We start from the raw sequence: 72089 nt of genomic DNA on the forward strand, positions 1-72089 counted from the left end.
TTTGAATTTCTGGGAAAACATTTTGCTATCGCAGATATGTTGAGGACATTTCACATTTAGTGATTTTACATTACATTTTAAACAGCTTCTATACAGTAATATTGTCGGGTAAAATCTAAAATAAAGTGGTAATTATACTTCAAAGATAGAGAATTCAGTTCTAAATCCCACAAATCTTGAAAAAAATCGAAGTTAAAATATTGATTTTTGAAAAGCTTGAAATACAGTAATGACCCGGTTTTGTCAGCCCCTTCGCGCAACAGACTTCTATCTTTCAATAATTTCACATAATCGTAGTTCCAAATATGTTTCATTCATCATCAAGATGGATGTTTAAGGTATATTTTGGTGCAATAATACCACTGAAAATGCGCGTGGGTTTCGTAGAGCATTAGAAAAGATTTTCAAAAATCGGGCTATTAATTTTACCTCATAACTGTATCGCAAATCATTTTAAATCTCAGATCGCGAAAATAAATTAAAGGTCCTCAAGCTTCAAACATTTGTTTGAATTCAAGTTTTCAAAATTTGTAAAGTACCAAAATCTGTTCAGTGTTCACTCGACTGTCGACAGATGCAGGCCACTCTAGATGTGTGTCAGGCGAGCGTCTGTTTACTCGGCAGCATCCATTGTGTGGTCCTACTCATTGTTCTTCATCAGCAGTTCTTTCGGTCGATGCGTCGTCGACTTTGGAAAGTAACCGTTTAGTGATGCGTGTGTGAGTGCTGACCACGTTTTGCGTTCATTACTACAATGGAAGTGCTCTGACCCCCATTAGCGTAACTGCCATTCAATGAAACAACTTGAAACGGATCCCGTTCTAATAGAGGAGGCTTATTGCATAGCGGAAGATAATATGTTCATTGTGTTGTACTTTTTGACTACAGTTTTAAGATGCTTTGTATAGTGAACAAAAGTCCTCGGCTCTGTTAAGTTAATTCGATTGAACCTTATCAAATAAATTAATAAACAAAAAAAATATATTTGATATTTGATATATTTTAACCCTGTCTTCATACACTGTCAATCTCATGTTTTTAAATCCACCATTCTCCGTGTGCTAATTATCCTCGTTCATATGAATTTTAGAGAATTCTAAAGCGAGTTGTAAAAACAATTAAAATACTAAACGAATTAAAAATTAGATTTAAAACAAATAAAAAAAAAGGATTCGACAATTTTAGACTGTAAGGAACATTTTTGTACTTACACATTTTCAGGGCGCCAACTGTATTTCCATTTTAAAATTCCAGGTTCTTTTCCCAGTTTACCTGGTAATTCGAAAATTTCCCGGTAAATCATGTTTTTTACTAACAATTAGAAATTTGTTTTAAGAGCATTTAAATGCTTTTATCAATTTGATAGGAAAATTGTTTCAATTTTCCGTAAATTAAAAAAAAAACAAAAATTTAAACCGTTTTATAAAGCAAAAAATGACACAATCACAAATGTCATATCAGCATGATTTAAAAATCAGATAAATTATATGTATAAGATTTTAAAAATAACTCCGTTCTATTAGCCGATTCTAACCGCTGAAATTTATTAAGCTGTGACATCCTTATTCTCGGAAGCACTTCGAAACTTTAAGTGCACAAATATCAGCTTCTACGGCACGTGTAACATTCAAATTGTTACTCCATGTTTGCTCCATTGCAGCATACATTAAGTAGCAATTTCATGTGAAATGGGGCATCGATTTCCGAGATTTGTGTAATTGTGCGAAGTGGAAGTGCATGTATAGTAAGGTGTCCCAAAATTGCACTATGTCTGGAAATCTGAGGGCTCCAAATGATAGCTAAGGGTGTTACAAACAAACTTTTGTATGGCGGCAACTCTGGGAAATGTTGTTTAGAGGTCGCCCCGACGAGATTTTTGAAAAAAGTCCATTTTTCATAGCTATTATCCAATAAATATTTTTAGTTCTTTAAATTTCAGCGAAATATCACCCTTTTATATTTTTCGCAGGTTACCAAGGGTCAAAACTAAAAGAGAAAAAATTTGCTACGGCATGTTCTGTGCCCAATTTGTTAGTTACAACTTTTCAAATTCTCTAAAATTATGTTTTATGTTGAACATCACTGCATTCAATCATCAAAAGTGGGTATCAAACATAGCGCTATTATCAATCAAGTGCAGCAGAAATATGGGAAATTTTATAAGCAAAAACTTTTCCGAAGACACTTTAACCTCACTTTTAATCGTTAAAAAGTTATTCGTGATTTACTATGGAAAGAAAAGTTCAGAATTTCAATACTTGCAGTATGTCCACCAGCAAATCAAACTATCATTGAAATCGATAAATACAAATCACCTACTTTGTTGCAAATCACTTGAAAATATTTGTTTTGAAGTTTCTTGAATTCAATAGGAGGATATATGAGCGGAGAGGGATCACACAATTTATTAGTTTCCATTTGATTGCCGTAGCAAGCTGAACCAAAAAAGAAAATCATGTCACTAAAAACCAACCTCGAATCAGATCTCATCACCGGTATTGCTAGGAAGCATTTGCCCAGAAACGTGGCGGACTCTACAAGGAATATTGATTCTGAATAAAAGGCATGCGGGCAGGAACATACGATATGTTCAAAATCCTTAAATTTATTTAAAAAGGAAATGAAGAGGGTGGTAAAGGGTGATACGGTCAAAATTTGGTCAATATCAACTTGACGTATTTCTTTCAATTTTGCATTTAAAAAACCTGAACACCCCTCATTTTGAAGGTGTGTGTGTGTAGAATGTTGCTCCTATTTTGATTTTGGAATTCACTCTTCAGTTGTCAAAATGCCGTCCAAGTAAGACGAGCAGCGTATCAAAATTTTGCTCGCGCATCTCGAAAATCCGAGCTACTCGCACGCAAAGTTGGCAAAATCGCTAAAAGTTGCCAAATCAACCGTTACAAACGTAATTAAAGTGTTTGGGGAACGTTTGTCGACAGCCAGGAAGTCTGGATCGGGGGGAAATCGAAAACCGGAAGCCGCTGAGACGACAAAGAGAGTTGCCGGTAGTTTCAAGCGAAACCCTAACCTCTCTCTCCGAGATGCCGCAAATAAGCTGGGTGTATTGTCTACAACCGTGCATCGAGCCAAAAAACGAGCCGGACTATCGACTTACAAGAAGGTAGTGACTCCAAATCGCGATGATAAACAAAATACGACGGCCAAAGCGCGATCCCGGAGGCTGTACACGACGATGCTGACGAAGTTTGACTGCGTGGTAATGGACGACGAAACCTACGTCAAAGCCGACTACAAGCAGCTTCCGGGACAGGAGTTTTATACGGCAAAAGGAAGGGGAAAGGTAGCAGATGTTTTCAAGCACATGAAACTGTCAAAGTTCGCAAAGAAATATCTGGTTTGGCAAGCCATCTGTACCTGTGGCTTGAAAAGCAGCATTTTCATAGCTTCCGGGACTGTCAACCAAGAAATTTACGTGAAAGAGTGTTTGAATAAACGTCTGCTGCCTTTCCTGAAGAAACACGGTTGTTCCGTACTGTTTTGGCCGGATTTGGCATCTTGCCATTACGGTAAAAAGGCCATGGAGTGGTACGCCGCCAACAACGTGCAGGTGGTTCCCAAGGACAAGAACCCTCCCAACACGCCAGAGCTCCGCCCAATTGAGAAATACTGGGCTATTGTCAAGCGGAACCTAAAGAAGACCAAAAAAACTGCTAAGGGCGAGCAGCAGTTCAAGGCAAACTGGCTTTCTGCGGCGAAGAAGGTGGACAAGGTGGCTGTACAAAATCTGATGGCAGGGGTCAAGCGTAAGGCCCGGCAATTCGGATTTGGAAAAGCGGAAGCCTAACTGAATATTTTTCCTGAATTTTATACTAATCGAACTTGAAAAAGAAATTTAATTTGATTTTTTAAATAAACGATTTCACCGATTTACACGCGTTTTCCCTTGACCAAATTTTGACCGTATCACCCTTTATTCGTCTCTACCAGCCACCTTTAAATCCCACCCCGAGTAGCACACTTTCATCACAATAAGTTACAGCAACTTGTTTATGACTGAAATAAGTCGTATATAAGTTTCTACAATTGATTTGTGACAAGCGTGCTACTAGGGACGCCCCACTTACCAAGTTTATTTAAAAAGTGTCGCACAGCAAAAAAATAATTTTGATATCACGTCAAAGTAGATGCACTACAATCATGTCGAAAATATGGTGTAATATTACTTGCTAAAAAGGACAAAATTATCATTAATACAATGCATGAACTGACATTACGCTGCTTTTACTGCATTTGTTTATTTATGTGGTCATAAAAATTACATGAAATTTTCGACATGATTGTAGTGCATCCACTTTGATGTGATATCAAAATTATTTTTTTGCTGTGCGGTGAAGACATTTGAATATTTCCTCGAACTTGTCGAAGACTTTTCCTTAAACCGTCTGGCATCCCTGACCACCACTGATGATGAACACTAGGATTCATTCAGATAATATCCACCATCATGTATTGCTTCCCTTTACGGCGGCTTGGCAGGGCCGGCTGGTATCTGTAAAACTTGCTGACATGCCTCTCTGCCTGGTTTGGCTCGTCCGCTCCGTTGCCTTTCTCTCAGTAGATTATTGCAATCAAAAAATGCCTTCCGGCGGGACTTTTCATTTCACTGCTCTTCAAACAGAAACAAAAATGCACACACCATCACCACCGCACAGGCACAGATGATGTCGACGATGATGGTCCGAGAAGTGCTGCTCAGAGGGGTTCCATATTTTCCTACGAACGATCCTATACCCATTTCCTCATTATATTCAGCTATTTTATTTGCTACAGGAATAGTTGACCTTCTTTTGTTTCCTTTGTTGCTGGCTTTCGTCGCTGGCGGCGGCGGCCGGTAGAGCAAGTGTAGTTCTTTTCCTCTAACATCCACCTACGATTTGATGCGGCAAATACCCACTCACTTCAGAGAAAGTTCTGCTGTGGCTGTGACGGACAAAGTCGCTGTTGGTTTGCCGCTTCGGGCCATTTGCAGGATAAACGGTTTTCGGTAGGGGTGTTAAGGTTACATCTCATTTTTCGATAGTGAATCGTTTTTGCCTGAGCAGCTTGCCATATTTGGGAACCATTTGGTCAGTGCAATCATTAATCATGCATGCAATATCCTATAAATTATTGTTAAACCTAACTATTAATAATAACTGTAATTTATTTTTAAACCCAATAAATGATTAATAAGGCACTTTTGTTATGCATTTCTTTAAACTTGGACTAAGACATACCACAGCATGAACATGTTATACCATTACCTAAAATTACTTTGAGAACCAATAGATGATGCTTGAGACAAGGATACTCGTTTTGTTGAAAGCTGAGAAATTCTCTGCACTTACACGGAAATCACTGGGATATTGTTTAAAAGGGGGTTTGTTTTGGTAAAAAAAAAACATTATGAAATTATAGACCTTATGATGCGAAGCAGCCTGAGATTGAATCGACGACCTGTTCTGCTCAGTAAGTAAAAACGGTTGCCATTAGGCCACCGAACCCTTCGCATTACAATGCACCACTTATCATCATGATGCAGATATTACAATTCCATACCCGAATGGAAGTGATATGATCAAGTTAAGAAAAAATCGATGCAACGTTAACGAATCTAAAATGTGAAGGAGCCTGGGACTAAACCCACAATGTTTTGCTCAGTAAGGATAAACAGCCACCATAAGACCTTCGAGCCCTTCACTGTGTGTGTTATAAACCACTTGTATTTGAGCTTCTTTAAATGACCAAACAGATGCCTTTCACATGAAATTTCTTTCTCGGTAGAATTCTTCCATGAGTTTCGATCGAGATCATGAACACGTCCTTTTTCCTGTTTCATCGTGAACACTACTTCTCCTGGGGTACGTTTCGACTGAGTTCAATAAAATATTCATACAAAAATCGGCCATATCAATATCTTACAAAACACATCAAAATGGCGTGATCTATATTTTTCAAACATTATAACTCGAAAACGTCATTTTCAATCGAAATTGTAAGAAAAATTAATCCGTTTTCAGGAAAAATATACACGGTTAAGATAATTTTATGAAAAAAACCGAAAAATCGTTTATAACTTTGTTTAATAAAATTGTCTAGTAAAATGCTAACTTTAGTGAAATTTTCAAGATAGACACTAAGAAACTGCCAAAAATGCCAAAATTTTGGTAAAATTTTTGATTTGTTCGTACATTCAATTTTTTTTCATTTGTTGTCATTTCAGTTTTAAAGAATTTTTGGTTTCTAACCAGAAACTCCTTGAATTTTTTTATTGTGAATATTCTTCCAGAAAAGGAATTATTATTTTCTGGCCACTTTGTCTCAAACGGCATTTCTATTGGAAGTAATTAATTAATTAATTTATCTTTATTAGGGAGGCTTTCAGCCTAGGGCTGGTTCGCCTCCAATCTATTGGAAGTAATGATTTGTTGGAAAATATCGAATACGCCATTTTGATTTTTGCGTGATTCAAAATATCCAACTTTGGCCAAAAAAATGTGCATGACTACTAGAGTGATGCAAAATTTGAAATTTTCGCTCCACAATACATAAACGAATCCTGACTAACCTCTCAAAATTTGAACCCATTTGGTGAGAAACTGAGATGGCCAAAGCATTTGAAGTTTGTATGGGAATTACTGTGGTAAAACCAAGATTTTTGTTCATGTCTATCTAATAATTCACCATATCGGTCTACTTTAAAAACTTTCAATTGAGAAAATTTTCCATAAGAATAGCTATCGAACTGCTCCACAGCTAAATATGGAAAAAGACTAGAAGGCAATGAACAAAAAGTTGAGATTTCCCATAGTAATTTACATGTAAACTTCAAATGGCTTGTGCGAAGTCTGTTCCTAACCAAATAAGTTGTAACTTTGGGAGGCTAATCAGGACCCGATTTGAAACCATTTAAGCACTGTGGAGCAAAAAAGTCAAATTTTGCATCAGTCTATTGACTACGTATAATAAACAATTGTGCAAAGTTTCATGGCGATCGGAGAAGGTCGATTCGTCATTTGGCGTGGAACTGGTCCATAATAAATGAAACACACACTTATTATCCTGGCAAAGATGACTAATTTCGGAGTTCTACAACTGCGAAATGAACTGCCAGTTTGCATGTCAATGTAAACCACTTGATCGAGGGCGAGTTGATTCAATTCACAGGTCTTTATTTTTGAATTCCACTTTTTCTCCCATTTGCCATTATACGTGAGCAGTTCTAGGAAAAATATCAAAAACAATGAATTTTTGAATCGACCTTCTCCGATGTGAAACTTTGCGTAATTATTTGATACGGCAATTATTCACATTTTTACTAAAATTCAACCATTTTGGATCTTGTAAAATTTTCAAAATAGCGTCTATGAAGAGTAAAAAATAAAGCACGGAAACGGCATTTATGATAGAAATGAAGCCTGAGACTAAGTTCAAGAGAAAAATGTTTTTCTGGGAAAAATAAACCAAATTTTTTTTTTATTCTAAGTAAAAAGTTAAAAAATTGTTAATATCTAGACGTCCAGCCCGATTTAAAAAAAAAAATTTAAAAAATTATCTTATGAAAAATGCAAAATTTTAGAATATTCAAAACCATGGACACTTTAAAACTGACAAAAATCGTAAAACAAGAACTTTGTATAAACTTTCTGAATGGGTATTTCTTCATAAAAAAAATGATTTAAAATGTCTCAAACATTGTTATTTGAATATACATTACATAAAAAAAAACGTTTCATCAAAAAGTTAAACAATGTTGACCATAAGTTCTTGTTCAACGATTTTTGACAATTTTTAAGAGTCAATAAATTTAAACATTCAAAAATTTTACGTGTTTCATGAGCATTTTAAGAAATTAAAAATTGGGCGAAGACATTTTGAGAATATTTATTTTTTATTTCCTAAAAACATTTTTTTGGATATTTTCTCCAGAAAACACTATTTTTTCTAGAGCTTTGTCTCAGACGTCATTTCGATTTTGAAAAATTACTGAGGCGTCATTTTTAAAATATTTCAAGATGCAAAATGGCCGAATTATATCAAAAATGTGAATCATTTCCCATAGCAAACAATTATGCAAAGTTTCATGCAAATCGAAGAAGATCAAGTTTGGCGGATTTGGCATTTTCCATGGAACTGCTCACGTGCGCCTGTTTTTTTTTTTTTTTTTTTTTTTTATTAATTACTTTATTTGTACAGGCTCAATCGAATAAACTTTACAGAGCCGAGTTATCATTTTCGTTATACATTATTGATGTCTTATATTATATATAAGTTAAAGGAGCTGGACCGGATACTCGCGGTTGTCTCGAGGTTAGTGGAGATTTACAATTTTTTTTGGATGGGAAAAGGAAGAGGGAGGTTTGAAATGTGGTTTACGATACAAATATTTAATTAATCCTAAAACATGAACTAATTTCTATTCATCTTGAAAACAAACATAAAAAAAAACCCACACGTACAAAATACAAACTATACACAAGGTTAATAAAACTTACAATCTAATGTTAATATTCTTAAAGTAAACATATATGAGTTTCATAAACTCCAGATCGCGTCTAGCCAAAATATCCCGAACTGGAACATTAGGTTGTCTACCTCGAGCCCGAAGGGAATCGTACAGTTCAGATCTGACTCCGCGATGCTCAGCACAAGACCAAATAATGTGATCTGCGTCCTGGTAACCTTGTCCACATTCACAGAGATTGCTGTCCTTTAGCCCAACACGGAACAAGTGAGAGTTTAACGAATAGTGATTGGACATGAGGCGAGACATCATACAAATGAAGTCTCGACCCACATCCAACCCCTTGAACCAAGGACTCTTCGACACCTTAGGGATGATCGAATATAGCCATCGTCCCAAACTCCCTTCACTCCACTTATTCTGCCAGCTGACGAGTGACTGTTGACGATAAATGAAGAAAAATTCATCGTAGGCGATTTGTCGATCGTAAATATCGCCTTCCATAGCGCCCACCTTAGCAAGTGAGTCCGCCATCTCATTGCCCGGAATCGAGCAATGAGATGGGACCCATGCAAAGGTGATGACAAAAGATCTTAAAGATAAAGCACTTAAAAGCTCTCGTATTTTCATGAGAAAATACGAGGAGTGCTTTACCGGCTTCATGGAGCGAATAGCCTCGACAGAACTGAGACTATCCGTAAAAATAAAATAGTGATCTGGTGGAAGTGAGGCGATCGTTTCTAGCGTATAGTGTATTGCCGCCAGTTCAGCAACATATACGGAACAAGGAGCTTGAAGCATTCGAGAGGCGCTATGAAATTCGTTAAAAATACCAAAACCAGCGGACGACTCTATTAGTGATCCATCTGTGAAGAACGATCTTGCGGAATCAACTTGGCCAAACTTTGCAGCGTAAATTGACGGAACAATCATAGAAAGATGATGTTCTGGGATCCCACGAATCTCCCGCGTCATGGATAAATCAAAACTAACTGAATTGCCGAAGTCGGAGAAGCATACACGATGAAGATTATGCTGTGAAGGGCTGACATCCAGTGTTATGTACACGTAGTACAATGACATAAAATGTGTTTGAGGGTTTAGCTCAAGAAGCTTCTCAAAGTTTGCAATCACCAGTGGGTTCATAATTTCACAACGGGTGAGGAGCCTGAGGGATAATTCCGAAAACCGATCAGAGAGTGGCAACATGCCCGCCAGCACTTCGAGACTCATTGTATGAGTCGAGTGCATGCATCCTAACGCGATACGAAGACAACGATACTGGATCCGTTCCAGCTTGATGATGTGCGTTTTAGCTGCCGACTGGAAACAAAAACTACCATATTCTAGAACCGATAAAATCGTTGTCCGGTACAACGTCAGAAGATCTTGTGGATGGGCTCCCCACCACGTTCCGGTAATTGATCGAAGGAAATTGATCCTTAGTTGGCATTTTCGTCTCAGATACTCAATGTGGGATCTCCAGGTGCATTTGGAATCGAACCAGACCCCAAGATATTTGAAAGACATGGAATGAGTGATCGGCCTACCCAAAAGTTGAAGCTTCGGTTGTGCTGGGCTATGCTTCCTAGAAAAAACAACCAACTCAGTTTTCTCCGTGGAGAATTCGATACCTAGCTGAATAGCCCAAGTAGACAAATTGTCTAGGGTATCCTGTAAGGGTCCTTGCAGGTCAGCCTCTCTGGGCCCTGTCATAGACACTACTCCGCCATCTGCAAGTTGTCTCAGCGTGCAGTTGTCACTTAGACAATTATCAATTTCTCTGACGTAGAAATTATACAAAAGGGGGCTTAAACATGAGCCCTGGGGGAGACCCATGTAACTAAATCGAGAAGCTGTAGAGTTTTCATGAGAAAAGCTCATATGTTTCTCTGACAGCAAATTGTACAAAAAGTTATTAATTAATGGAGAAAGGCCACAAGCGTGGAGTTTGTCTGAAAGGACTTCAACCGATACTGAATCAAAAGCCCCCTTAATATCCAAGAACACAGAAGCCATTTGCTCTTTTTTAGCAAAAGCCAACTGAATTTCTGTGGAAAGCAACGCGAGACAGTCGTTCGTTCCCTTGCCCCTACGGAAACCAAATTGAGTATCTGAGAGTAGGTGGTTCGTCTCAACCCATTTGTCCAAGCGAAAAAGGATCATTTTCTCCAACAATTTTCGAATGCACGATAACATCGCGATGGGACGATACGAGTTATGATCTGACGCGGGTTTTCCAGGCTTTTTAATGGCTATAACTCTCACTTGCCTCCAATCATCCGGAACAATATTGAGCTCTAGGAGCTGACAAAACAAGTTCAACATGCGCCTCTTAGCGACGTCTGGGAGGTTCTTCAACAAATTGAACTTGATTCTATCAGCCCCCGGAGCCGAATTGCCACATGAAAGGAGCGCGAGTGAGAGCTCCAGCATTGAAAAAGGCTGGCTGATCTCGTCTACCGAATTCGTCGTTTCGCGAGGAATCATCCGTGCCGGCACGGAATCAGGACATACTTTTCGCGCGAACTTGAGAATCCAACGATCTGAGTACTCCTCGCTCTCGTTGTTCGAAGACCGGTTACGCATCCTTCGCGCCGCGTTCCAAAGCGTATTCATCGACGTTTCACGCGATAATCCGTCCACGAATTGCCGCCAGTATCCGCGTTTCTTGGCTTTGATGAGGCTCTTGAGTTCGCGTTCAAGAGCCAAGTACGCTTCGAAATACACGGGTGTTCCACGTTTCCGGAAAAGCTTAAACGCGTCGGACTTTTTACGATAAACCTCAGTGCATTGGTGGTCCCACCAAAGGGAAGGAGGTTTCCTACGCAAAGACGTTCCCGGAACCGGCCGAGTTTGAGCTCGAAGCGCGCTGTCCAAGATCAGATTGGAGAGGAAGTTATATTCCTCCAACGGAGGAAGCCCTTCTACCGACGACACGGCTTCCTCTATCGCGGTCTTGAACGTTGTCCAATCGATATTACGGGTGAGGTCGTATACGACGTTAACGGATTCCGACGAATTGAACCCACTGGCAATCGAAACTTTGATCGGCAAGTGATCACTACCGTGGGGATCTTGGTTCACATTCCACGTGCAATCCAACGATAATGAGTTAGAGCAAAGTGTGAGGTCTAATTTACTTCCATTTGAGGATGGACCAGCCAAACGTGTTACTTCTCCATTGTTAAGAATTGTCATATTGAAGTTGTCACAGAGATCATATATCATAGTAGAACGGTTGTCATCATACAGTTCCCCCCAGCCTGTACCGTGGGAATTAAAATCTCCCATAATCAACCGTGGAGCAGGAAGTACTGAACATATATCTGAAAGTTGTTTTCGATTCACAACGGCTCTAGGAGGAATATAAACAGAAGCAATACAAAGGCTCTTACCTTTAATAATAGCCTGACATGCGACAACTTCAATACCTGTAAATTGTGGAAGATTCACTCTATAGAAGGAATGGCACTTTTTAATCCCCAAAAGTACCCCTCCTCCACGCGAATCCTCACGATCCAGTCGAATAATGTTAAAATCATAAAAAGGAAGATCAATATCTGAAGAGAGCCAAGTTTCACAAAGAGCAAATACATCACAATCATTATTGTGAACTAAAAACTTAAAAGAGTCTAATTTAGGAATAAGACTTCGACAATTCCACTGTAGAATAGTGATCAAATCCCCGACCTCGTTTGGAAAATTATCCATCGAAGGAAATGATTGCTGCAATGAGGGGCCACTTCAATGTCAATTGCTTCAAGAGGGTCTTCACAGTAGGAAGCATTGCCAGAACAATGCTTGTGAGAGGATCAGAAATATTCAGGTACTTGAGGATATCGTCCACAATTTTATCAAATGAGAACAACCCAGATGAAGAAGGGGCTTCTGTTCTTAAAAATGGGACATCAGGGGTTTTGAATGTCCCAGGGAGAGGTGGAAAATCCTGGATATAGTCAGTTCTTCTGAATCCAGGAGGAGTAGAAACTTCCTTTTTTCCACCACTCCTTGATTTGGGCAAGCTGATTTGGGGTTCTTCATTCTCAACTTTCCGCGAACGGATGCGTTTTCGTTTCCGTGCTGAAAAACAGAAAGAAGTTCCCTCCTCAGCCAAGTCAGAGTCAGTCTCGTCATCTGACAAAAGAGAGAATGGATTTTTGTCGTTGGTCGATGGCGTGGCCGTCTTAAGCATTTTCGCAAAAGACTGCCGGGAACGTTCCTTGAGTGAGCGTTGTAATTTCTCCCCGCGTTGTTTGTACACCGGGCATGACGAGATACCATGAGGAGTTCCCTTACAGTACACGCATTTTGGTGCAGTGACTGTGCAGGCGCCATCCTCGTGCTTCTCCCCGCATTTGGAACAGCGTGCCTTGCTGCCACAGTGGGAGGCCGTATGTCCCAACTGCTTACAGTTTTGGCAGTTCATGACCCGGGGAACGAACAAACGCACAGGTAGTCGAAGTTTTCCCAGCTCGATGTAGTGAGGAAGGGCTGAACCAGAAAAGGTCACACGGAACGAGTCTGTGGGGGTAAAACTCTTTTTACCCTCGCTGACAGATACTGAGCCCAGTTTTTGGACATCCAGTATCTTCACCGGGGGAAGCAAACGGTTCTTGAAACGGCCAACCGCCTGCTTCTCCAAGATCTCGGGGGTCAGACTCGCTTCGGTGACCACACCTTCGATCTCCACATCACGAGCTGGGATGTAAACTCTGTACTCGAGCGTGAAGAGCTGGGAGGCAGCAATCTCGTTAGCCTGCTTAAGGTTAGAGACGGAGACACGAAGTTTATTGTGCCTAACCTTCGTGATTTCAGTCACGGCCGAGTATCGCTTCGTCAGATCATTAGTAATTTGCATTACATTCAAAGGTTTGTTTCTGGGCTGAAAGTAGACAACCCATGGGCCAGTCGAGTCATCTGGATAGGCTCGCGATCGGGGTTTATCTGAGCCTGTCCTTTGCCAGACTGAGACGATGAATCAGGGATGACATCATCTTTCTTCTGAGATGATGTACGTTTTCGACCCTTCTTGCCATCGCGTGGCAAAGTGGTGTCATCTTCTGACAAAACGTCCATTTCGTCTTGCGACAAAATGTCCATTTTGCCGTACTAGTGGGAGCGAAAAACGCTCTACCACTGAAACGATAATCACTCGGACAACAATACACAAAAAAAAAACTACAAACACAGAACACAAAAATAAAATTTAACTGGTGGGCGAAAGAGAGAAACAAGAATAAAAACTTATCTGATAATCCTATACTACTACCACCGAGCGTTTAAACAGCAGCAGCGGAGCGACGCGCAGCGTGGATGATCTTCGATCCGCGTGTGCGGGCGGTCTTCGTTGGTGTGTGCTTATGTGAGGGTCGGCACTCAGTTGAACACACGATGATAGATGAGCGGTGTAAATGCGGAGGCAGATGCTGACACTCGATGACGATGATCCGTGTGCAGGTATGCGTTACCACGCACCGATGGTGCGCAAAATGGTTGGCGAATTGGCAATCGCAAAAACTATTTTCCTTCCGATGATGCCGAAAACACACTTTCTTCTCAGAAAAAACTCACTTTTAGTTAATTATTTAGCTGGGAACTCTAAGCGAGAAAAAACTGATAATTTAAATCAAACGAATAGCGAGAAAACTTCCAAAATAGCGGAGCGCGAACTAAGTCGACCGTACTTCTTGCTAGGACGCAGTGGGGTTGTACGTGCGCCTGTTTGGTTGTGTATTTTTTAATTCATGATAAATTACAATTATTGTGCAGTGTGTCTTAACAAAGTTTTCTTCCATAATTCTATTTAAAATTCACATGTACAATCCTTAGAATTCCAGATCAGTTCCCCATAGAAAAATATTGAAGTTCTGCTCAAATTTATCCATGAGCTCTACTATACTTGGAAATCTCCTCAGAATTATTTAGAAGTGCATGAGCATGAGCATTATTGACCGCCCACGGTTGCCAGATCAGCTGTACACAGAGATCCAATAGACGATGCTTAGGACTAGCAATCATCCTCAATGTGTAAAAACTGGTGATCCAAAACTAGGCAATACCAGCGCCGGCCGCGCCCGAACACAGGTCAAGAAAGGAAGGAATAGGAATGTGTTGACGTGACACTCGCTTTGATGGAAGCCGAGAACACCTCTGCACTTCCACGAGGAATCACTGGGATATTGGGTAATAGGGTTGGGATTGCAGCAGGTAAACGATAAGCTGAATTGATGTCCTAACGATCATATAACGCAAAGGAGCTTGGGATTGAACCCATGATATTCTGCTTAGTAAGCAAAAACGTTTGCCACTAGGCAAACGAGCTTCTTTTATTACAACACACCAATCATCGATTTGATGTTATTCCAATGTATTCACATTAACAAATAAAGCGATTAACGAATCTTAAATGTGGAGGGGCTTAAGATTAAACTCATGATGGTCTACTCAGTAAGCAGAAATGGTCGCTCTAAGGCCACCAAGCCCCCCCTCCCTCATATCACATCATACAGGCTATGATCGCGTTGTTATTGCAACCATTCAAAACTGGCCCTTAAGGTGACGTTGATGACGATGTTAAGTTTCACAAAACACACAATAATACTAGTTGACAAATAAAAGTTTAAAAAATGAACTTCAATGTTTGACCTATCATTAAAATCGTGCGCTGAATCCAAAAATGTGGTCAGAAAAATCTCAGTAGGACAGCTCCTTAGATACAGCTAAAAAACCTCACCCAAAAAAAAATTCCGTCCACCGAGGAGAAAATTTCACCTCGATCAGCTCAAAACCACTTTGTTTATTTTTTTTTTTTTTGCATGTTGCCAATAAAAATTAGATTTCAGCTAAGTTTTTAAGCTAGGTAAATTTTTTGTAGTGGTTGTGCCAACAATACCACTAATCTCACTGAAAAACAGTATCCAGCCGATCGAAAGCAAACCCTCCCACATCTAACTCGGCATCAAAACAACTGACACAGCCCCACCACAGCCGAAGACACCCGTATCTCAGCAAACAAACCCCCATCAGGCGAAATTCCACTTCTCAGCTGCATCCACAAAACCATCCCACCGAGAATCCCTCCGACCACACCCCCGGATTCAGCGCACGATCCCGCATGGTAAATGACCATCAGCGTACAAAGTTCAAATATGCTGTAAACTGTAATCAAGCAATGTTACTATAAGCCTCTTTAATATGATAGGCCCATGGATTTATTCAAACTCAAACTCGACGGTGGTGTCCTTTACACAAGAATAAGCCTCTACGACCGATGATCTTTTAAACCTAGAGACAAAAAAGCTACAAAAAAGCGCTTATGCCTTCATTGAATTCTACTCTAAAGAAGCCTTAGCGTAAAACTTTAAAGGCACAAATGTCAGCTTCCACAATACCTACGACCTTTCCGATTATGCGTCAAACTACCGTATCAAAACAACCAAACCACATAATCAAACACGACCCGCCGTGACTACCATCAGTCTTCATCCACCACCCTCATGATCATGTTAAGGACACACCTAAAATCACATCAAAAACTAATCGGTCAAGTGCCAAGCTTGCATGTTCGATCGTGGCATTCTGGAAAATGGGAAACGATAAAAATAAATCTCTATTACTCCCCCGAAGGGACGCATTTGCTCCCGTAAACAATGCATCCGACCCCAATCCAGCGCAGCCGGCATCCCGCCCACGCATGCCAACACCACCACCAGATAGCGAAAATTATTATCTACCTGATAGAGGCACCAGCACGGGCGAGCGAGCCACCAGCCACACCAAACCGACCATCAAACGCGCTACCCACAAAAGCAAGACACGTCCCCTCGAAAATGCAGTCGAGAAATGTATAAGAACAATCTTCAACTGGAACGTACTCACAAAATCAATATATCCGGGAGCATATTCCCGATGCTTTCACGCATATTTTTCTCTAGTCAGCCGCACAATAACTAAATATCACTTTACTTTTTTCAAATCAATCTGTGCACAAAAGCAATGCACATCTCAAAAACCTAACAATAGATCAGCGCGGTCGAGTCACACCGGCAACAAAGGGAAGCGAGAGCACACCAGGCACCTAAGCAACAGGTGGGAAACCAGCACAATCCATGCCAAATCAAATTATCGCGCCCGGGACACAAAACAATTCCAAATAAGCTCCACAAATACATGCATAGACATTTGAAACATAGTTCCATTCGAGCAGTTGCAAATATGGTACAAACTAGTACTCGAATAATGAAACTGCAACGCAGCATTGCGAGGGGTGCGTTTCTGATCTAGTTTCAAATTGAAACAGTCGATATAAAATACAACAGCATTCCGAACGGTCTTGTAGAGGTAAAAAGGAACCATGCGTGGAAAATACGTTTAATTTCAGAGCTTAGACTTAGTGGCCAGGATTCCAGAAGTGCTGGAACTAAAACGTGCGAGCCAGCTGTGGTTCATTTTCGTGACAAATGTGGTTGGTGATTAGAGGCAATGCGAGGGAGATTTGAATTAAAGTATGTTTAGTTGAAGGTTATATATGTAGTATATCTGGAAAATACTGATATCAAAAAATCATGCAAGCGTTCAATCATTATGATCATTTTTAAAAGTGACAGTTTTTCCAAATCACCCTGTAAAATGGCCTTGAAATTCTTGTAGAGATTTTTTTAGATTTTTTTTAAGTACAAATTCCTTGGACATTTAGAATCTTATTCGTTCTCAAAAAAAGACGTGTATTTTATCCCGTTATAAGTTTGATGATTATTAATTTATCAGGACAATATAAAATAAGGGAATCCTAAATACTTGACACAACAGCTTTAAATTAGGGCTAACATTTTCCAGTTTTTCAAGTTTACTTTAAAATCGATGAAAAAAATTCGAAAAAAATGGACAAAAGGACAGAAGGTCAAAAGGGACTGAGGGTTGAATTGTCAAAACGTCTAAATCCAAAGCCTCATTCATCAAATAGAATAGATTTCAAAGAAGGGAAAACAGTATAAAATTGTACAGATTATTAACAAGTTATAGAACAACAATCCCATGCTAAATCTCTATCACAAAAGTCAGAAGTTCTTATTCTACGTTTATTGTCAATTATCAAGTGTCCATAAATTTCAATATTCCAAAAGTTTGAATTTTTCATGAGCTTTTTTAAAAATATAATAAAAAATGAATAAAGGCATTTTGAGATATTTAATTATTTAAGATTTTTTTGCTCAAAATTACTAAAAAAATATTAAGCTTGTGTATTGTAACAGTAGCCAATTTCGTTAAATTATATTTTTGTTAGTTTTCTTATTTAGTTTCAAATATTTATTCTAAAGTTAATCGTCATTCAATTTATTAAAAAAAATTAAGATAATCGTTTTGAAACGGACTGAAGTCGATCTAAATGAAACGAACTGTAGTTAACTTGTTGTATGCAAGCCAGTTGCCTACGCGGCATATCAATCCCATTAGCATTTTTGGCGAAAATGAGTTATACATTGGAAACGATTGTCAAGTACCATCACTTTACAATGTACTTGAAAAGTTTCCTACTTTGTTCAGAAAATGGCGCAAAAAATACCAAAACTATGCTATCCCAACCATATGAGCCCATGGAGAAAAAATCCTCAACAGCGTTTTTTCTCAGCTTGCTGTTTTAACGAATGGGACAACTATGCTGAAAAGGGCAGTATAGAGGTTAGCAAAAACGTATTGCTTAACTACGTAGCTATCTCCAAAAGGTTTCACTATTCGTGTTTTCGTTTCTCGGATAGAGAAAATCGAATGAGCAAGCTCTGGATTCAGTTAACAGTAGAAAGAACAAGATGGGCAGACTGAGATCGACTGATGGGGGAAGGAGATACTTTCATTTGATATCTCATGACCGTGATTAACGAAACCTGTTGAACTTCTATTTCTGGCAATCATGCCTTGCGACTTTTCTGAGTAAAATCAGAAATCACCTCTTTCACTTTGATCCTGACTGTGGTAGAAGAAGGGCGCGATTTTATAGTTTGTTCCGCGGTGTGATTGGCTAGCAAAGCTAGTTAGATTTGTAGTGCGGTAATCGTTGTGCGAGTTCTGGAATCAAAGCTTTCCGGTTGCCTATCGGTATGGAGATGCCTATGTCACCGGTGCACTCCGACTAACATCCAGCAAACCACCATCCGCTGAGTTCGGCAACCCGTCACCAAGACCGGTTTACTGCACGACATGCGTGAACTAGGAGTCGTCTGGGCACGTTTCGTCACCATGACCGAATCGTGCGCTTGAAGCGCAGTAGGAGAACATCAGCCGTCGTTGCATCGACGGCATCGGCCGGGCGAAAGTCCGCAAAGCTCGCCAACGTAAGCTGCCAAAAATTATAAGTAGCGAACCCACCCTTGCATGCAAAACCGTTAGCACGAACACACAAGCGATAGCGAGCTAGGCGAATAGTCAATCGACCGCACTAGTCAGAGAGATAGAGGGGAACAGAAGTTAGGCCGGCCAAGTCCAAAGTTTGTAAATATATAAAATAGAACTCTAATAAAACTAAACACTGAATAAATGTTGTATGGAATTTTCCACCTCCAAAGTAAATCAGTGTTCAGTGTTAGTAAGTTTTTATTGAGATAGTCTGAAGGTTGTGTCACGTTTCGTTCATCAGGTTTAGTCATTTTTTCGTAGAATTGAATGTGTTACTCATCTTCTAGATCAAGCTTGAACTGATGGGTCAGAGGCCTTGCATCCTGTGATGATACACCTCTTCGGATCGGTTTTCGGGATTGGATGTTTTTCGTACTCGTTAGTAAGGATCTTGAGATTTCGGTGGATATACTCACTCCTTCCTTGAGTCACTCGGGTCTGTTGGTCTTGTTCGTGACACTGTTGACTAATTTTAGAACTGACTCATTTGGCTAGTATCTAGCCGGGCATCACGAAACACGACAGGTGGTCCTCTTCGGAGGTGGCGCTTAAGCTATCCGTTTATTAAACCTACCTGAAACAAACAACAGCACCGTAGCTGCCTCGGGCCGCTACATTATTTTTCCCAGAAACACTTTATTTTTCTCTACAGCTTTGTCTCAGACGTCATTTTGGTCAGAAGTGACATTTTCGTGATACAATTTATTTAAAAATGTCAAAGAATCCTTTTGCAAAAAATATACAAGATCTTAAATGGCCGGATTTCAGCATAAATGTGAATGATTGCTAATAACAAACAATTATGCAAAGTTTCATCGCATATCTGAATGATAGAGACATATCATAATAGCCATAACAACAACACTTACCATTTGCATCATCGGAAGTGTTATTTTTAATGTCAATAAGTGTGCTCTAAAATTAAAGCTTTTGATTACATATTCCATCTTACTTTATCAACTCTAGCAACAATTCCACTATTGTGGACACCCCCACCAACCGCAGCCATGTGACTATCGTTAGTCTCATCAACGGGCCAATTTTCCGCTTTTCGTCATCCCATCATGAAATGAGACGGTCGGCAAACACCGCTGCAGGAACTCGGGCGGAGGTTACCCATCACTCCTGTCCTGCTATCACACACATACACACAAACACACACACACACACACACACACACACCCGATGCGGTGGTGGGTGGCATGGTGCAGCAGGGCGACTGCAGAGCTTCGCTGGTGGGTGTCTATTCCCGTGGGTTGGCCCGGGTTCTGGGGACTTCCTAGTGACCTGCTTCTGTCTCAACTGGCTACACCAATAACAGCAGCAGACTGGCTCTAGCCTAGCCGAGGGCATAATGATTAAGGATATACACTAAGCTTATGTTTCTCGTCCATGCTTTTTCCACCAACAGTTGCTTTTGCTTGTTTCATGTTTCTTGTTGGTCGGCCGTGCAACAAAACCACCATTTTCCACCGCACTCCATACTCAGCTTGCTTGGCCTGGTGGTCGTCTTCGCCGTCGTCGTCGTCATCGTCCGTTACCATTGCGTGCTAAACTACAATAGGCATTAAAGCCCGTTTAGTGTACACCACTACCACTAACGTTGGACCACTATCAACCTACCCCGGACCCCTTTCCTCCCACCAAAATCCACCAACTGCATGTTTCCACATGGCGAGGCTAAAAAATCGACATTCCACAAAAAAAAACTAGCCCGGGTGCGAAAAGTAGGACTTCTGGTTGGCCTGTTCGACCAAACCCTACCCGGGGCAGATGTTAAGCCATACGGCACGGCGATCCTTTTGATTTAGTATTATACGCTTTCAAGTCACGGTCCTGGGGCGTAGCAGCAAAAAATTGTAGAAAAGTGATTGTTGAATCTGCTTCTCCGCCCCCACAATCCTTTCTGGTTGTATCAACTTTTTTGGTCAATTTTTTTATAATTCTGCATTCTACTTATGGTATGTGTATGGCTAGTGGGCGCTAATCTAAATTGAAAATCTACGAATGTAATTTGAATATATGCTCGCCTGTGTGTCTTTCAGGAACTATCTCGCCCGGTGCACTTTCCTTCGGCGATAGACCTGGCTTGGCAGCACCGAAATCCATGACCATATAACATTTTCGGAGCGGCGAACACCGGAGATCCATATGCGATACCGCGAAGTGATGTGGTTTTGCCAGGATTTTTCAAGATGGTAGATAGACGTGTCCTTGACTGTCGACCGACCAACCAATGTGAATAATTCAAGCGCCACGGCGTGTGTGTATGGGAAAAATAAGTTTAAAGCTAGAACAAAATCAAATGGTTGGAAAATTGCGCTAGATAAGCTGAACTTTATTAACTAGCCGGTAATCGGTTTCATGCTTTACAGCCGTGGGAGAGGAACCATGTTTTATGTGTCTATTTGTGTAGCCCAAGGAAACGATCCAGCACGGAGAAGCCTGCATCGTCCTTGGAGTGTGTTCGTTTCTCTCTTGCTGAGCTTTCTTCGTCATATGGGCTATAAAACTTAACGAACCAACCTTTAAGCTTTATGAAGGAGTGAACCTGCACCACTAGTTTCATAAGGTCTTTATAGTTCCTAGTTCTTTCGCTCGTTAGGTTGCCGTTTTTTTTTAAATAAAATAATTTCCTTTGGTTCATCGCTAGCCACTTGCCATCTCGGTAAATGGTATTCAATTGATCAAGGCTGCTGAAGCGATTGGATTGAAATATACGTGTTTGTCTAAATGATGGATCACCTTTATTTTAAAGTGCACATAGGTTTGGAAGTGCATGGTTACTTTTATTCATTTCGCATAAAAAATGTTTTATAGGATTATGGAATCATTAGATATTATGATGATTTGTTGTATTTGTAAGTGACAAAAAGAGGTTGTAAAGTTTGTGTTTCACACATCCCAAGTAACATTTTAAGTTTTATGAAATACTACAAAGCAACTATAAAACAACATTCATAAAACCCTGGTCAAGGCTATTTTATCATTAATGTATCCACAAAAACCTCATTAAGACTAGAATATGTCTAGTTGGCCCACCCTGGTGAAGGTTCTTAAGGGTGTATTCTCAAAGCTCTTCAAGATTGATTTACTGCCAAAGGTTGTATGATGAACGCATTAAGAACCATTTGAAAGCTACAACAAAAGCTATTTAGCAACAATAAAAACCCTTTCCAAGCCATTTCCCCTAGCCGCATGCTAGGAATGCATCAATCAAGATAGAAAAGGATTTATGAATCCGATCTTATCAAAATAATTAAAATAGAAAATGATGGTATAAAAATCTTGTTGAATATCCAAATTTATTATAATAGTTCTCATTAAGTGGCCAAGTTTTAAGTTCCATATTAAATTTTATGTGAAATGTACGTGAAAACATCGAAAAAATTAAGTCCACCCTCGTAAAACGTCGATTTAACCAATTATTTAACATTGAAAAAAAAATATTCTTCAGATCGAGCTTAGCCGAGATTTTTTTTATTATTTTCGCATTTGAATGTTTTCTCATTGCTTAATTTACCAAAATATAGTTATATCTAAGGAAATATTGATTGAAAATCGAAGATTGTAAAAAACAAGCAAACTAATTGTAACATGGCGGTGGCATAAAAATTGATTTTCATGGGTCATTTGTGAAAAAGTTGTTTTGCTTTCAAAAATTCCTTAACAAATTAATAAAGTTTTAAATTGGATTTTATGAAGAAAACTTGCAGGCTGAATTGTTTTTTTCTAAAGCCATTTTGCTTTATCCTAACCCGTTCAGATTTATGGCTGCATTTATGGAGGCAAAGTTGCCTGCAAAAAGTTAAACGTCAAAGTTTGTTTATCTTTCGATAGTTGCGCTATGAGATCCAAGATTCTTCCAGACGGTTTTCTCCCGATGGATTGGGAGCAGTTACTGTTGCTATACTGTTTTGCAACATTTTGCATTTTGAACAGCTGCAAGCGCAATCGTTCCCAGAAGTGCGCCATCCAATGATGCAGAGATGTACGCTTGAATGAAATTTTCGAAGAGTCTTTCACCGAAAAAAATTCGCTGCTTTGGAACGGAAACCAGCTGATCTCCGCTAACTAACAGTTTCAGTGGTTTGCTGTCGGTTGTTATTTCGATTGTCATCGCAAGATCTGGAGAAGGCTGGTATGTTTTGAACTTTAGACAATGTTTTATGAGTTCGAGGGCCCCGCTCACTTTACTCTTCTCAGTCGTTGGTGGTTTACTGGTTCTTCGAATTAAATTTATCTGAAATTGACTTGATTTTTTCATCCTACTTCGTCTATCCTTCGAGATTTCCCTGTCATAAATTTGGCATTTATTAACTATGAGGAACCATATTTTCAGCTCAATTTGTAAACAAAGTAATTGGGGAGTTAATGATGCTTTTTAAAAAGGCTAAAAAGCAACAATAAATGCTTTTTTCTCTAATGCAAAACCTAATTGTTTTATGGTTGCTTTTATAATGTATTTATAAAGTATTTTATCATGACATTAATAAACAATTGCTAGTGACGTTTAGCTTGAATTACAGAACAGTTTTAAGGAGGGATTGATAACTGTCTTAAATTTATTGTTTAGAGATGAACTAGCCTAAGGCTAAAAATCTCTTAAATAACGAAAAACAAAAAAAAAAAAAAAAAAAAAAACCTCAATTTATTTTTAAAACAAGACAGTTTTTGACTTTGTTGCCAGACTATAAAAGGTTTTTAAAACAACAAAAAGCTGAATTACTAAGCAGGAATGTTTTACACTTTAAAATGCTATATTTAAACTAAATTGATTGTTCATTGCCGTTATAAAACCATCATAAATCAGAGTGGATGCTAAATGGTTACTGAATTGTTACTTGAGATAAAACCTGTCAATTTCGCTTTATGAGAGTCGCAATAAGCGCTTTTATAATTTTCTCTCACCCATTCTTCTTTCTTCGCAAGCAGTGATCAGAAAACCGCTGATTGTGACTGTTTCAAAGCAATATTGTCGGGTTTTATGTGTACAGCACATTCCTTACAACCTCTTCTTGTAACTTACACGTACAAAATATCATTATAACATCTTATGATTACATGATACCATAAAACATTTTTTCATGCAGAATGAATGGAAGTAACCCTGGTCTTGAGAATCATTTCCAATTCGCTTAATTATTTTTTTTTAATTTATTGGAATTTTTTACACAATTGCACAATGGTACAGGATGGGAATTTAACACAAGTTCAAGTACATTTATCTTAAGATTCAGAGGTGTAGTGTCTTCTGTAAACTTTGTCAGCTTAAAAAGCTTTTTTTCTTTGGCCATCTTTAAAATTAGGGTGGTTCACAAATTATTGTTATAGAAAAACAAACTTTTTTTTTATTTTTGAAATGTTCTTTACCAAAGTTGTAGCTAAGATGATTTCAAACTACTTTGCGGAAAAAATATATGTCTCTTACCGTTCTCATTGGGAGCAATATTTTTTAATTGACTTAGGATGGTGCTGAAAAATCCAATTTTTTAAATTTTTAAGCTCTAACATTTTTATTTCTCCGTAAAATTTACCTTGAGCCCTAAAAAGCTTCTTGAAATTCACATTTTTATCGAAACAAGTGAATTTATATCTCTTAGGGGCTGTTCATAGATTCATTTGTGACAAATATCTACGGTCCATACAAATTTCCAAAAAAAAAATTGTACAGGCTATTGTCCACGCGGGGGGGAGGGAGGTCTAAAACCGATAAAAATCGGTCTACCTAGCTTATGAACAGCCCCTTATAATTTACGAGATACAACCGGTTCACTGAAGTACAAGATGGAAATTTAGCAAGATAAAAATCCTAGTTCTTTTGTCTTATGTTTTAGAGGATTTGTGTCTTTTGTGAACTTTTCAGATTAAAATGTGTCTTCTTTTGGCCTATTTATTTTTATAATTAGGGTGCCTCTCAAATGGCTGATATGAAAAACTATCTTTTTAATTTTTGAAAACAAAGATACATAATGAGAGAGAGAAGGATTAGTAATTTCCATTTAATTCTACTACCTTGTTTGCTTATCCTTGACAGATACGCGTATTTCGTCTACAATGTGCAGACTTCTTCAGTGTCTTGTACTAATATTCGAGTATTAGTACAAGACACTGAAGAAGTCTGCATATTGTAGACGAAATACGCGTATCTGTCAAGGATAAGCAAATAAGGTGGTACAATTAAATGGAAATTACTAATCCTTCTCTCTCTCTCTCATTATACAGGTATTCCACTAAGACGCCCACATTCATCAGGATTTACAAAGATACATGTTCTTCAGCAAAATTGTAGTTCTGAAATGATTTTGCTAAAAATAACATGTTTTAATTGATTTGTTTGTCTTTTAAAAATTTTTGAGCAACTTGAGAAATGATAACGAAACAGATATAGGTTTTTGGTCTTCAGCAAAGTAGCTTGAAATCATCTCAGAATATGCGTCTAAAAATACTTTTTAGGAAAAATAAAAATAAGCATGGTCACGACGCATGTCAGTCTAGTCGCATAGGACTATTGAGTGAAAATCCAAAACTTGATAACTTTAAAAAATATAACTGAAAAACGATGACATGTTGTGTAAAAAAGCTTAAATTTTTAAGAAAAAATATAAAAAACATATTGCGCCCTCTGTCTACAAACCATAAAAACCATAAAAAACAGATTAAATCAAATTTTTCGACCACATTTTTTTATTATTATCAAATATTTAATTATCTTTCATTTCATATTTTGATCTTTAAAATCGGCCCAGTGGTTCAAAAGTTATAAATTTTTGAAAAAAAGTCATTTTTGAAAAAAAAAAAGATTTTTCGCACCACTTTAACATGGTAATGATCATCCTAATGACAAAGGGGCCTCCCTTAGCTCAGTCGGTAAAGGCGCAGCTACAAAGCAAGACCATGCTGGAGGTGGCTGGGTTCAATTCCCGGTCCGGTCTAGGATTTTTTCAGGTTGGAAAATTTCTCGACTTCCCTGGGCATAGAAGTATGATTGGACTTGCCACACAATTATACCAATGCAAAAATGGTACAGGCATCGAAAGCTCTCAATTAATAACTGTGGAAGTGCATCTAGAACACTAAGTTGAGAGCACGTAATAAGCTAATATGCGATATGCAATAAGCTTGAAATGCTAATAAGAAGAAGAAGAATAATGACAAAAAACGGGTCTAACATTTTGCCATAAATAACAAAACTACAATTTTTTACGAAATTCTGAGAGCCACTATATCGTTTTGCTATGGAATGGCTGTATAACAATAATTTGAGAACCACCTTAATTTTAAAAATGGCCAAAAGAAGAATGTTTTAAGCTGAAAAAGATCACAAAAGACACTAAACTTCTAAAACTTAAGACAAAAGCATGAGGACTTTTGTCTTGATAAATTCCCAGGCTGGACTACTGTGATATGGATTATATTCTTATTTATTGTGGATTATTCACACTTTTCAGGGAATTATTAACAGTGTCTAATAGTTCACCCGAGTGTTATTTAAGGATCGTTTTCACAATTAAGCTTTACCTTTATACATAGTTTTTATTTGGTAAGGCTCAACTGTCTTAATAAAATATTACGGAGCCGAAAGCCTTTGAAAAAAATCTAAACACAGTTTAAAAAACTAAATTCATGCACCTATGCAGGTGTCTTTTTTTTGTATTAATTTATTTGTCAGGCTCAATCGAAAAACTTTACAGAGCCAAGTTATCATTTGCGTTATACATAATAGATGTCTTAAAGCTAGAGTTAAAGGAATTGAACCGATTGCTCGCGGTCGTCTCGAGGTTAGTAGAGTTTACAGTTTTATGGATGGGGAGAGGGAGAATGAGGTTTGAGTTATCATTTACGATACAAATATTTCATTATTCCTAAAACATGAACTTATTCCTATACATTTTGGTATCCGCAGTGTAACTATACAATTATTACAGAAATAAACATTAAAAAAAAACACACTAACAAAACAAAAACTAAACACAAGGTTAGTTAAACTTACAATCAAAGGTTAATATTCTTTAGGAAAACATATATAAGTTTCATAAACTCCAGATCGCGTCTACCCAAAATATCCCGAACTGGAACATTAGGTTGTCTACCTCGAGCCCGAAGGGAATCATACAACTCGGATCTGACTCCGCGATGATCAGCACAAGTAGGAGATGGCAAAATCACGAACTTAATTGAATTGTGATGTGTTGTGATGTGATTGGAACCCACCATCAGTGCAAGGATTACCAATGTTTGTAGATACTTTACCGGTTGTAAACGTTTGCCTGATGGTTTGTTGCAGGAGGGTGAATCAGCTTCGTTGAAGACCTTTGCAAGGGACTGGCAAATCCACGAACCCTCTTCCAGTCAACAAATCTTTTGATTCCCTTAGGCATGCCCTATGTTAGCCGTGCATCAGCCTTATTTTGCAAAAAGGCGAATTAAATAGCGAGCTTGTTGGTTGCTTGGGTGTACCTAATAATGACGAACTAATTTTCCTATGCTCCAGTAATTTGATGCACTAAGTAACAGTCAATGAAACGACTTTAACTTCGTTCATAGAAATTCATTTCCAAGGTGTGGGCCGCAGCGCTTATGTCCTTATCTTTCAACAACAGCTTATTTGCGAAACTAAAGTCAGCGGTTAAAGGTGGATCACAGCGTGATACTTGGGTCCCGTTAAACTAAGGGGCTGTTCATTAGCTACGTAGACAGTTTAGAAGGGGGGGGGGTGTTGGCAATTATCCACGGCCCATACAAATTAAAAAAAAAATGTTTGAGCAATTATCTACGGGGGTTGCAAGAATTCCAAAAAACTGTTTACGCAGTTAATGAATAGCCCCTAATAAGATTATGGACAAGAACAGTTTTCCCGGGAAGCTGACCAAACTGATCAGGGCTACGATGGATGATGTACAGTGCTGCGTGAAGGTATCGGGTGCGTTATCGGACTCGTTTGAAACTCGCAAAGGACTTAAACAAAGCGATGCTGACGACGTGGACATTGACGGAAGAACGTTTCAAGCCGTGGCGGAGGATAGGCTCGCATAGGCAGAAGTGTGACAATCGACGGGGATGAGTTCGAGGTGGTGGATGAATTTGTGTACCTCGGATCATTGGTGACGTCGGATAACAACTGCAGCAGATAAATTCGTCGGTGTATTATTGCCAGAAGTCGTGCTTACTACGGACTCCACAAGACCCTGAGGTCGGATAAACTTCACCTCCGTACTAAAGGTACCATGTATAAGACGCTGATAAGACCGGTAGTTCTCTACGGGCACGAGACGTAGACGATGCTCGAGGAGGACCTGCAAGCACTGGGTGTTTTCTAACGACGAGTGCTTAGGACCATCTTTGGCGGGGTATGTAAGAACGGTGTATGGAGGCGAAGGATGAACCACGAGCTGGCACAACTCTATGGCGAACCCTGTATCCAGAAAGTTGCAAAAGCTGGACGGGTACGATGGGCGGAACACGTTTTAAGAATGCCGGACAACAATCCTGCAAAAATGGTGTTTGTCTCGAATCCGGCCGGTACAAGACGAAGAGGAGCACAGCGAGCAAGGTGGTTAGACCAAGTGGAGCAGGATCTTGGAAGTGTGGGACGGTAAAGAAATTGGAGACAAGCAGCCGCGGATTACTGAAAAATCCTGTCCCCCTAGTTTGAAGTTGTCAGGAATAGGGTTCGGAGGTAGATCTTATTGAAACAGTCCTTATATAGAAATTTCCTTAAAAATCTGGGGGAAACAAACAATCTCAGTTCTCGGGAAATCGTTTCTTGAATGGAAACTCTAAACAGGCTTCTTCCTATCATAACAGTATCTGTGCGATAAAAAAGTTAAATTATCGGTAAAACGTGACGTATGTTGGTTCGCTATGTGTTTGGTCTGATGTTCCCAACGAAATCACTTGAGGCCGTTTCTATTCTTGCTGTATATGAACGATGTCAATTTCATCTTTAAATGTCTAAAACTCTCGTATGGCGATGATTTGAAGCTTTACTACACGCTGAAGCAACCACAAGACGCGCTTTTCTGCAAAAACAAGATGAAACCTTCACTGAATGGTGTCATATGAATCGTTGCTGAACGTGTCACTCTTGCATTTTGACTACGCTTTGGGAGGCGACAGTCAAAGACTTGGGGATTCTGGTTCATATCAAATTGACCTTCAAGGATCACGTTGCGTACGTTATGTACGTACGTCATCGCAACTAGGATTTTTATTTCGCTTCAAATGCAAATGCAAAAAGTTCAAGGAAGTCTACTGCCTAAAAGCTTTATATTGCTCAATTATGCACCCTATCTTGGAGTATTCGTCCATCATCTGGTCTCCTTATTACTAGAATGGAATTCATCGCATTGAGGCTATTCAGAGAAAATGCATCCGGTTCACTCTACGTCATCTCAGGTGGAGAGATTCATTCAACCTACCCAGTTATGAAAGTCGTTGTTTGCTTATAAACCTGGAGTTACTGGAAGAGAGACTTAACCTGCTAAAAGCGTGGTTTATTGGGGATCTTCTGCAAAATTGACAGTCGTACGCTTCTAAGTGTCTTGGACATCAACACACGTCGTCGCAATCTTCGGTCGCATACGTTTATCACCGTCCCTCTGGCAAGAACTAACTATGGCTTTCACGAACCTTTGCGAAGCATGTCCTGTATATGCAACTGGTGTTACTATACGTACGATTTTAACGTGCCTCGAAAAACAAATAACCGTAGTTTTAAACGAGTTTAATGTTAATTTAAGTTATTTGTTTGATTTGTATTAAGTTGTTGAATTGGGATAAACATTTTACCTGTTGACTTATAAACAATAAATAAAAACCGGGTTCATAATCTGGATTCTTGCCGGGGACGTCATTTCATTTGAATATTGAATTTCCTGTGATGTGTCGTACTTCCCGTGACAGCCGTGGATATTCAGAAGTACAAGGTGCGTGCGGTATTTTTGCACAAAATGATGTTTGTCAAAATAATGTATTTAAAAAAAATTAATAATTGTTATTAATTCATTTTCTTTCATAACATTATATTTTTAAGGATTTTCATTCAGAAAAGTTGCCTTCATTTTCAATAATTGTCGTCAAATGCTTGCAAAAATTACTGGAGGCGCGTTTTACCATCTCTCGATCTAAAGAACCCATCCTCTGTTATATTTCTGATTTTAGCGAACCAATTGTTGTGTGAAAGGCTCTATTGGTATCCCATTCTACGATGCCCCACACAAAGTAGTCCAGAGGATTGACATAGGGACTGCTAGGTGGCCAAACTTCTTTCTATCATAACTCTTGAACATTTCCCGTAAGCCATTTCTGCGTTTTCTTCGCATTGTAAACTGGAACTCCGTCTTGCTGGAAGATAAAATAACGGCCAGTAGCTACCTTTTCCATCCACAGTACAACAACATTCTTCAAAACGTCAAAATATACATCGGCTATTACCTTCAGCCCTTGCTCAAAAATATATGAGGGCATCACATCTCCTTCACTGAATACAACGCCTAGAACAATCACGTGCGTCGGAAACTTGGTTGACATGATGATTGGAACTTCATTACGTCTAGCCGCAAGCCATCTGCTATTTTCCGGTTATTTTTTTGATCCTGATTGAAGTTTTTTCAGCAGAGAAAAAAATAAAATTTTCCGGCTCGAAGTTAATTTACAACTGATGAACGAATGCGGTCTTGCGTAGCCATTTATTTATTTATCGAATGTTGTTTACTTTTCTCAGACAATTGAGCTATCTAGTGGTGCCAAAATTATTTTAATACTGCAACACAAGAATAAGATATTCATATTGAATTCAGTACAAAAATACCGAACTAACAACCCTTCCCCTCCCCCGATGACCGGCAAGGCGTGGCTGGTACTGAGAGTACTGATCCTCCGAGGTTTGTACACTGAGAGTGGATTGCTAATCCCAAGTCCCATTCATGTGGTTCTTTGTGCAAATATGGTTGGGTCTGTACCAAATGTACGAAATGTATGCTTATGCTCAGGTTCTTCCCATATAAACTTTCAATTTTGGTAGGTTAATCAGAGGTCAATTTGAAACCGTTTGAACCCATTCATTCCGTTATTTAACGTCGGTCTCTGTTCCGCAATCTAGTGCCAATCACCGACGGACATCAATTGCCATCCATTGATGGCAATCGAATGTGCAGGAAGGCAACTTCCACACCTGAGCAGGATATTGCACCCATTCAACACCATGGCCTGGACCAACGGCTTTACTTCCCTTCCGAAGGAAGACGTGACCAGAGATTTTTATGCCTCAGAAAAATCCCACCGACCCCGGCTGGGATTGAACCCAGACCCATTGCGGTGAGAAAGCAGTCACGCTTACCACCACACCACTGGCACCGGCAACCGTTTGAACCCTGTCACCCTAACAAGATAAAATACATTATCTACAGAAAATTTCAGCAGATTCAGCAGTTGACACTGAAACTCAGAATTTTGAAAAGGACCATCCGCTTCTTCAATGCATCTGCGTCCTGACGTGAAATTCAGTTGAAAACTAACTGTGCCGAGGTCAATATTGCTCAACCGTGATCGACCATAGGATAGCTCATGCATTATTCCTCGTCACACACGCTTTGTGAACATGACCCGATTAGTCGTTGCACGTTCATTAACTTATCCGCTGATGTAAATTGGTTTCTGGGTCGAATTTCCCAACGTCATCACGCCGTAAACTTTGGCTCAAGATATATATGCAGCACCCGTTCATCCACGGACATGGGCCTTATCTCGGTCAGTAGTGGTGCCCCATGCCATAACCCACCATCATCGTCCGTCGAGCCACGTGTGCACCTACCGAAACCTCGTAACCTGTAAAATGCAAATAAGAACCCATTGTCCTTCATCACATGCTGCTATACCGACGCTACGTAGCTGCTTTACAACGTTGCACCGCATAAATAGCCCACTGGCAATGTATGGGGAACCTCTTTTGTTTGGCTTGGTGACCGCAAAAAATTAACAACTTCAACATTTTTTATCCTGTTCAATTTTCTGCTTCGCCGTCACAGGGAGGCAATCCTTATCTCAGGATTACATAAATGAACGATGTTCGCTGCTAAAGCCTTTGCCACTGTTGGTAGGATCGCTTTTTTCACGTATTTTCTGTTTGCTCCTGCTGTCTCTCTAAACTTGGCCTGGTGCAATCCTTCCACCATGCCCCAAATCAAATCGGTCACGTCCGCAAAGAGTTATTCCATTCCGTAGGCGCAGCAGGATTGCCTTTGTGTATCAAACCCCATCAGGACGCGGGACCAACAGCAACAACACATCGTTCATTGTCGGTTCTTTGTTCTTTGCCACATTAGGGAGCTCACTGGGGGAAAAAAGCAACATAAGGAACAATGTAGTTCCCAATGTATGTGCATAGTTCGAATCTTCCGAACATACCAACCCGTGCACGAACTGGAAGCCCCTCACATAAGGCATACAATTTTGCAGATTCCTGCTTTTTATAAACTCTGCACCATGCACGAAAATGCTTTCTGTTTGAATTCGAATTATCATCGGTACGTGTTCCGAGTAACTAATCATCAAACTGTTCCCAATAAATTTCAGGAAGCGAATTTCGATCATTTGGTGGAGGGTGGGGGGAGGAGCTGATGTATCAGACTGATTGTGCTTCGTCTCACCCAATTTAGGCAAGCCGGAGTCGTCTAGTGAGCTCGAAACCTGAAAATTCTAGAAGGGCCAACGGAAAGCGTGTTCAAGAATTCCAGCCGGAATACTGCTGAGAGAGAAGTGTACTCCGAAATTATGGACCCCCCCCCCCCTCGTGGCCACCCAACCACACATACCACCGACCGGAAGCCGAAACTGAATGACATTTTGTAGGTTGTTAGGTCTCTGCCGTTGCCTCGGGGAATTTCCGAGGCTCTAGTTTGACTTGGCTTCGGTACAATGCTAATCGATTGCGATGCAATTTTTCGGATTTAGAAGCGCTAGGCACCGCAGCAGCAGCACCACTAGATCTGATAGGCGGATAAAGCTGAATTTAGGTTTTCCGGTCCAGTCGACATGTCATGTCCGAGCCCCGTTTTCTATTCTAGTCCGTGTCCTAAGCGTGGTGTGCCACTCACCACCGGACAAAACGTGTTTGTTGATGTCCGTGAATTATGAATATTTATTTCGTCACATGTCGTTGTTTGGCTTCGTCGATCGTTGATTGGATGCTGGTGGAAAATTTGTGATGCGATTGGACGGAAATTCAATTTGCGGCTATTTTCGGTGTTTCGGGCACAGTTGTGCAGTGAATACAAATTACGTCAATCAGATCCTGCATCGGTTTCTGCCGGCTGCTGTGCCAAGGTCAGGTGGACTGAATTTTTGAACAGGGTGTGTGTGTCTGGTAACACATGGTAATCGGAAGACTGCGGTTCAATGGAGTGACGTATGATTTGGCTCGCTATAGTGAAAATTGGCTGTGGTAGTGAAAATTTGAAATTTGTTATCCTTGATGTGATGCCAGCATAAGTAGTAACCCATAGAACTCCACCGTTAGTCAATATTAATAAACGTATTAAATAACTACCCGAGTAGGTGAGAATAGCAAACCAATAGCAAGTTTTGCTATTAAAAATAGGATATCAGAACATCTCAATTTGTTATTAGTTTGATTGAAATAAGAGTTAAAATATCAAAAATAATAACGGAAACCGTTCGGGAGCAAAACTAAATAATAGCAAATCTTGTTATTGTAATATCAAACTAAGAACAAAAAAATCTAAAAAGTCCAAAACATATTTAGCTATTATTAAGATATTAAGAACTATTCAATTGCAAAATGTGTTATTAACTAATAAGAACTAATTAAGAATAAATTCAGTTATTCGGATTGAATAACAAAATAATAGCAGCTTTAGTTATTCTTCTTGGAGAGCTTATAATAATAATAATTTTTTCGGTGGAGAATCAGTTTTACTGATAATAATGATTGAGTTCAACAATTCGGCAAAGCTTTTTTATTTATTATAATAATAACGATAAAATCAACATGAAATAAAAACGTAACTTTCAAAAAAAAACCGAACAATGGCTGAACAAAACAGATTTGAAGTGTTGTAGTATTTTCTCTAGCGTAACTTGTGTCGTTTTCTTTGTTGTCGTACATTTGTACGCTTCTTATGATGTCCTATTGCGTTGGCACCTGGCGCAACACAGGATTATTCGCCAGCGCGGTTGCGATGTGCTTATTTATTTGTTGGGACAAATGCTGAGCGACTCCTACTGGGTCCTGCAAAATTCGTCTTCTCTCGTACAGCCGAGCTAGCGATTGATAATAATGATTATAACGTATACATAGTTGAAAAGATACTATTTACCTTTCATATATTTAACTTTTTCAGGATCCATTTGAACAACCGTTTTAATGTTCTGATTTGGCTCCGGGGCTTTCTTGCTGCGTCCTCTGGGGTTGTTAGAACACCTGCCGGTCACTGTGGCGTTGCCTACGCCTCTTGGAAACAGCGAGAAGAGCAACTCTTTCACGAACAGATAATCACTCTCATGTGCATCTTGCGATACCCTCAATAGCCAATTTGAGTTGGGGTATCCTGGGATGTCGGAGAATGATAATCCCATAGGTTTCTCCACCAGAGATTCTTGAAGCTTCATGTTTAGATGGCGCAGCTTGCAGTTTTCCTCCCGGAGTTGCTTTATTTCCGCTGACATTATCTCGATTGTCTGACGTAGCTCATTCGCCGTTCTTAAATAATCAACATTCGGTTCTGGCACACCAACTTCAGCATATCCCGCAAACAAACTTGTACTACTGTCTGAGTACTCAGGGCTAAAAGCAGAGTTTGCAGAAGTTGTTCCAGCAAATTCTTGGTCTTGAAAATTTTGTGGAGTCCCAGACGTGCAAGGAAAGACACTACTGCCATGATTTGCAGAAGATGGCCCTGCAGATTCTTCGTCAGTAGACTGACCAGTTATCGGGACTCCACACATAGCTGGAACGATAGGACCGGTGCTAGCAGCACTTTTAGCGATTTTTCCCGGGCGTTTATTTTGCGGAGTAACATTTTCCTTTAGCTGTTCCTCTTGAACCTGCAATTTTAAATTTAAGGTTAGAACTAAAAAAGTACGAGAACGACACTACTCACATGTTTAGCAAAAGATGGTCCTGCAGAACATTTGTTAGTGGGCTGGTCAGTTGGGCGAACTCCAGAAATAGCTGGAATGACCGGATCGATGACAGTCGCATTTCTTGGAGTCTTTCGTGTGCGTTTCTTTTTCGGTTCAAAATTGTCCTTTAGATGTTCCTCCTGCACCTGTAAATTGAAATTTGAGGTTAGAACTAAAAAAGTACGAGAACGACGCTACTCACATGTTTAGCAGAAAATGGTCTTGCAGAACATTTGTCAGTGGGCTGGTCAGTTGGGCAAACTCCAGAAATAGCTGGAATGACCGGATCGACGATAGTAGGACTTCTTGAAATCTTTCCTGTGCGTTTCTTCTTCGGAGCAATATTTGCATTTAGCTGTTCATCCTGCACCTGCAATTGAAAATTTGGGTTTAGAACCATTAAAAAAAAGTACAAACGCTACTCACATGTTTGGCAGATGATCCGGCGGAACTTTCGTCAGTGAATTGGTCAGTTGGGCGAATTCCAGGAATGAATGGAGCGACAGGGTCTATGGCACTAGCGGAACTGTTTTGGTTTTTTTTCCAGAAGTTTCTTTTTTTGTTCAGAATGTTTTTTTAGCTGCTCCTCCTGAAATGAAAAATATTGAGGTTAAATATCAGTAATTATTCTGAATTTGCAACGTACCATTTTTCCAAGGCATGCCATATTTGCAGCATTTGCTCTCTTAGTAGCAAGCTTTTGACCTTGATTTTTACGTGGACGGCCCATTTCTGTTGTTAAATTTAACAGTTATACTGATTTTTTTCACATAAACTTAGACAACACGAATAACTGTGTGATTCACGTCCTGTTCACAACCATACTGTTTATACCAATGACGTTTATATAAGGTCTGAGCCAACAGGCAGCTTGCTGGTATTAGACGTAAAAATATTGTATGTATTACTGAGCACTCAAGGAACGACGTCACTCCCACAACATTCCATATTGAGAACAGTGAGGTTGATGTAACTTCGAATAGCTGTTTCGTGTAAAAAGATAAACATTGCAATAAAATACGATGGACCGTGATTGTGACGTCATCATCAAGATCCATAACAACAGCAGACCTGCACGGTTAGAAAAAAGTAACCAAAATTAAGTTCTTTTCACTCATCTCGGCACTATAGTGCAGGAACCCAAAAGTAGGTAAAGCGGGTCAAAGTAATTTTCATTTACTTGTGTGCAGTTCGTATGGAATTTTCCACTGGCACTGGCACTGGTTTTGATCGTCCGTTTTTGACAACTTTAGTAGGAGAAAAGGAGACAAACTAGTCAAAAGTAGGTAAAAGTGAACTGGCCGTTGGGTACTTTTTTCTTACCGTGTGTGTACTGTGACATAGCTCTCATACGTCATCTGCTATTCTTCATAAATCCTAAGATAAGATGAGCAATACGGGACCTTTTTTTGAACCAGTTTTCCATCAAATGCGAACCAACTCCAGATTGCTCAATTTGAAGTTCACGTATATCGGCCGAACGTATACAACCCGAAGATTTTAACAACAGATAATCTTTTTTCTTGTGTTTTGATAGTCAGTCGTGTTGACCAGAATTAATTGCACGGTCGGTTCTGCGAGAGAAGAAGAATACTTTAAAACAAAAATGAACCAGTTGTCTAATCTTATCTTAGCATAAATAAAAACTACTCTGACTGTTTTGTTTAAAGTATTATTCAATAAAATCGTTTTTTATTTAATTAATAAATTACCATGAGTGCGCGACGAAGACGACAATTTTATTTGTCACCCGAGTACTATGGACGGAAATATGTCAAAAAGGTACGTATGTCGGATAGAAAAAATATCAAAAACTATCTAATATCTTGTGCAGCCCAGGCGAAACATTGTTAAGGATCCCATCTGTTCATCAGGATTAGAAACTGTTGAACTTATGTATTCAGACCATGAACCTGAATTCATTGAAGTTAATCCCGCCTCGGAAAAAAACAACCATCGCAATTTAAATAAAACGGTTTATTTAAATGATGAGCCTACAGATTCTGAATCTGAATCTGAATCTGAGCACTCAGATCCAGCCTCGGAAAATACGATGATACATGACCTAAGCAATCACCACAGTTTAAATGAATCGATGATTCTAAATAATGAACCTACAGATTCTGATGCTGAGCACTCAGAGGAGGACGCCAACGATGAAATGTTGGATATGGCAAGTGCTTTACCGATAGTAGGTTGACCAATAAATTATATACGTAATAACATACCTAGGATAAGTAGAAGATGACTAACTAAATAATATTTTTCTTGCTGTCAGCTATTTTCAAGCTTCCATAAAAAACCCTTCATATCAGTATCTGGCCTAAAAGTCAAGGATATTTTGTACATGGTTCTTAACTACTATGTACGGCACGGAATTACACAGACTGCACTGGAAGACTTACTGAAGATGCTCAATACTATTTCAGGAATAAAACTATTTCCTGAAAGTTTTTCTACTTTTATGTCGAATTTCAAATCAAATCCTTACAATTCAGCACGTGTATTTTTCTGCATCAATTGTAAATATGACTTTGGCACAACTTCTCCAGAAGCGAATACCGAATGCCCAATTTGCGGATCCAGAGCAAAAGACTTTTTCATTTCTATTCCCGTTGAGCCACAAATACGAGAGCTTGTTACTGAACATAAAACCAAAATTGATGAGTACGCACAACATGTTGAAAAACATGAAATCGCGGATGTTAAACGTGGAAGATTTATTCGAAAAATTCGCCCACCAGGATCACGGGAGTGTCTTACGTTGAGTGCTAATACAGACGGAGCCGCCACTTTCAAATGCACGACACAAAAACCATTATATCCCGTATTTGTCACTTTGAATAACCTCCCTCCTAATGTTCGATATTCAAAACACAACTTGATTGTCAGTGCTTTGTGGCTTTCGAAGGGTGAACCAAACACCAATTTATTATTTAAGTACTTTTGCATAGAGCTACGACGGTTAAAGGATACTGGAATGAACATTGATGGAAAAATGTACTCGGTGTCATTACTACAAGTAAATCTTGATTCCGTGGCGAGGTGCAAAGTACAGAACATGAAGCAATACAACGGATTATATGGTTGCACATATTGCCTACATCCAGGAGAAACAAAAGTTTCGAATAATTCGAGATGTTATCCCAACATGCATAATGTCCGCAAACGAGAAGACACACCCACAAGAGAGTTGATGGAAGAAGTATCTACCACAGGCATAGAGAAGCTTGGGGTGATGGGAAAATCTGTTTTTATTTTTTTGCCTGATTTTGATATTATCGACTGCTTTCCTCCAGATTATATGCACGCAATATTGCTCGGCGTAATGAAACAGTTGTGGAGTTTATGGACGGAAAGTGAAAATCATAAGCAACCTTTCTACATTGGTAACCGCTTGGGAGAAATTGAAAAGAGAATGTTGAGCTTTAGACCTCCTAGTGTTTTTCCTAGATATCCGCGACAGTTGAAGGAATATAAGAAATACAAGGCGAATGAGTGGGAAGCTGTTCTTCTCCATTATTTATATCCGGCCGTTACTAATATTTTACCAAAACAATTTCTTGACCATGTCATGTTGCTATCATCATCGATTCACCAGTTATTAGACCCAACATTGAACGAAGCCACAATACATTCATGCGACATGAACTTAAACATGTTTCTGCAGCAATTTGAAACACTATATGGTAAAGATAACATGTCGTATAATGTTCATTTAACTGGACACATCATCGAAGCTGTTTACAATTTTGGAGCCTTATACAATTTTTCGTTATTCCCATATGAGTCAGGTAACTTCTTAGCTATGCAATAAAATTATAGATATTGTAATAGATCTCTTCTAGGAAACGGAATGCTCCTCGGGTTCCGAACTGGCAATAAAAGTCCACTTGTGCAAATCGAAAGGAAATATTATATGAACAAGTTATGCCACCGCAACTATCTTGATTTAAATCCAGATGTGAAAAATTGGATTCAATCTTTATGGTCTAAACAGAAAAGCTCTGTTCAGTACGATCCAAAAGGAATATATATCTTAAATGATAATCTTATGTTTGATGCAGACGTAGTCGAAAGATCGTTTAGCGCCCATGGTAAAATGTATTCTAAAAGTTTTAATGTATGTACCAAACAAACATGCCATGCACACAAATATGATGATTCATGGGTTTACATAAACGAAAATTTCTACGCCATTGTAGAAATTTTATGTGATCAGAATAATATTGTTTACATTGCTGGCCAACAACTGCACTCCAAAAAGTTATGCCATAATATTTATTCATATGCACTAACAGATATTATTAAAGTAATGCGAGTCAACGACACAATTCGTCAATGTATAAATATGTGCATAAAAATGAACGATCGATCATTGCAGTTTATTTCTAAATGTAAAATCCGTACACAAATTGATTGATTTATGGGTCCACATTTCAAGTATTTATGGTATTTATGTTACATAAGTCTTTAAAATTTGTCGATCATATACAGAGTACAAAATAAAAATAAATACCTATCATTAAAATGAAAAAAATAAAAATTTCTGAAACATTGAAATGGAAAAAATATTCACCTTACGACTAAAAATGGAAAAGAATATTAATATGATGCCAATAGCAAAATAAGATACAATATCATAAATTTTTGTTGAGTTGTTTTTCGACTATTTTATGACTCAAAATTTTAATATCATGAAAATAACAAATTTTGATGTGTTATCATATTTTGTTATTAGATTGTTATTATGTGTTATGGATAAATAACATAATATTATCAAGATAAGCTGTGATAGTAAAATTTGCAATTGGTTAGTTCTTGGTTTGCTATTCTCATCTACTCGGGTAGTGCCAGAAGAATCGAGTCTCAGCAGAAAGCATAGCGGAAGAGCAGCAAGCAAGAAATTTCCAAAACACTGAAATCCGTCTAATAACCCAAAATGAGCGCGTTGCGGCAAAAGCGGCATTGTACAAAAACGTGTTTTTTTTTTCAACATTTTGGAAAAACGCGGTGCGGTTGAGCGGATACCTAAGAAGTGCTAAATGTTTTCAGTTGTATTTTTTGAAATTATGATTAACCAAAAGCTTAAAGACGTAAACCAAATAATCAGCCAAGGTCGTAGTAAGTAGTCAGAACCATGTTGGCCGCATCCGGACATGATCCGGGTACCCTCAGGGAAACTGGTTAGATTCTTTGTGAACCTTCATTCGACACATCAAATTGCATGAAAATTTAAAAATATGATCATTGGTGACTATATTAAGTACAGCAGACCACAATGCCAGATCCATCCATATTCTTCTCAACATCATCATGCGATACATAAAACTACACCAGAATTAAGAAATAAGATCATTGGTGGCCATATTAAGTACGGAAGACCACGTTAACCAAATCTGGATATGTTCCGGATACTCCCGGAGATGTGGCCACACATAAATAAGCTCATTGGTGGCCATATTAAGTACTCAGTACCACTTAGGCCAGATACGGACATGTGACACATCAAACTACATGATATTTAATCCAAAAATAAAAACATTGGTGGCCATATTAAGTACTCAAAACCACGCTGGCCATACATGTTCCGGTGCTCTGACATCTGAAAGCTTCAGAGAACATATCATAGAAATACAGCAAACTTCAGAAAAATGCTTAAAACTTCTGAGACTATTACCAAACTTCAAATAAATACATACAACATTAGAAAAAATCAGCAAAATTCAGGAAAATTCTAAGATCATTAGAAAAGATTGGGGTAAAGTTCAGAATATTATGAGAAGTTCAGAGAACGATATTCAGTGGATTTTGGTAAAGGAGATGATCAACCCAATTCGTGCCTTCCTCTAAATTGACCTTTGCTCGCTTTCTACTATCTATATGGGTCATACCGCGCCAAGTGTACACAGCACATGAAATTGACCTCTTCAGATTTTGACCAAATTTGGAGGGAATGTTCATTTAAGTTCAAATTTTAAAAATCCAAAGTTTTATGCTAATCGGAGCATCCCTCGGTCAAGGGGCGCATTTTCCATTTTTCGTGATTCTTTGGAAAGCACTACCTTCCTTTGTTCATAACTCCGGAACAAATAAAGCTACAAATTGCATTAGGTATTGTTTTAATAAGGAAATTAGACAAGAAATCTAAATCTGTAGCATTTGTTTCTGTACAGTGTTGCCAAATATTTTTCATTTTTGTTTGAAAACTTTAAATGCAGTCTTCTCATAATACGTGTCGGTGAAGGTGAAGTCGTTATAGTGGCAGATTTCTCTGAAAACTATTCTTTTGTTTTGTTAAGTGTACAGGGAATTCATTATAATAATTTGCTGGCAACCGTTCACACTTTTGCTGCCTGCACTGTACACCAGAATAAAGTTGTACCATCGAACTGCGTCATAATGTCCGATACTCTAGAGCACAGCACAACAACATTTCATGCTTTCCAGTGCCATGTCATAGAATATCTCAAATCCTAGGTATCACAGTTGTCCAAAATCTCGTACTTCTCCGATGGTGCGGTACCCTGGTTTTCCACGAAAGCAAATTTGGGATGCCCACTGAGTGGCACTACTTTGTTACGGCACATGGCAAAGAACCAAGCGACGGATTGGGATGAACTTTGAAGAGATTGTCAACGCGAGCTAGTTTACAAGGAGCCACTATTCACACGCCAAAGAAGCTCTATGACTGGGCAAGAAGAATTGCAATACAAACGTTAGATTTGTGTCATCTGAGATCTGTTCCGAAGAAAAACAAATACTGTTCCACCGTTTTGCATCAGCTGCATCTATTCCCGGTATTCGTTCAATCCATGCAGCAGCTCCTTCTGGTATTGATACTATTATTATGAAAACTGTTTCTGGTGCCACAACTGGTTCAGGTTTTAGAGTTGTGGCAACGAAATGTGCAAAGCAAGTGGATTCGAATAATAATGGGAAGAAATCATCACGAAGTGCTAGCCTTGAGAAGAAAAGTAAGTAAATTGTAATTTATGTTTTACATTGTTATAATAAAATGTAAGAAACAAATCGATCAGTGTTTGATACAATATTTTATGTATTGGTATGTCTTGATTTATAATGCAATTTGTTAAGATTATTACTAGGGTAAAGTTTTCAGCCACTAAATAATATTTAAATTTGTCAACACTGCAAAAAAAATTTTTTATTTTATCATACCTATTTTTTTTTCATCAATTATTATTTAACACAGTAAGTCATGAGAATGAATCTTATTACGAGGAAACGTTAAAAAAATAACCTTCATAATTTATGACTTTCGTTCAATCAAAATGCAATATCTCAGGAACTACGCAAATTACTTTTTGTCGTTAAGTGTTTCTTATGTAAAAAAAGATGAAGAACACGATAGTGTCCTTAAAATGAAAATTAAACTACACGTTACATATTTAGATTTAGAACAAAAGTTACATATTTAGATTTCTTGTCTAATTTCTTTATTAAAACAATACCTAATGCAATTTGTAGCTTTATTTGTTCCGGAGATATGAACAAAAGAAAGTAGTGATTTCTAAAAAATAATGAAAAATGAAAAATGTGCCCCTTGATCGAAGGGTGCTACGATTAGCATACAAAACTTTGGATTTTTAGAATTCGAACTTAAATGAACATTCCCTCCAAATTTGGTCCAAATCGGAAGAGGTCAATTTCACTTTTGCAATTTTTTGTGAACACTTGGCGCGGAATGACCCATATACAATTTTCACACTGCCGTACTCTAACGGAACTATCAACTCTATGTATACTTTTATCTCCTCATCTATCGTGTTAAATTACCAATTTAAGTCTGATATCTGACGTTAAGCATCTCCAACTATGTTAAACGTTCGAATTGGTTTATAAAAAATCAAGCCTTTAGAAAACTACGTGAAAAGCTTTGGAGTGGACTGAGTAATTCCTTTTTTAATTCGTAATAGCATAGAATAATTTGGGTTTTTCGAGACGATTAAAGAATCTCAATCAGCCAATTACTTGAAAGCATATCGGCATTAAATGTCTTAAAATATCGGTACACATCTGTTTTTACTATTTTGATTAATTTTATATTTTTTTTTTTGTTTTGGCGCAAATTTAAACTTTTAGGCTAAGAATGGAAAATCTACTTTTCAAGAGAAGCTAAATGAAGTTTCCGGGGAATGTTTGAATTAACTTCTAAAAACTCCCACCGATAGTATAAAGAAATCTTCCGGAAGGAAGTTTGAAAATTCTTAGAAAAGTCGGAAAAGCATTCGGGAATCTTCCAAGTAAAATATTGAGAAACTTCTGGTGAACATTTAAAGAAATTTTCGATTGAAATCGGTTGACACATCCAGAGGAAGCCAAAAAAAATTCAGAAATCGGAAGCAAATTCCAGGATTAGTAATTTCCAGGAGAGTCAGAATGACCTCGGATAAACCTCCCACTAGAAGTTGAAAAAAACCTACGGAGAATGGCTTATGGAGAAACTTCCAGAAAAAGACGAGAGAAAGTTCTGTGAGAATTCGATAGATACATCCGTTAGAAGTATAATGGAACTTTCTGGAGAAGACGGATGAAACTACCTGGATGGAAGAAACTTCAGGAGAAACCAGAGAGCTTACGGAACAGCCGAAAGAAACTTCAAGGAAAAGTTGGGAAAAGATCTAAAAGAAAGAGATTTCTGATATTCCCTGTAGTTCCTTACATGTTCAAATGATCCAGCTATTATTAAAACACCCCTGAAAATATCGCAATGTCCCTGAAGTTTTCGGAATATTCCTGAAATGCGCTTTGGAATAAGCCATACATTTCTCGGAACTACTTGACAGTTCTTTTAATTTTTCTGCAGATAATTAGGCTATTTTGAAGTTCTCCATCCTTGAAGTACTCAGAGCCTACCTGTTAATAATAAAACCACAGACAAATAGACATAGCACTCGCAAGTTGTTCATCGAGCAATCATTTAACGATCAATTTAAAAGTATCGTAGTTGGTAGTACCGCCACCTGTGGCGCGCATAGTCAATTCCCTCGCGTTTGACGTTTACATACAACCGCCATCTGTTCAGCATACTACCCACCGCAGTGTATTCAACAGATGGCAGTAATGTTTTAGCGACGATGTTTTACAGTGATAAATATTCAATATGTTATGTCTGTTTGTCTGTGATAAAACTATCGGAAAATCTCTTATTATTTTCTAGGTTTCTAGTTTTTTATGAAGATTTTGGAACTTGAATTTATGGAACATCAGCATTGCAGTTCTATGATCTTCTATTTTTTTTTAAAGTTCTCAAAACTACCATTAATCAGCGCATTTGGCATACTTTACGCATTTTGGTGCGGATTGTTGATACACTGTCATGTGTTTTTCAACACATTGATTCTTTTGCGCACTTGGTACATTTTTCAAAGCATTATTCACAATACGCATTTTGAATTCGGTTATTTTTTTTCACGTAGGACTACGTCTTTCGGGAAGGGTGCAACGTAAATAGGTCAGACTTTAAATGCTAATAACTTGGCCAATAATCAATGGATTTTCATGATTTGTGTGTCGATCGATTCACCAGTATTATAAGATTTGTGTGGTATGTCACACATTATAATTGTTGAATATTTAAATAGTTAACAATGAAGAAATGTAGAAATATTCAAATTTCCCATACATTTTCGTCGATCGCAAGGTGCTCACCCCTAACACTGCCATCAGAAAGTTGATCCCTAACGACACAAGCCGAAGCCGCACAATCATTCAACGTTGCACGTTGGATCGTTCAACCTCGGACTTGTTCGCTGCAGCGTGGACATCGTAGCATTCCTCCAATATATCATGTGTTTATCACATTGCAAAAATTAATGTGTGGGACACATAAAATAATCATTGAATTTTTATTAGTGTATATCGTTTCAAAATAGTTTTAGGACCATTTCCTCCGAAGACAACATACATGTAACATTTTTTTGTAACGCAATTCCAAGCATTAGATTTCGTTTTCCTAAGCAATCAACTGGCTGTTGCCAGTGCGTAAGCATGCTTCAGGTTGAAAAGCAATGTAATCGCTCGCACAAAACAAAAAAGTGAATTCATTCATGGATCGCCCTGCCGTGTGGCTTACACGACAGGGCGATCCATGACTGAATTTGCAAGAAAAACCATCAGCACCGTCAGCATGATCAAGCTCGCGCGTGACGTTTTTCATTCGCAATAATTTATGCATTTTGTAAGGTATCTCATGGTATTTCAATTCGCAATATTTTGCGAAAATTATCGATAATTGAAAACGGATGCTATTCGGCAATGTCATCTATGCGTTATCGCAAGAACTCCATTATGAAAGTGTTTGAAAATAAAAAGTGTAAATATTCCTAATTGAGAGTATTTCTAAGTCGTGTTGGAAACGCGTGTTTTTGTGGAATAATAAAAACAATTCAAGTGTGTGCGAAAATTTCAGCCTATTTTATGAAGGTATTCTGTTATAGCTTGGTATTTTTAAAGATAATTAGATAATTCCATGAACTTCGGCAGAATTTCTCTGAACTTCGGCAGGACTTCGCTGAACTTCAGCAGGAGTTCCCTGAACTTTGACAGGCCTTCCCTGAACAACGGCAGGACTTCCCTGAGGTTCGGCAGGCCTTCCTTGAACTTCATCAGGACTTTCCTGATTTCCACGAATTGAAATGAAAGACTTCCCTGAACTTCAGCAAGACTTCCCTGAACTTTAGCAGGACTTCTTTGAACTTCGGTAGAACTTCGCTGAACTTCGACAGGAGATTTCTTTTATATGGCTTTCTCAATCTAGGGTAATTCAAACAGTCAGTTTTGCATTTCCCTGTTTGGATTACCCTAGACTGAGAAAGCCATATAAAAGAAATCTCCATACGTACCAGTCGAAAAATCTAATAAATCACTTTGGAAGGAGTTTCCTGATCTTCGGCAGGATTTCCTGAACTTTGGCAGGACTATCCCGATGCTCGGCAGGCCTTCCCTGAACATTGGTAGGACTTCCCTATAGTTCGGAAAACTTCCCTGAACATCGGCAGAACTCCCTGAACTTCAACAGAACTTCTCTGAATTTCCGCAGAACTTCTTGAACTTCACCAAAATTTCCTGAACTTCGTAAGGACTTTCGGCAGGGCTTCCCTGAACTTTATCAGGACTTCGCTGAAGTTTGGCAGACCTTCCCTGAACGACGGCAAGACTTCCCTGAGCATTAGTAGGACTACCCTGAACTTGGAATCTACCCTGAAGTCTTTACACCCAGGAACAGGGTTACTTCCACTCACTTGCTATAAAAAGATGTTTTTCGGGATTATGAAATCCTGAAATAGTATAATGCTAATTAGAACTTGCAAGTTACAAGAAGAGGTCATGAAGCATATGTTTGACACATACAATCTGTCAATATTGCTTTTAGTGCGTCACAATCAGCGATTTCACGACTCGTGAGCGCTCACTCAGAGTGAACGCTCGCGAATCATAAGATCGCTGATTGTAACGCTCTGAAAGCGAAACTGACAGGTTTTATGAGTCAAACACGTACTTTACACCCTCTTCCTGTTACTTAAAAGTACAACATACCATTATAACATCTAATGATTGCAAAATTCCGAAAAATATTTTTTTATAGCAAGTGAGTGGAAGCAACCCTGCCCAGGAAGTTTAATCAGAATCTGAGAGAGTACTGCTAACCAGTGCACAGTAGGGATTTTAAGAACAAAAATGATTCAAATTGGCTGCCGCTGTAACCCCAAGTTTGTTGTATAAAGTAAATGGCTCAAATGTTAGCCTATGGATTTAAAAATGGAGCCTATTGATAAAAATATTTTTTTTTTCCTGAAATGCTTTCCTTCGATACGTATGTATATGGGCGTGTTTAGGGACACTTGGGACGACATTAAACCTATGAAATATATTTTGACTATATGTTAAGTATAACTTGCGTGAAGTCAACGATTTACATAGTTGAAGATGCTAATTTCAAATAACAGACTAAAGTGGTAATTTTTATACGATAGATGAGGACTGTTTGAAACAGTTCTACCGATTTTTATCGCAATCGAGTTGTTATCTGTAGGAAGGCATCCAGTCGTAGGTTTGGTAAAGATAGATGATCAAACCGATTTGTACCTTCCTAAAGTTGTCCTTGCTCGCTTTCTACTCTCTATATGCAATTTTCACACTGCCGTACTCTGACGGAACTATAAATTCTATACTTTCATCTCCTCATCTATCGTATAAAAATTATCACTTTAGTCTGTTATTTGAAATTAGCATCTTCAACTATATGAAATATATGTTTTCTTAATGGAAAAGTCCTAGAAATGGATCACAGGTTGCACTGGATCTCACCACAACATGACACCACCTATGGACAAAAAGTTAATCCGATAAATAATTTATGTAGATTTGAACATTTTTCCAAAAATATTAATTTGAAAGCAGAAACAGAAAAAAATATTTGGTTGCCTAAAAATTTGAGAAAAGGTCCTTATTTCGTTAAAATTAACATTTTCCTGTTTTCTACTTACAAAATAGATCGCCGTAATTTTTTACTCACTACTTTTCCTAGAGACATCTTGTTGCCAAAACCAGCCATGCTTTTAATCCTTTGATTCCCATTTGAATTGTTGGACAGTTGAAGATTTTCAGAATTATAGCTGATCACGCTGAAGTCTTTAACAGCTATCTTGAAGGTTTTTTTAGGAAATCTTTGATTACCTGGAGGTCGTTTGAATAATTTCTGAGCAACCAGGTATCTTGAGAGGATATCTGGGAGATACCATTTGAATTGATGTGCAGTTTAAGATCTTCAGAATGAAAACTGCTCAAGCTGAACAAATAGCTTGCGGATTATTTGAGATCTATGATCACCTGGCGGTGTGCCAGGTTCTGAGCAATCTAGTATCTTGAAAATACCTGGGGGATGTGATTGAAATGTTGTGCAGTTGAAGATCTTCAGAATGATGCCTGATCAAGCATGGCCAAAAACGACCAACATTTTAAAACCGCTACATCTTGAAAACGGTGTGACCTAGAAAAAAATTACTTGAGTGCTTTTTTATTGTAAATTTGGTGTACTTTCATTATATAAAGTCGAAGAAGTAATTGGACCAAGTTTTGGATATTTTTTTCAAAAAATCATAACTTATTTGTCCATTATTTCTCCATCTTGACCTATAGTGCAATAGATGACATTTTGTGTTCCCTAAAACATGTCAACAAATAAAGAAAAATACAAAAAAAAAATTTAGAGTGCATTTTTTTTTCAAATAGTCTTACCCATTATCTGCAATATTGCCCAGCACACCAAACCGATCGGGCATACAGTTTTCGAGTAAATAATTTCTGAAGATAAGCTTGATATTTTTCTATAGGCCCTTCTCAAAAATAAGGCTGGATTCAAATTGGCGATATGAAGATGCAAAATGGCAAAGTCAGTCATAAGGAACGTTTCTGCAAATTTTCAACCAAATCAAACAATACAAAAATAAACCGATTTGCGATTTGTAGGGAATTGCTCATGTATCAATTGACTGAGAGAATCCAATCTTTACTTTTCTCATATTCGGGATTTGTTCCTGGACTTTTGCGATTTATGAGTAAACTGAACTCAAATTTGGGTTGATCTGATTGGCCGTGTGTCCAGATTATCCTGAAAATTACCTAAAAATTTGATTAAATTCATGAAGTGAAAAAAGTACTCATCAATTTGATCATTTTTTTTTTCAAAGGTATCAATTACAGCAATTCAAATACAGCCTTAACATATGTTTACGTCCTCAGAATCAATTTCCGAGCACATATATTTTCTTAACTTTCATATTTTTCAGAAGCTACGTTATATCGAGGCAAAAGTTACGTTATACCGAATTACGTTGTAACGAGCTTACGTTGTATCGATGTCGCCTTAAATGACTGTATTACTACAACCGAAGATTCAAACGACATAGTTTTTTGTTGCGAAAGGGCGAAGACCTCTTATGTACTGATTAAAAGCATAGTTGAAGCAATATTTAACCTCAGCTATGTTCTGCAACTATTCCGCCGCATTTGCATAGTTTACTAACTCTTGAACCGTTTCTCTTCCTTTCCAGAATATGGCCGCCAGTGCACTGACATCGGCTGCCTCTCGACCCAGGTGTGCGTAATGGCGTACGATTCCTGTTCCCTGAACCAGCGCGAAGGCAACGAATGCGGTCGCTACCCGACGTGCAAGAGAAAGTCTGACGCTGGACTATCCGCAGGTCCTAGTGGTAATTATTTGTAACAGCACGCCCGCCCGACACGCCACATGCAAACAAACCAAACAATCCCCCTGTAGAATGAGAAGACGGTTTCGTTTCCGTTTTTATTTCAGTGGCGGGACTCATTATTCTGTGTTTTGTTTGTTGTTTTTTTTTTATTATTTATACGAGTACCAGGAAGTCATTATTCTGTTGTAGAACATAATTCAACTCCCATCGGAAAACTACTCGACCACACATAGCACCTTCGTACGTTCTGTTGTGTTGTGCATTGTGTCTGCATGCAAGTTGCCTGTCTGTGTCTCCACCTTCATAATATCTAACCGTCTGGGTCGTTATTCATATCCTAATTGCAGGTGTCCTAGGTCTTAACCCGGCACCGGAAAACACTAAAGTCAAAGACGCTGCCTACCCGAACATGCCAATCGATCCAAACTACATCTTCGGCAGTGTCCAATCCACCAGGACCCCTTACTTTAGTAACTACCCACAGCCGCCGGGAGCCGGAAATCCTGCCGTCTTCCAGCCCATGTATCCTCCACTGAACCAACCTCCGGTGGGTGCCCAGCTTCCAATTGCCTTTGGAGCGTCCCCACAGAATCCCTACTATGCAAGACCTGCCCAAAGTCCTGCCACCTCCACTGAACCCAGCCTTTGGAATCAGTTCCTCTACAACAAACAACCGGACAAGCGACCTCGAAATGCTGCCACTCGGCTAATCTCATCCAACAACAGCCACCTGATACTAATGCTAACCGCATGTTCACTGGTCGGAATCTTGAGGCGAATTGCACCAACCTGGCTATAAAACCGCCACAATCAGTTAATTTCCCTTTTCCCACACCCTTCACCCTTCCATCGTCATTCCGTTTTACCCACTTTGTGCCTAGTTTCGGTGTTTTGTATTTTATGTTGGTCATCAGTCTTGGATTACTGAAACTGCTCGGTGGAATCGGACAAAGCACTTTCCTAAATTTAGGCACACCACCCCCCTTGTCACTAATAATCATCGCACCCTAACGAAAACGAAAAGGGACGACCAGAGAGCGACAGAGAGCAAGGAGAAGCCAAGTAGGATATGTATATTTTTGTGTGTACGAGTGTGCCCAGACCCGCTAATTAACGAAATAGTAGCGGCACGGTGCAAGACTAACAGGAAATGATGATGAACTTGAAACTCCAATTAGAGACTTAATTAAAAATAATACTACCCTGAACAAGGACGATAGCAAGAGAGCGAGAGAGAAAGAATGAAACGAGAAAGAAAACAAAAACGAGCTAAACATAATAAAATCTGGCGGTCGGCGAATGGCTCCCTGTTAGGTACCTATTTAAGACTTCAGACAGAATGGTGGGTGGTTTGGTCAGGGCACGAGAGTGGCTTTGTGCTAATATCCTTGGAAATTCACACTCAGCCTCCGTTCGTGGATGGAGTAAGTAATTGTTTGCTGGTGGAAAGCAGGCAGCGATGGTTTTTCGTGAGGGTAAAAACAATAATTGAGATAGGGAAAAAAATGTGTGGATGGCGAGACTAGAACGTTGGATGCTGGTTGGATTAGATTGGTTTGGAAAATGGATTGTGTTGGTGCTTGCATTGCCAAATAATGAAGATCATGCTAGGAACTGTTGCATCGTCTAAAAAGACACTTTCCACTTTGGACATTCGATTACTAAGGTTTAATAGAAAATCTTTGATCAATGCATTGAGTTTGGCGAAATTTAAGAAGAGTTTGTAATTAAACTCATTCTGTTATCTAAAACACAATTTGTTACTTTTGAGCTATTTTAAAATATTTATTTTAATTTTCAAAAAATCATAACAACAGCAAATTATTGAAGACAATAAATCAAGAAGACTGGCAACTTTGCCAGAATCCAAGCGACAGATACAGTAGCGCTGTGCTTGAGTGAAGGTGGAAGCAACGCATAGTAAAATGAGCAAATACACAAACCCTTCATCTGAGGATGTAATCTTTGCTATCAAATTCGTCCGAAGCATTTACCTTTGAGCGGCAGATGACGCGATTGTACCTGTCTCATAGCGTTCGTATGAGAAAATGGAAGAGTTGCCAGTCTTCTTGATTTGTTGTCTTCGAAATTATGCTCTGATAGCAGAATAAGCTATTAACATGTTATAGCGCACAACTTACCAATAACATAATAAGATATTGATCAAAACATTAGATATGATTTTGCTCTGGTTTTGCAATTCCCCTCTACCCGGGATACTTCGGGGGATGTCAAGTTGAACCGTCTTTCGATCAACTCAAAAATCTTTACTTAAAACCAAAACCTGCCCTACTAAGAGACGTGGCTAGTTATAGTTTTCCAGAGGCGAACCAGACAAAGGCTGAAAGTCTTCTTAATAAAGAAAACTAACTCACCATCCAGCCCTGATGAAGATCCAAACCTCTGGACCAAAACGTTGACGGTTATAAAACTTTAATCAGTTAGTTTAGTTTTCTTTATTAAAGAGGCTTTCAACCTTTGTCTGGTTCGCCTCTGGAAAACTATAATCAATACTTTTTCTTGAAGACTGCAAAGTCAAATCAAAATGACTAATTCTTCAAGATATCCGGAGAACTTTGAGATTTGGGCGTAATTGCTTTTGTACACAACAAGAACAATCTAGCGAACAAACTATTTCAAATGATAGAGGAAGCATTCCTCTACCTGTTTGTGTTGTTAGGTTTTTAGATTGAGCTTTAATTCGCGATAAATCGGCAAATGACGTGTTAGTTTACAAAAGCAATTACGTCCTAATCTCGAAGTTCTCCGGATATTTCAACCTCCCCGAAAATATAGGGTCTTCTGCACTTTTTGGAGCTTCCCTGAAGTAATTGGATTTTCCCTAAAGATTTCTGAACTTCCATAATGTTCTCTAGACTACCATGAATTACTCAGAACTTTTTTAAAGTTCCCGCAATTTACCTGAAAATAATTGAACTCTCCTGAAATTTGTTGATCTATCCTGAAGCTCCCGCATTTTTCCTGATGTTTACAATACTTTCTTGAAGTTCATGGAACTTATTTTAAAATGACGATACTTTCCTGAAGTTATCTAAATTTTCAAGACGTTCTCGAATTATCTCTAAGGATTCGTAATTTTTAAAGTAGTTCTCGGAACTTCTCTAACGTGCCAACAATTTGGCTGATGTTGATGAAACTTCCCTAAAGACCCCGTAAATTAACAGAAATTCTGAAATACGCAACATTCCTGAATAGGAATATTCAACAATTCGTCGGAACTTCTTTAATATTCCTGCGACTAATGAATGACACTGCTCTGAAGTTCTGAAATCTTGCTTAAAATACTTGGAACATCCCTGAAAATAATGAAACTGCTTCAAAATACTGTAAACTTCTCTAAACTTATCTGATCTTCCCTGAAGATCTCGGAAATTTGAAGATGTTGTTGGAAATTCCCGGAGTTTCTTGGAACTTCTGTAAGATTCCTGCAATTCCCTTGAAGTTAACTGAACGGCTCTGAAGTTCCCTGATGTTCTGGAAACCACCCTGAAGTTCTCGAAATTAAGTTCTTTGTACTGCCCTGAAATTAATGGCATTGACCTAAAAATCTTTAAACCTTCGTCTGTGCAAAAAAAAAACTTACGTTACATTGCCGAATTGTCATATCTCAGCGAAGGTTCAACTGGTTTTTGAAATTTCAAATGTTCAAATTTACTTTACACAACAGTTTGAACAGTTCAGTTTGAATTATCAAAGTTTATTCTAGTGAGCGGATCTATCATAGGGAGATTGGTCTAGTCCATTTGAGCAACTTTGCTGAAGACGGAAAGCTTCTATATAGTCACGATGTTAACTAAGGGCGAACAAGTCGAAATGAAAGTCACACTAGTGCCACATGGTGAGTGATTTTTTTACTAAATTCTATACCTTAGGATGGGTCTTGTCCATCTGAACAACTTTACCGAAGATGAAGATAGTCAAGATGTTAAATTAGGGCAAACAATTCAAAAACAATGTCACACTAGTGCCACCTGGTGAATGAACTCTGAACTAATCTATTTTCCCTAAGATAGGTCCTGTCCATCTGAACAACTTTGCTCAAGACGCGAGCCATCCATATTAGTAGGATCTGCAGATAGCGTTTTATAATCTGTATTTTAGATGCCGCAACTTGATCATTTTACGTTTTACGTCATCCATAGTTTTGAAGACATTTTTTAGTATTTTTAGTATCCTTGCAGAAGCAAGCAATATTCTATATGGTTGGGATCTCGTGATATATGTAAACATCTCTAACAACTAAATATGCCACATAATGGCCCTTATTACGGGTGTCAATACACGGTGATAAGGAAGTGATACTCAGAATAAGAGCCGTGATTGCCGTGCAAATCTAATGGGAATCACTGTCTGTGGGCTTCCCTAAATCTCGTGGGCTTCCCTAAATCTCGTTCATGGTGCTGTCACAAATCTTTGAACATGCCCGATCGTCTGGGCGTCCCTGAAGTTATTGTGACAGCCCCTAAGATCTCTTGGTCCCTGAAGTTATTGCGACAGCCCTTAAGATCTCTTGGTCCCTGATAATCTCTAGACCTAGCTTCCCTAATGTTCTTGGAACCACTATTTTCCTCAAGTTCTCAGTACTTCTCAGAACTTTTTTTGATATACCTTAAGTTCTATGGATATCGCTGAATTCCTAGTATTTTTTAAGATCCTGCAGTTTCCCTGAAGCTGGTGGATCTGCCTAGATGTTCTCGAAGCTTCCCTGCAGTGTAAAAAATGTTACAAAAGTGTTGTTATGATCTTCATTAAACTTCTACGAAATCCTAGGTATTTCATATCATTCCTCTGGACACCTTCAAATTTCCTACAATGTCTGTTGACTGACTTGAAGTTCTCTAATTCTTCCTGGAGTTCTCGCTGCTCGCTGATGCTCCTGAAATTTCCCTGAAATCAGTTTCCGAAATTTTCTTGTTTTCTAAACTTTCATGATGTTAACTAGACTGTCATTAATTTTTGGAATTTATTGAACGTTCTCGCTATTTTCCTGAATTTAATGGAACGGTCCTAAAGCACTCGAAATTGACCTCAAGTTCAGATTATTTTCCCGATAACCAAACGAAACTGTCCTGAATTCTCAGAACTTCCCGAAGTTACCTTGAGATCTTTAAACCAAACTGAAGTTTTTACAACGTCAGTAAAGCTTCTGTTATTTTCCTGAAGTTAATGGAACTGCCCTGAAGCTCTTTGATCTTCACTGAAGGTCTCGAAATTTTCCTAAACTCTATTGACCTGCTCTGAAGCTATTGGAACTTCCCAAGTAGCACACTTGTTGCAAACCGGTTGTGGAAACTTCTGTACGGCTTATTTCAGTCATAAAAAAGTTGTTGCAACTTTCTGCGTCAGAAGTGGGCTACTCGGGTTACACTACAGATCTTTAAACTTCCATGTTGTTCTGGACGTTCTTGTAGTTTTTGGAACTTCCTTTAAACTCTAGGATTGTCCGTGAACTTCTTGAAACTTCCAGAAGGTTCGTGAAATTTGTCTGATGTTAATGGAACTAGCATACAGTCTTCAAAATTTTCCATAAGTTCTCGGAACTTTATTAAGGTTTCCGTAATTTTTCTGACGTTCATTGGACTTCCAATTTCTTGGAAGTTTTCTGGACTTTGTTTTTGCCACATCTGTACAGTTCCTGCGAGAATGATGTTCTCAAAATGTACTAAAGTTTTCGGAACTTCGCTCAAGTTTTTACAATTTTCCGAATGTTTGTAAAGCTCTTCGAACTTATTGGAATTTTTCTGAAGTTTCTTGAAACTCATGCAATGTAACTGAAATTTTGATGAAGTTCATGGAACGAACTGTCGTGATGTTTTCTGATCTTTATCTATGTTCACTAAGATATAGTAAAGTTCATGGAACTGCACTGAAATTCCCGGAACTTACCCTTAAAGATCATCAATCTTCCCCACAGGTTCTGGGATTTCCTGTAAAGGGTGGAACGTTCAAAAAGTAGTCAACTCAAAGTTAGCGCATTTATGTTTAGCGTGCACATCAAAACATAACAAACACTTATTATCAAAATCTCTTGCCATTTTTGGTTTTGGAATATTGCATTTAGATTTTAAGATATCTACCAAACAAGAGAACCAGCATTTTAAAATTGTGCAAGTGGATAAATTCAAATATTTCTTTGTGGAGGCTGAATTTTATACCGCAACTGGAATGAATAGTTCAAGACGACTTAGGCAAAAAAAAGTCTGTCAAAATTTTTAAGGCAAGTGATTTGCACTAGTGAGCTTAAGAGCAATTATCTTTGTGACTGCTGGGATAATCATCCAGAATATTTACGTGAGCGAGTGTTTGAACAAATGTGTATTACCTTTTATTAGAAACCACTGATTCCCTAATCTGTATTGGTACGACCTGGCGCCTTGTTATTGTAAATTGTATTAAACCAAAAACGTTGCAATTGAAGCCAAAAACTAGAATCCGGCAAATTAATTGTCGGCTATTTTAAAAATATTAAATAATCATCAAGAATCAAACCAAACGGCGTACATTGGAAATTAGGCCGTTCGCAATGCTGAGTTTCAAAATTGTTTTAAACGACTTGACAATTCTATAATTTGAAACTGTCAAAAATAAAACTGCAACACGATCAGCGCAACGCACAGTTCTAAAAGATGTTTGTAATCACCAAGTTCCATAAAATTTACTGTTCTCTATGAAGTTCATAGAGTTTTTTTGTGAAGCTCTTCGAAACATCTTTAAATACATACAGAAATTTGAAACAGAGTTCCATTCGTGTTTCAAACTCGCTCAGAAATAAAACAGAATAGTCGAGCAGTTGCAAATCTGGTGCAAAATAGTGCTCGAATAATGAAACTGCAACTCAGCATTGCGAGAGGTGCGTTTCTGTTCTAGTTTCAAATTGAAACAGTCCTTATAAAATACAACAGCATTGCGAACGGCCTTACTCAATTTAACAATACAATTAGGTTGTGCAAAACTTAATGGAAGAATGGAATTCGTTTTTGGCAAAGCATAGAGTGAACTCAACAATATCAGAGCTAAATGTGAAAGTACTGGCAGCTTACTTGACATAAAATAGACGATTAATTTATTAACATTAATTTTCTATACTTAATTTTGTGTGACAACTTTTTGCTCGTTCCACCCTTTAGTTCACGGAAGTTTCCTTAAGTTTTTGAAAGTTGTCTGAACGACTCAGATATTCCCTAAAGTACATGGAACAACACTGCAGTTTTCGAACCTGATCTAGAGAGCTCTGAACATTCCTGATTTTTTTGAAGCGCCCTGAATTTCTCAGAACTTCTACAAAGTTCCTACAACTTTCCTGAAATTTATGAAATTGTATTTAAATTTTAAAGTTAATAAGTTTCGTTTATGTAGTACATTTTGAAATCAACGTGACGTGTACGGACTGGAAATCCATTCTAAGTAACAATTATGGTTTTATTATGGTCTTGTCGACCAGTCGTGCTAATCCAATGGCCCGCAGGCCACATTCGATCCAGCGAGTGACTTTATGTGGCCCGCAGAATGCTTCCAGTCTGTGGAATGTATGAATATTTTATCAAATGAAGATTCTCTTGGATTTCAAATCAGAGTTCTTTTGGAACTCCTTTTGAAACTTTTTATTTTTCATCCTCAGAATTATTCTCAGAATTGCTTCTAAATTTGTTGAAAACTTCTCTCGAATTTTTCATTGATTTCCCGTTATAATTTGTATCACAAGTTCTTTCAAATTTTCCTAAAATTCAGTTACAAATATTTTTACATTCTGTTGAACTCTCCTCAAAACTTTCATACACTATCGTCAGATGTTGTGAGTTTTAACTTCCGAGGAATTTAACTTAAAACTACTGCTAAATAACATCTCATTGACGCTGTCAAAATATTAAATTCTGTTTTAGATTATTTTTTTTTTCTTCAGGTACAGATTCCTTTTAAATTCCTATCACAATTCTTTTGAAATTAATGTCGGAATTTCTAAGAAGTATACTTATGTTCAATTTGTCATCATTCACTTAAAAAAAAACTTTTGTTTCACTGTTCACTCCCGTTTATTCCGAAAAACTAATTAGCACTTTACACACTATCCCGTTCAAACATCAACTTAGAACTAACTGACTTATCCTAAAGCTACTTCCTACCAAACCTACCATTGCTACCTCTAACTACGGTGCTGAGTGTGGCCCGCACGTAGAAACTTGCAATATGGCCCGCCATATGCCTTCAGTTGAGCATTACTGTTGTAGACAATTTTTTGCTCTAGAAGAATTCTTTAAACCTTTGATAAAACTTGCAATGTTGCTTGCTTATGGTGGCTTCCGGATCCAGAAAAATTGGAAACAAGTACTCAAGTACCCCACGATATGGGTATTTTTGGAATCAGGGTGATTAGTAGAAACCTTAAATCGATGTCGACGCCATTTTGAAATCCAAGATGGCGGCTTCCAGATCCAGAAAATTTTATTTTACTATCAAATACCTCACAATATGGGTATTTTTGGAATCGGGATGACGTGCAATGACCAAAAATCGACAATCGGCGCCATTTTAAAATCCAAGATGGCGGCTTCCGGTTAGAGAAAAACTTGGAAATACTGTCAAATACCCCACATTATAAGTATTTTTTTTTAATTGGGGTCACGTGTAGAGACCGGAAATCGATGTTTGACGTCATTTTGAATTCCAAGTGCATTTTGGTGCACAACTTTTATAAGAGAATCGTCCACAGACAGTGCCGGAGAAATCTTTCGGCTTGGAAATTTCCTCGACTTCTCAGGGTACATGTAGAACACTAAGTTGAGAGCCGGCAAAACGCTCGCTGTAGAAGAGTTAATATTTCTGCGCCCAGTTAGTTTTGATTAACAAGAAACAAATCGGTTTTCGGAGCTGGTTACTGTTATAGAAAAGATTTTTTTTTTGGTTTTGTGCTTTTTGGTTCCCCTGATGATCAAATTATTGGAAAACCTAATTAATTCACTAGGTATATAAAAATGTACCAATTCAGAAGTCTCAATATCAGCGAATTTTATTTACTTCCACACATTTTCCAATTACTTGAACTCCGTTATGCCCGCTGTGTTCCGCAAGCACTGGCTGATATTGATGATGTCCCAGAAGTACTGCTTGTCGAGCGGTTTTTCATTCTTTCTCCAAAGCCAAACCTTGTCGTGGGTTGGATAATCTGCCGCGTACATGTACTCTCCATATGCAACGTTTTTAATGAGATAGTGTCCTTCGGTGGCGAGTTTTATATCCCAGAGGCAATGCATACTGAACGGTCCTGGAATCCACGTGACAACATTGCGTCGATCCTTATCAAATGCAAGATTATCCGGCACAGCGCAGAGCGGCTCGTTGTACTGGTGGTGAATGATTTCGAAGTACGATCCCTCCTGGGATGGAACCAAGCGCCACTCCTTCTTACCGTAATGGTTATCGTCTAGCTTCCCGGTCGTTACGTTCCTCCGTTGCGGGTCCATCGGGCTCGATACAGAAAGATGAGTGTTGTGATACCAGCTTACCAGATAAACGCGCTGATGATCACTTCCCAGGCGAGCGCAATGCGACGATTCTGCGGTTATTCCTCCACTCAGAAAGATGCAAACAAATAATGCGAAATACAACGACATCTTGACGGCGTGAGGTTTACTGATCAACTGCATCGGTTGAGAGATGCTAGCTTGGGATTTATTCATATAATTGCGCCAGACCCGTCTGCAGGGTACGGCTGTGCGATTAGCCATCAATGGGCAATTGATTTGTTAACCGACTCTGATCGCTCCCCCCAGCAGGTATTACACAACCTTGGGGAAAGCCGGTCCAAACTGGTTTTCGTGGAGTGCTGTTCAATTTGCAGAAGCAGATGTGTTCTTTCGCGGGATTTTAAGACGTTAAAATGATGACTATGAGCGGAATAAACTTATTCTACCCAATACTTTGCACAGGGCCAATCAGAACGACTCAGCGACTGAATTCAATTGACTCAGAACATTTTCTTTCCATACGAAATTTACTCATATTTGGGAAAACCTGCAGGAACTCATAGCTAATGGAAAGAAAATACTCTGAGTAAATTGAATTCAGTCACTGAGTGGTTCTGATTGGCCGTGCATTCCAGCATACTTGCTTTTCATCAGCGTAGAGTGATCTCTATGGCAACGTGTTGACGTTAGCACTTAAAGACGCCGTATGAAAAAGCCCCTGCACGACTTTAGAATCTGATAGCGAATTTGTTTATTATTCAGTTCCAACCTGGATCGGGTATCAAGATCGGATCTGCTTGTTTTCTTGCAAACGTCAGTTTGATCGTTTGTTTTTAAAACCTAGCTCAGGTTGAGGTTCGCACTGACAAAAAGTTCGGTTTCGCACCGATAATAAACAAATTCGCTATGATTAATTATTGTTTTCATTATTGATGATGTAAGAGCAAAACGAAAATATTTATGCAAATATCAGGGTAGCACTTAAACCAGGAAAACCTTTAAATCCGGGGAAAAGCCGGGATTTTCTTTTCACCAGGAATGTATGAAAACTAAATTCAGTACAGAATGAAAGATGACTTACCTACTTGCTAGAGCATTTTAAGCTTGCCCTCTATATCAAACAATCCAACGCGGTCTCATTACAAAAATGGGTTAAAATCAGAACTGCCAATTTTTCCACCTAGCATTCAATAAACACAAAATACATGAAAATAAAGCCACTCCCACAGGAACACCCCAGTTGAACATTGAAAACAAATAAACCAAATCAGCACATATTTGCCAATCATTGGATCAAGCACAAAAATATCACAAGCAGTGTAGAACAATGTCAGAGTGCAATCTATTATCTAGTAGTAGACAAGAGAGACGATAAATAATAAAAAAAAAAATCATCTAACAAACCAACAAAAGCGAGCAGTCCAAACTTGGTTCTACCTTTTTCCCCCTGTTCTACCATTTATCTTCCAATCAGTTGAAACGGCCAAATTATTATCCCAGCATCGCTCGCGGAGCTCAATCAGATTGAGCCAACCGCGAGCTATTTCCACGCGATAGAATGTAGGAAAATCACTGTTAAAATCGATTAAGGACAAACAAAACTTACGTGAAAACATACCGGAAAATGAGAGATTGATGCAATTCCTTCTTAAGGAAGTTGCTCGAACAGAAGAAGGCAAAAATCACGCAGATAAAAGAAGAAATTATTCCAAATTAAAAAAGTTCAAATTTCGAACATATTCAACTATTAAAAGCTACCATCAATGGAGTACACGATACGAGCAAACAGATTCACGAATTTTCCTATTCCTCATTGTTGTAAATCATCAGCCGAAATGCCGCAATGCGATCGTGAGGGATAGGAATCTAAGCGCTGAAAATACATTTTAGTAGATGTGTTAGTGAGGAAAACAAATCACTCTGAAAACAAAACAATGGACGAAAACAGGAATACTACATACAGAAAATATATTAAATTTAAATGCAACAGCCTTATACCTGATTAGGAGTCGTTGGAGGAGGAAACAGATTTTAGTCCTTTTTGATTGGGAAATGCAAAGGGAAATTCGCGGAAAAGGACACAACCCGAAATTGAAAGTTTTACACCTACAGTTGGGCACCGTTAAAACACACCAAACCCATTTTACAGTCAACGTCATGTCAGAGAGGAGAGAATAATGCAATCATACCCGATTGACATTTACTGAGGGCTTTGCTATGCCGAACCTACTTGATTTGGTCGTCATCGGATCGGTGATAGTGCTAACGAAGCCCGCAGTACGATGTTTTTGGAGCAACTTGAAGAGAAACAAGTTTATTGCAGGAACGAATAGACTTAACGAAATGGAAATGAAATCGGAACCCTCGAGTCCCCTTAAATAAAGTAGGAAATCAGAATCAAGGGGGCATCAGAAAGGCTTCCATTAGCGGCGGATACAAGCAACAACGATCATGTAAATAAAAGTTATTAGATGACATTTTACTCGACCCAGCAGGAGACAAACACGAACACTAATAATTGTAGTAAACTAACTTTTGTACTGACTAATTATGATGGTCCTTCCCTTTTTCGCTGGGAGCGGACGACTGGCGAGTGTCAACTTCATCCGAGGGGTGTGACATTCACGATCGCAGCCTCCTGTGCGAGTTATCGAATTGTATAAAATAAAATTACGTTTGGTGATGGCATTGTTATTTTTTTTTTTTAGAAATCGTTATCGTTCCAAGAACGCTATACGGCAATCAGTAGCGCTTTAGTTATCCGTCCCTTAGTTAAGTTTTTTCCCCTCTCTTTTTTTTTAATCGAGGAGTGGTCAAAAGGTTTGGATGAATGTGACTTTTCATTAATTTTGATCATTCCTCGTTAGTTTTTAATACTTATAAATACATTGGTTCTTTGTGTTACTAAAATTGCTTCCCCTTTTTGTTATTTTCTCATTTTCCCTCTCTTCCTCGTCCTGCATTACCCCTTTCCCTCGAAAACACACAAAAACAAACATTGGTGTGCGTGCAATTCCAGACAACACTCAAGATCTGTACAGTAACAATCCGGTACCCCCGAAAGCATCCGCACCATCCAGCGGTGGCAGTGACGACGTACTGACCAGCTTGGGACTGAATCCCGATGCCCCCGACAACCGCAACCGACCGGCTCGTCCGAATCATGATCCTTACAACAACCCCTACCCGTCACTTCCGGTGAATCCTCCCCAACCTGCCGCACCCTACTATCCCCCGGCACCGGCTCCCGCTTCCCCATCAGGTGGCAACAATTACTACGGTGGTGGTGGTGGCGGTAGTAGTGGCAATCGCCGTCCGGGACAATTCGACGGCTCCAGTGGTAACGTTGTCGTCCCAACTCAGAAACCGGCTGCCCCCTCCGGAGGGTTCTTCTCTGGAATTTTCGGTGGCATCCAGAATGCCGTGTCCAATGCGGTGAAGCAACAGGTGGGAACCTACATCAATCAACGGCTTGGAATTGGTCCCGCTACGGGAGGTGCAGGTGGTTTGTTTGACGCAAACCGATTCATCGATACCAAGAACTTGGGAAACCTGTTTAGCGAGAAGAAACCGTCAGGTGGTGGTTCCGGATCAAGTAATTCCGCAACTGGTACGTACCCGGTAACGGTTGATCAACGCACATCGGCCTATACGGCCAATGCCCAACCAAATAGGGGAACATCTGGCGAAACTTCATACCGTCGCCAGAGCAGTGGTGCTGGAACTCCTGCGCCTTATGGTTGGAACTTGGATTAATGTGAAAACGGAGGAAAGAAACTCCCCAGAAAAAAAAACTAATAAATGATATTAATCACTAAACTAACGATACTCCCAGAGAACTCCCCCAACAAGATAAACACAAAATGAGAACAAATTTTTCTTTAACTTCCCTTACCAGTAGTGATGATCTTAGTTGATATAAATATTCTTCCACAGATTTGTTATTTTTGGTATCTAATAAATTAACATTGACATAACGAGTAACATTAGTCAATGCTGTCAAAAGTGAACATCCCCCATTTTATTGTAACAGCTCGATATAGGTTATAGGACACCACTGGAAGCACCTAGCCGGATGGTAAGTTAGAAAGTCATATTTATTTTGCTCAAATTCAAGTAGTTCAGTAGTTTCAGTGAGCAGCGGCTCAGAGAGAAATAATCTCAGTTAATATTTTATCATAGCCTATTATTATAATAAGACCTAAAAGCTCCTAAAAGTCTTTTAGAAATTTGATGCTTATTTCAAGAGCAAATTTTCATTACGTCGAATGTAACAAAGGTAAACAAAGTCGAGCTATCAGTGTCAATCGAATTCTATGGAGATGCCGTTTGTCTTAAGTAACAGCACAGAGAAACTCGTGAAAAGTGCACGTTCATCGTTTCGCTTTCTCATTATTAAAGTGAATAAATCGAACTGTTTGTTGCTGAGATGATTTCGGTGGTCCTAAAATGATGAATGGGCTGCACGTATGGAGACGTGATTGAAAATTCTCTCGAATATCCTGGTAAATTCACTTTGACTGAAGTAACAAACAACGTATAATAACTTTTTACGCAAAAACCAGTATTTTTAGCATGAAAGCTAGCGATCTGCTACATTGCTATCCAAGGGGGAAGACAGTGAGCAATCCAGAGTAACTCTGAGGAACTCTTTTGCTCTCTGATGAACGATTTTATTATCTCGATTGTTTTGACAGCGTAGTCGAAGGAATGTTAGTTTTTTTTCAGCCGGTGATCTATGCCGTAAAATACACTTAATTCACCTACTAGTAAAACAAACATCACGCAATAACGTTGCTGTTTTGGTACAAAATAAATGAGGCTACCCTAATAAAAATGTTATGGTTAATTTGCTTAACGACATATTTTGGGTATCATCCAAACCATTTGTGGAATAGTTCAATCATTGGGGTTATCGTTCGTTTATAGTATATTTTTTTATTAGGGTTGGCGTATGTGGGGGTTTGAGAGAATAGTTTTGTACGTTTGTATTTTTTTGTTCTAGCAACCGAGACCCTCACAGGACTTATCATAAGTACATGTCCCCACCGGAGCTGGTAGCCGGAAGGGAATATCAATTCGCTTGATCTAAGCATCTGGATGCCCAGTACTACGGTAGCAAGATTCTGGTCAATTTCATTATCATTGCAAAGAGAAAAGTGCCCTGCAGCCATTATCAGAGTGATTTTAAAAAATAGCCAAAACTTCAATGAACTGGTAGGAAACGAGATTATTTCCTTATTTAAATATTGCATCCATTTATTTTCTTCATTCATTGTTTGCGTTTCGTTATCGAACTGACATTTGCATGATAAGATTCCAAAACTATATGCCCTACTAATTCTGTTTTCGTCACAAATTAGATCAGATCCCAGAGCAAACCAGAGTAACTCTGAGCAACTCTGAGTAAAAGAGGTACTCAAATGAAAGCCCCCTCGTTGCTATCACTATGAGATTATATGTGCTTAAGGTGATACGATACGTCACGCTTGTTTTGCTTTTTTTCTCCCTCGTTTCTATATGTCAGTGAAATGATTATCATTGATGCTGTAGGGGTGTGAGTGTACATCATGCACTATCGTTATTAATAGGTCGAATGTGTAACAGTTAATAAAACAAATAGAAAGTTAAAGAAAAAATCATATGTATCTTACTGTAAATTTAAACCTTTATCAACTTTTAAAGATTATCTATTTATCATCCAAAATTGACACCATTACTACATTTCTATTCAATTTGCCAAAATTAACGATCTACCACCTCCCAAGGACATACCTTTCTATACAGAAAAACATCATACGCCTAGCCACCAAGGCTATCCAAGTCAAGTAATCATAGTAGTTGATTAATTAAAAACCACACTTTGTACACTTTGGTTACACACGACCGGTCTAAAAATGATTCCAGCACTCAAACCTCCAGGTACATGGTAAGAAAAAAGTACCCAAAAGTAAGTTATTTTCACACATCTCGCCACTTTATTACAGGAAGCGAAAAGTAGGTAAAGTGAGTCAAAGTAGTTTTCATTTACTTCTTATGGAATTGAAAGTTCGTTTTTTTACCCAAAAGTAATTCAGTTATACCCAAGAGTAGGTGAATATGATCGTGATCAAAGTAAAAAGTAGGTAAATGTGAACTGGCCGCTAGGTACGTTTTTTTTCTTATCGTGTATGTTTATGTTTTTGCATCATTCTTTTCCCGCCTTTTTAATATCAGCTGATGGCTTCGACCAGTACAACCAGAATGACAAATAGGTTCTCTATAAAAGATTTGTAGGTTTATTTACTTCCATTTCTTTTCTGAAAAAAAACAAAATAAGACATTGTTTTAATATTTATTAGTGATGGTTTCTAAATTGAACACAGTTGAAGAACCTTCAAAAGCAATAAAAACATTGTTTTTAAACACTTTGTTTCAATTGACAACACTGGATACGATGATAGATGATTTGTACACACACCTTCGAGCATATGCTCTGTAGAAAAAAGATAAATAAAACAATTTCAGCTTACAAAATTATTCGCGACTCGCGTTTTTAACGATGCAAATGATGTTGTTTAAGTAAATATCATCTTTAAAAGTGAATTAAATGGAAAGTGCTTGCAGAAGCACGTGTTGTAATTGTTTTTAGTGTGGTTCTGAAAAGTGGAAGCTAGTGAAAACACTTATTTAAATTACATGCCCAGAGTAGCACTAAATCGACTGATCGTACTTTTTCATGCAAATATTGTGAATTCGTGAAATAATTGGCAATATTTTGGAGGAAAAGTATACAAATATGTATCCAGATCTTATTCATACAATTTTGGCCCATTTTTTAAGGTATGTTATTAGTAATTTACTTTTTGTAGGAAGATGTCTTTCGTACGCACACCAAAACACGTTTATTTAATTATTGTGGGGAAAGCCATTGTTTCATGACGTGCCGTATCACCTTAATTGGAAATAGGAATAACTTTTCGGTCATCAAAACAAAACTTAATTTTTCTCGGATCGGTGCGAATGTTATTTTCGACATAATGAAAATTTGCGCTTGATTTCTTGTTTGTCAATCACGCTTACCACTATACCACCGCACCTGCGCCGATAACTATGAAAGCTATGAATTCTATATTTTAGGTCAATATTGTGCATTTCGATAGCCAGAGATTTTGGTCGTAATTCTGTAAATATCGCAGTTGATTAAAGAATGCTCCTAGTGTAACTCGGATGATGTATTTCAGGACATTGTCGTTCTCGATCGGTGAGATTCATCCTAAAGTTCAAGCATGTCTTGGCGATCGACAGTTCTTTGATTTATTTTTGGTGAAATATAAATCATTTGATGATCAATGTTTTGTCAACAAATTTTAAGCTTATTTGGTTAATTATTTACATTTAAAATACATTTTTGAATACATCCTTTTCAAAAGTTACTCTTGAGAAAAAAATATTTAGATGAAAAATCCAACCATTGGTAGCAACGAAAATGTGAGCAATGTTTCTTTCAAATCGGAAGGGGTCGAGACAAAACTGATATTTTGTTTAGCGTTTTGGGCTGGAAATGCTTTTTCTGCTGAACAGGAATTGGAGATGATCGTGGCAAGTGAGTGCACTATTATACAATTTTATAAATAAAATGTTTGCTTGTATAGTTGAAAGCGTAGACAGAACATGAAATAAAATAGATACAAAATCATTACATCGTCTGCGATAGAGTGATTCCAGATGAAATCGCAAATCCATTAATGTTCGTATTTTTTTATTTGGCTGAAAATTAATAGAAACATTTCTCATGACCAAAAATGCCATTTTGCATCTTCAGATCACCATTTTAAATCGAGCCTATATTCAATCGGTTTGGTACAATGTTGTAAAGAACAACAATGTTGTTAAGAACATCTGTAACTATTTAAAAAAAAATGTACTCTAATCAAGTTTCACTATTTTTTTTATTAAACCATTTTTTTATATTTTTGTGAATTTTTATAAATAACAGTAAAGGCTCAAGCGCAATGACAGCGGAAGCGGAACGGCAGCGGCAGCGGAAAAGCCCGATCTGAGTAAGCCTACTTTTCGGATTGAAAACTAGTTAAAACCAAATCGACATCGGTTAGACTTCTTGATGTCATTTGTGACAACTGTCAACCTTTTCGTTTCCGTTCCGCTTCCGTCCACATTGCGTTTGGGCCTTAAATCATTTTTTTTTAATAAATTTACTGACATATTTGACATTGGACATGCTCATCGTCATCTTCATCATCGACATCATTCAATATCGAAAGGCTGTGCGGTGACGTGGACAGTCCCGTCTGGCTGGAGCAGATATTTGCATCTACGTAGCACTTCTATGGCTTGATATCGTAGGGTTAGCAGGGGACGATTTTGAGAAAATTGAACTGTGACGAATTGATTTCCTGCGTCATCTATTCCGCCTCCAGTAGCTCCTGGATGGTGATCCGGGTGTTGGGATTCTTGTCAACAGATTTCCTCAACGTCCAGGAATCGGTTCTCGAACCAACAACAACACGTACAGTGTCACACAGAGAGCCCACATTTCCAGTTCAAGGCAGGAGTAGCCGTTGCCTACCAACACTTCCGGACTGCAGCACTCGGTCGTGCCGTAGAAGGTAGAAAAAAGTTGCCCTTCCTGTACAAACGTCGCCGATCAGAAGTCAATCAGCATGATTTGGAAATGATGATCGATGATAACGTCCTCATCTTTGATGTCCCGGTGCAGAATGTTCAATCGATGCATTCCCAATGTTCCTCACCAGCGTGTAATGTTTGCTGTACTCTCCGTGGATCAAATCTTCATCACACGCAACATAAAGGGTGATCGGTCAAAATTTGGTCAATATCAACTTGACGTATTTCTTTCAATTTTGCATTTAAAAAACCTGAACAACCCTCATTTTGAAGGTGTGTGTGTGTAGAATGTTGCTCCTATTTTGATTTTGGAATTCACTCTTCAGTTGTCAAAATGCCGTCCAAGCAAGAAGAGCAGCGTATCAAAATTTTGCTCGCGCATCGCGAAAATCCGAGCTACTCGCACGCAAAGTTGGCAAAATCGCTAAAAGTTGCCAAATTGTAATTAAAGTGTTTGGGGAACGTTTGTCGACAGCCAGGAAGTCTGGATCGGGGGGAAATCGAAAACCGGAAGCCGCTGAGACGACAAAGAGAGTTGCCGGTAGTTTCAAGCGAAACCCTAACCTCTCTCTCCGAGATGCCGCAAATAAGCTGGGTGTATCGTCTACAACCGTGCATCGAGCCAAAAAACGAGCCGGACTATCGACTTACAAGAAGGTAGTGACTCCAAATCGCGATGATAAACAAAATACGACGGCCAAAGCGCGATCCCGGAGGCTGTACACGACGATGCTGACGAAGTTTGACTGCGTGGTAATGGACGACGAAACCTACGTCAAAGCCGACTACAAGCAGCTTCCGGGACAGGAGTTTTATACGGCAAAAGGAAGGGGAAAGGTAGCAGATGTTTTCAAGCACATGAAACTGTCAAAGTTCGCAAAGATATATCTGGTTTGGCAAGCCATCTGTACCTGTGGCTTGAAAAGCAGCATTTTCATAGCTTCCGGGACTGTCAACCAAGAAATTTACGTGAAAGAGTGTTTGAATAAACGTCTGCTGCCTTTCCTGAAGAAACACGGTTGTTCCGTACTGTTTTGGCCGGATTTGGCATCTTGCCATTACGGTAAAAAGGCCATGGAGTGGTACGCCGCCAACAACGTGCAGGTGGTTCCCAAGGACAAGAACCCTCCCAACACGCCAGAGCTCCGCCCAATTGAGAAATACTGGGCTATTGTCAAGCGGAACCTAAAGAAGACCAAAAAACTGCTAAGGGCGAGCAGCAGTTCAAGGCAAACTGGCTTTCTGCGGCGAAGAAGGTGGACAAGGTGGCTGTACAAAATCTGATGGCAGGGGTCAAGCGTAAGGCCCGGTAATTCGGATTTGGAAAAGCGGAAGCCTAACTGAATATTTTTCCTGAATTTTATACTAATTGAACTTGAAAAAGAAATTTAATTTGATTTTTTAAATAAACGATTTCACCGATTTACACGCGTTTTCCCTTGACCAAATTTTGACCGTATCACCCTTTAAAGAGATACGGAACTGAAACGATCCGATTGCTGTGCAGCAGCCGTATTCTTGATGGACTGCCCATTCTGTTGATCTGGCGTTGACGTGACCATTGACTTCAACAGCTCGTACATATACAAAAATATTGATGTACAAAAAAATTCAAAATCAAAATACCGGGTTGCCAAACATACAATTATTCACAAACCAAAATCAGTCCGATGACATGGCACCCTCAGCACAGCGTGGTACCACAGACAAACAGACGTAACTCTTCATTGTGTATCTTCGTTCACGTATTTAACGGTTGATTTGAATATTATCAGTTCCGCGAACTACACACTTAGATTTTTTCGCCGAGATGGGCACCACCGAGCAGCTCGGCATTTTATTTTGCTGGATCTCAGTGACAAACTTGCCAAGATTCAGCTAACAAACGAGAATTTTGCCGAGATCTCAGCTAACAAACATATATTTTGCTGAATTTCCAGTAAAATAAAATGCCGAGCTGCTCGGTGGTGCCCATCTCGGCAAAAAAATCTAAGTGTGTACTCGCCGCAGCGCTGGCAACGGATCACTTTGACGTTTCTATACATTCTATAGAACTTTTATACAATATTGTTTGCGAGTTAGCGAGCAAGCTTGTTTTCCGCGAGAAGCCAGAGAGATGTCGTTACTGAGGACCTATGTTTTGAGATACTATGTTTTCAAGAAAAACTTTTTCAAAGAGTTACGTCTGTTTGTCTGTGGTGGTACACTTGAGGCACACTGAGAAAAATGTTGACGCAAAATAAGTATGTAGAGTGACCACCCCTTGATTTTAGTCAGTTTGACGAAAATAGAATTGAAAAAAAATAAGTTTTCTAGAAAATATTATTGAAAAAATACATGAAACTCTATGAAATTTGAAAACTCGTGATGAAATGCTTTCTATGTTTTTTAAATATATGTTTAATACCATAATACTAGTAAATTATAATCTAATAGCAAAATAAGCTATTATTATATTATTGAGTTGATTTATTGAAGAGCATACCAATAACTTAATAAGATATGATAGCAAAATTTTATAATATACTAGCTGAGTGTGCCCGGCCTTGCTCGGGATTCAATATTAGCTTGAGTTTATGCGCCAATTAAAAAAAGCATGCTATATTGTACGTAGTACCCCCCCCCCCCCTCTTATCTAAAGGGCTACCCCCTATGACCTCCACATGCCAAATTTGGTTCTATTTGCTTGATTAGTTCTCGAGTTATGCAGAAATTTCTGTTTCATTTGTATGGGAGCAGAGGGGGAGGAGTCTCGAACCGTCATAAAAACCTTTCCCTGCCCCAAAAACCCCTGCATACAAATTTTCACGCCGATCGGTTCAGTAGTTTCCGAGTCTATAAGGGTCAGACAGACAGACATAAATTCATTTTTATATATAGTTAGATTAGATTAGATTAGATTAGATTAGATTGCTATGATTTTGCTATTTAAAGACTGTACTCGAAGAAAGTGAGACGTACAAAAATGGTCGCCAAAAATTTGGATTTTCTTCAAATTTTCAAGGAATAAACTAGAACAGGTTAGGTTAGGTTAGGTTTGTACTTCGTTGTTTTATTGGATCTCCGCTCCATAACCGAATGCCCGCTTGACACCACTCGTATGGTTTTGGGGAATGGTAGGGCCGACTTTTTTTGATACTTTTACCCACTGTTTCTTCAAAGCCAACACCTTAGGTGTTTTACGAAGTCTGGTCTTCATGATGGTCCAAAACTTCTCAAAACGTCAACCCAGCGAAGTTCCGGCGACTTCGCTGGGTTGATGTCTTTTGGTACAAATACAGCATTGTTGCCAGATCCGGCCAAAACAGCCTCTCACCTCCGTGAGACCGCAGGAAGGGTAGGAAGCGCTTCTGGAGGCACTCGCTTTGTGTCCGCCTTGATTAAGTCTCGTCGTTCTTCACGACGCACCTCGGTTTCGTCAGCCACTCCCGGTACAGCTTCCTGGCGCGGGTTTTGGCCACCGTGTTTTGTTTGTCGTTCCGGTTTGGTGTCTTCCGGACCTTGTAGTAGTTAATGCCGGCACGTTTCATCGTTTTTTGGACAAACCAGATGGAAACATCGTCTCATTGAATGATTTCACCACCCGGGAAATCGTCGAATGATGCATTCCCAGGTGTTTCCCGATCCATCAGTGGGAAGCCTTCAGATTTCCCACGAAGGCACACAAGATTTTTTGGTGGATCTGCTCTTGCCATCTCAATAACCACTTGACGGATTGTGATGAAATTCTGCCAGCGTAAGCATTACACTCTTAGCTAGTTTGAGTCAAAATTTCATCAATTTTTACTCACACGCTAAAAAATTACAAACCAATCAATGTGTCTCACTTTTTCCGAGTTTTCTTTACCTCTAGTACACTGAACCAATATGACATATTCCTGTTATGTGGAAGTCTAATAAATTTGCGCTATAAGATAATCCATTGAAAATTATATGAGAATTATATGAATCCATTGAAAATTATATGATAAATTATACGATTATATTCTATATGAATATCTGATACATTTACAATGCTGATAATTTGGTAACTTTTATATGATGGTCATATGATAAATGAAAATCGGTCAAATTATAATAATTAACTGAAATGGATTTGAAACCCATAAGCGTAAGCTTTACTTTTCACCACAATATAATATATGTGTCATAAATCAATCGAAGTAAACTTTATGTGAAAATCACATGAAATTTACTTCTTCTTTTGACACATATATTTAATCGAATTCTAAAAATAAATCGAAAAATAAACATCAGGCAGTGGGAGCTTTCACAGTTGTGTCTTTTTTATTTTAGCTGATTTGGGATTCGATCAAGAACTGTTCAGGTGTGATGCTTTCGGTGTCTGCGCTCGATTCCACTGGGCCACGGCTGACTTCAAGATTGAGCTCATTCAATTAGCATGAAGTAATAACAGCTCTCCCGACATGGAATTTAGTGCAACGCTATGCTCGTTTTGCTAGAGTGAAGAAAAATAGCACTGACAAATTTATGCTCCGTTTCGGTGGTGTCGTGTATTCAAATCTTTCTTAATGCTCCTGTGTACAATAAAACAACGACTACATTATATGAGTTGATGGAACTGGTTCATGAAGTTCGAGTACTAGTGCTGGAACCTGAATTAGCCGGGTAGAAGGCTTACAATTAGAATCTTAGCAAAGTAAATATTGCAGTAGAATAATTTTATTTAACAATCTCAATACATTCTTTATCGGAACCCCTTATCTTATGGAACAATAA

The 72089-nt window shown here is 38.7% G+C and overlaps 2 protein-coding genes across 2 annotated transcripts; one reads left to right on the top strand and one right to left on the bottom strand.

The window, feature by feature from the left end:
• Window positions 1–34007: 34007 nt before the first annotated feature.
• Window positions 34008–34546, bottom strand: LOC135709827 (uncharacterized). Its single transcript, XM_065232238.1, has 2 exons — window positions 34198–34546; window positions 34008–34141 (listed from the first exon to the last, which is right to left on the bottom strand). The coding sequence occupies exons 1-2, from the start codon at window positions 34544–34546 to the stop codon at window positions 34008–34010; spliced, it is 483 nt and encodes a 160-aa protein (XP_065088310.1).
• Window positions 34547–37908: 3362 nt separating this feature from the next.
• LOC135709828 (uncharacterized) lies at window positions 37909–39425 on the top strand. Its single transcript, XM_065232240.1, has 2 exons — window positions 37909–38796; window positions 38851–39425. Exons 1-2 carry the CDS (start codon window positions 37983–37985, stop codon window positions 39423–39425), a joined length of 1389 nt encoding a protein of 462 aa, XP_065088312.1. The 5' UTR covers window positions 37909–37982.
• Window positions 39426–72089: the final 32664 nt, after the last annotated feature.

The sequence above is a fragment of the Ochlerotatus camptorhynchus genome, unplaced genomic scaffold (genome assembly GCF_037179485.1).
Source record: "Ochlerotatus camptorhynchus isolate MF236.1 unplaced genomic scaffold, CSIRO-AGI_Acam_v1.1 ptg000365l, whole genome shotgun sequence".
Taxonomy (NCBI): domain Eukaryota; kingdom Metazoa; phylum Arthropoda; class Insecta; order Diptera; family Culicidae; genus Ochlerotatus; species Ochlerotatus camptorhynchus.

Coding starts and splice junctions, on each gene's coding strand:
- LOC135709827 (XM_065232238.1), bottom strand. CDS start 34,546: ATGTCAGCGGAAATAAAGCAACTCCGGGAGGAAAACTGCAAGCTGCGC. Junction 34,142..34,197: donor AAAAGTTAAATATATGAAAG/GTAAATAGTATC, acceptor ATCAATCGCTAG/CTCGGCTGTACGAGAGAAGA.
- LOC135709828 (XM_065232240.1), top strand. CDS start 37,983: ATGAACATTGATGGAAAAATGTACTCGGTGTCATTACTACAAGTAAAT. Junction 38,797..38,850: donor GTTATTCCCATATGAGTCAG/GTAACTTCTTAG, acceptor GATCTCTTCTAG/GAAACGGAATGCTCCTCGGG.